The sequence below is a fragment of the Nerophis lumbriciformis genome, linkage group LG03 (assembly GCF_033978685.3).
Source record: "Nerophis lumbriciformis linkage group LG03, RoL_Nlum_v2.1, whole genome shotgun sequence".
Taxonomy (NCBI): Eukaryota; Metazoa; Chordata; class Actinopteri; order Syngnathiformes; family Syngnathidae; genus Nerophis; species Nerophis lumbriciformis.
This window is the reverse complement of record NC_084550.2, coordinates 70258253-70330341: the sequence shown is the minus strand read 5'-3', so window position 1 is coordinate 70330341 and position 72089 is coordinate 70258253. Positions and strand designations below refer to the sequence as shown.

The 72089-nt window shown below is 39.8% G+C and overlaps 2 protein-coding genes across 10 annotated transcripts; both read right to left on the bottom strand.

The window, feature by feature from the left end:
• Positions 1 to 5557: 5557 nt before the first annotated feature.
• Positions 5558 to 25289, bottom strand: LOC133589457 (uncharacterized). Of its 9 annotated transcripts, none has more exons than XM_061941931.2 (9): positions 25216 to 25289; positions 20217 to 20316; positions 11178 to 11550; positions 11052 to 11110; positions 10952 to 10976; positions 10807 to 10887; positions 10661 to 10741; positions 10507 to 10595; positions 10240 to 10424 (listed from the first exon to the last, which is right to left on the bottom strand). In XM_061941931.2, the coding sequence occupies exons 1-8, from the start codon at positions 25260 to 25262 to the stop codon at positions 10510 to 10512; spliced, it is 852 nt and encodes a 283-aa protein (XP_061797915.1). In that variant the 5' UTR covers positions 25263 to 25289; the 3' UTR covers positions 10240 to 10424; positions 10507 to 10509. The 9 variants fall into 9 exon arrangements, with proteins under 9 accessions (XP_061797969.1, XP_061797954.1, XP_061797961.1 ...); XM_061941945.1 differs by having other exon boundaries at positions 10241 to 10424; positions 10496 to 10559; positions 10706 to 10741; XM_061941924.2 differs by having other exon boundaries at positions 10246 to 10424; positions 10496 to 10595.
• A 9094-nt stretch (positions 25290 to 34383) lies between these two features.
• Positions 34384 to 65607, bottom strand: LOC133589430 (vimentin-like). Its single transcript, XM_061941907.2, has 9 exons — positions 65059 to 65607; positions 50010 to 50070; positions 45777 to 45872; positions 43317 to 43484; positions 39003 to 39128; positions 38716 to 38936; positions 35393 to 35436; positions 35226 to 35311; positions 34384 to 35154 (listed from the first exon to the last, which is right to left on the bottom strand). Exons 1-9 carry the CDS (start codon positions 65595 to 65597, stop codon positions 35113 to 35115), a joined length of 1383 nt encoding a protein of 460 aa, XP_061797891.1. The 5' UTR covers positions 65598 to 65607; the 3' UTR covers positions 34384 to 35112.
• Between the last annotated feature and the right edge of the window lie 6482 nt (positions 65608 to 72089).

The following is a 72089-nucleotide window of genomic DNA, read 5'->3' as shown; positions in this document are numbered from 1 at the left end:
GTTGGTGTCAGAGCTGCCAGTCAAGAGTCTAGGGCGATTGTACAACGCAAGTCTCAAAGACTCGGACCAGAGCAATCAGCTGAGGGAAGAAACCATCAAAGGCCTTGTCCGCATTGACAAGACCTTACTTCCTGGCAAGTTGAAACTGTGGTGCCTACAGTTTGGATTGCTCCCCCGTTTGATGTGGCCACTAACGGTCTATGAGATCCCCATGTCCAAAGTCGAGAAGCTGGAGAGAACAGTCAGTGCATACATCAAGAAGTGGCTTGGCCTTCCACGGTGCCTCAGTAACATCGGCCTATATGGTCATGTGGTCCTGGGTATGACGTTAAACTACATCCAGGCATGAGATGGGAGGTTGTGTGTGGGGTTAGTGAGTCCTAACTAACGTCTATAAAATGCACACAAAGAACCGTTTGCACCTTCTCTTGTGACTGGCGGGCGGTCAGCGCCATAAAGCTGAGCGGGTCCCTGGGTAATTGGGGCGCGGACAACCAACAGGACAGACTAAGTTCAACAGCCCAGTAAGGCAATTAGTCTAGGAGAAGGATCTCTGATATAAAATACCCCTTCCAACCCGCACCAAGCCAGCGTGGAAGGTGTAGGCTAATAACCAGCATGAAAAGTACGCCAAGAAGACGGCCCCCAGTCCCCAGCAGTTCCAGAGGGAACAGTGCAGTGGCAGGGAGCAGCTAGAGATCGTTCACTATGGCAGAAACATGCTGAGGCTTTCGTCCAGCAGTGGACTGAACGGCTGATGATGATGATATGGTCATGGTGCCCTGGAACTGCCCATCTCTAGCCTCACGGAGGAGTTTAAATGCACCAAAGTAAAGCTGAGCATGACACTGACTGAGTCTCAAAATGAAGTGATCCGAGCGGTTGCTCCCAGACTGACAACCGGGAGGAAATGGTTCCCATCTGAGGCCGTGCAACAAGCCAAATCTGCTCTCAGGCATGGAGACATAGTGGGACCAGTGCAGCACGGAAGAGGTGGGTTTGGACTTGGGGCTAGTCGACCCACATGGCACAAGACAACATCAGCTCAGAGGAGAAAGCTGGTGGTTGATCAGGTTCGACAACAAGAGGAGACAGACAGATGTGCAACAGTAGTGGCACAGTCCAAACAGGGACAGTGGACTGGCTGGGAAAACCTGGAGCATCGTAAGCTCACATGGGAGGATCTGTGGGAAATGGAAGGGAGCCAAATCAGCTTCATCATCAGAGCCACCTACGATGTTCTTCCCACACCCAAGAACTTAAACCAATGGTTTGGAGAAGATCCTTCTTGTGCACTCTGTCAAACCCCTGCAACACTCAGTCACATCCTCACCGGCTGCAAAATCAGTTTGTCTCAAGGCCGCTACACCTGGAGGCACAACCAGGTCTTGAGACAACTGGCGATCACCTTGGAGGAAAGGAGAAATAACAACAAGGCCCTCCCTCCCCCAATCCCTAGTCACTCAATCACCACTCAGTTTGTAAGAGCAGGACAACTCCCACCAAAACCATCTGCAAGAGTGGAGGCAACCCTTCTGGACTCTGCCCGGGACTGGAAAATGCAGGTTGACTTGGACCACAAACTCATCTTTCCGCCTGAAATCATTACAACCAGCTTCAGGCCGGACCTGGTCTTGTGGTCAACCTTCCAGAAGATTGTGTTCATTGTTGAACTAACTGTACCAATGGGAAGCAGCAGTTGGTGAAGCATATGAGCGCAAACAACTGAGGTATGCGGACATAGCAGCCGAGGCAGAGCAGCGCGGCTGGCGTGCCCAAGTGCTTCCAGTTGAAGTCGGGTGCAGAGGCTTCGTTGCTACGTCCACAACCAAGCTCCTCAAAGGAATGGGATTGAGAGGTCAGGCCTTCCGGCGGGCTGTCAAATCGCTGTCGGATGCAGCTGAACAAAGTAGCAGATAGATATGGTTCAAGAGAAAGGACCCAAACTGGGCTGCTAAATGACATCTAGGGGTAAAGGCAGAGGGGGGCACACCTGGGACGCCAGATGTCGCCGTTGAGCCCTCCGGAGGTGTCGTGGGCCTATCAACGAAACACCAATGAAGGAGGGTGCCCACCTGAAGACCCCAGTGAAGCTTTTGCCCCTAACCCCCCACTCAACACTAACTGCTGATTAATCTGAGGGATTGTACTATCTAGTCCTACGAGCTCAACTATAAGAAATACTTGACTTTCAGTGAATTCTAGCTATAAATATATATTTATTTTATTATATATATATATATATATATAAAATAAATACTTGAATTTCAGTGTTCATTTATTTATACATATACACACACATAACACTCATCTACTCATTGTTGAGTTAAGGGTTGAATTGTCCATCCTTGTTCTATTCTGTCACTATTTTTCGAACCATGCTGAACACCCTCTCTGATGATGCATTGCTGTGTGGCACGCACAAAAGTGCTTTCATCAAATGCACTAGATGGCAGTATTGTCCTGTTTCAGAGTGTCACAACATTGCTGTTTAGGCAGACGAACTGCTTTACGGTAGACAAAAACGTGACTGCTGTTGTTGTGTGTTGTTGCCGCGGAGGAGGTTAATGAAACTGCCTAACAATAAACCCACATAAGAAACCAAGAACTCGCCCTCCATCATTCTACAGTTATAACGTGATTGGGCAGGTACGCTGTTTATATTGTGGGTTAGCGGATTCAGGTCCGCATGGACCTGAGTCCACCTGAATTTCGGGTGATTTTCGGGAGAAAATTTGTCCCGGGAGGTTTTCGGGAGAGGCGCTGAATTTCGGGAGTCTCCCGGAAAATCCGGGAGGGTTGGCAAGTATGATTTTTATAAACCTTCATCTATAATATGCAACGTTTACACACAAACAACTAAATAATTATAATCAAAACAAGCACAGAAACAGTACAAACAACAGTACAAAACAGTGCCAGGGTGTTGTAAACTCAATAAAGCAACTAAAGTAGAATGCCAAAATACAAACCCTGTTTCCATATGAGTTGGGAAATTGTGTTAGATGTAAATATAAACGGAATACAATGATTTGCAAATCCTTTTCAACCCATATTCAGTTGAATATGCTACAAAGACAACATATTTGATGGTCAAACTGATAAACCTTTTTTTTGCAAATAATTAACTTGGAATTTCATGGCTGCAACACGTGCCAAAGTAGTTGGGACAGGGCATGTTCACCACTGTGTTACATGGCCTTTCCTTTTAACAACACTCAGTAAACGTTTGGGAACTGAGGAGACACATTTTTTAAGCTTCTCAAGTGGAATTCTTTCCCATTCTTGCTTGATGTACAGCTTAAGTTGTTCAACAGTCCGGGGGTCTCCGTTGTGCTATTTTAGGCTTCATAATGCGCCACACATTTTCAATGGGAGACAGGTCTGGACTACAGGCAGGCCAGTCTAGTACCCGCACTCTTTCACTATGAAGCCACGTTGATGTAAAGAATTCCACTTCAAAAACGTGTCTCTTCAGTTCCTGTTGTTAAAAGGAAAGGCCATGTAACACACTGGTAAAAATGCCCCCGTGACAACTTTTTTGCAATGTGTTGCTGCCATTAAATTCTAAGTTCATGATTATTTACAAAAGCAAATTTAGTTGCTCAGTTCGAAGATGAAATGTTTTGTCTTCGCAGTCTATTCAATTGAATATAAGTTGAAAAGGATTTGCAAATCATTGTATTCTCTTTTTATTTACCATTTACACAACGTGACAACTTCACTTGTTTTGCGTTTTGTATTATTGCATGAAGGTGTGCTGTTATTTGACACACTTTCACATTGCACAGCAGGGGAGAAGATAGGTGTTAATCATAAAAGAACTGACTGAGTCCATATTAAACATTAATGGCATTGCACATGTGGATCTTTTCTTATTAGTTTCACAGTGCGACACAAACTATCACACCTGCTTCACAATCTTATGAGTTTATTGCTGCTTACAGGGAATTGTGACATGATTTCTCATATTGGAGACTGCTGCTGCTCGTGTGTTCGCGCCCAAAATGGACTACAAATGAGTGTTAAGGCCACGTTGAAAAGATAAAAAAACAAGTTTAAGTACATGGTTCATTTCTTTTGAGAAAAAAAGTCATATTTTCCAGAAAACATTATGATCTTGAGAAAAAAAGTCCTTTTATAAGTTGTAATGAATTTTGTCCTGTGATGTATTGTCTTAAAGGCCTACTGAAAGCCACTACTAGCGACCACGCAGTCTGATAGTTTATATATCAATGATGAAATCTTAACATTGCAACACATGCCCATACGGCCGGGTTAACTTATAAAGGGCAATTTTAAATTTCCCGGGAAACGTCCGCTTGAAAACATCTAGGTATGATGACGTTTGCGCGTGACGTCGATGGTTGAAGCGGAAGTAATGGGACACATCGTATCACAATACAAACAATACAAGCGTCCCGGAAGAGTTAGTGCTGCAAGGGGTTCTGGGTATTTGTTCTGTTGTGTTTCGGTGCGGATGTTCTCCCGAAATGTGTTTGTCATTCTTGTTTGGTGTGGATTCACAGTGTGGCGTATATTTTTAACAGAAAGTTATTTATACTGGCACCCTCAGTGTAACCTGTATGGCTGTTGACCAAGTATGCATGGCATTCCCGTGTGTGTTCATACAGAAGCCGCACATATCTTGTGAGGGCCGGCACGTTGTTAGAATGGATGAAAAGCGGACGTGACGACAGCTCGTGGAGGACGTTAAAGGCAGTGCCTTTAAGGCACGCCCCCAAGACTGTGGTCCAGGTGGACTACGAGATATAATGACTGATGAACACCTTGGTTGGATAATGAAGGTTGCCTCAGCTCAAAGCCTGAGCCCCGACATGAATGAACTAGCATCCAAGAAAAGATGGCAGGTATCTGGCTTGGGCACATCAGATTAGATCAGTGTGTTGCAAACTGAGCCGTTTAAAGTCCTGAATGGTTGGTTTATTCATTATGTTATTTTCAAATGTATTAGCCTGTGGAAAAAGTTAATGTTGATATTTACCTCAGAAGGCTTCAAATAGAAAAGAGGCATTCAATTTTTATTTAAATTGTATTTGATATTTTTTATTATTATTATTTGAAACTGGGTTTTGCCTGTCACTATTAAGTTATATAAGCCTTGATTGTTCAATATTCAATGCAAAACTTGTTTGGGTCCCTATCAAAAGGTTAATTTGTTCAACCGTGGCCCGCGGCTTTGTTCAGTTTTACATTTTGGCCCACTCTGTATTTGAGTTTGAGACCCCTGTTCTAGGAGCTGGACTGCGTGTGCGCTGTAACAGTATGTATATGTGTATATTTGAAAATAGATCCTTGTGGCACACCCAAGTCACTAATTATTCAGTCTGATTTTACGCCATTCATTTGAACACATTGTTGTAGCATAGTCAATCATTTTTTTATTGAAAAAGTGGCCCCCAATGCAGCTGAGAGGCTCCAGCAACCCCCCGCCACCCCAAAAGGGACAAGCGGTAGAAAATGGGATGGATGGATGGAAAACTTGAACTTCTTAGCAGCACCTTTAATAAAAAAGACGACAATAACAATGAGTGATATTTACACAAATATGTACGTATGTATCAGTGATACCTTATTTTAACTTTTTATTTTCTTGGCCTTTTGGCCGCCGGCATCTCTGGGTCCTGACTGGTACCTTCAGCACTGTCTTCCCCCGCTCCAGGAGGTGGAGCTGTGGAGAAAAAGTTATCACACAATACTCCTCCGGTTTTGAAGTATATGAGCAGAAGTACTCACAGGGAGGCAGGCTTTGGAAGTCCACTTCAATGTCCTGACTGGTACCTTCATCATCTTCCCCCTCTCCAGGAGGTGGAGCTGTGGAGAAAAAGTTATCACACAATACTCCTCCGGTTTTGAAGTATATGAACAGAAGTAGTCACAGGGAGGCAGGCTTTGGTTGTCCACGTCCTGGCTGTTATCATTGGCAGAATCCCTGTCTTCACCATCTCCAGGAGGTTGAGCTGTGGAGAAAAAGTTATCAGTAATTCTTCCTCCAGTTGGAAGTATATGAACACAATTACTCACAAGCTGGCGGGCCACCTCTTCCCAACTGTGTTTTGAAGTAAGATACAGATACAAGTTACAAATGAAACAGTTCATTATCAGCCCACTTAAGTAGTCATACCTCTGCCTTGAGTTGTGCCAGCTCTATTTCATGCTCCCGTTTTGTCTGCAGCAACTTCACTGCAAGAGATGGTTTAAATTTAGCCACAATATTGTAATGTCAGGTTGTAGAATCTACGTTCCTTACAGTCACAATTGAGGTCGCTAAACTCAATGTCGAGAGCTCTCCTGGCTGTTTCGAAAGTTTTCCTGGCTGTTTCGAAAGTTTTCCTGGCTGTTTCGAAAGTTTTCCTGGCGGTTTTGAAAGTTTTCCCGGCTGTTTCGAAAGTTTTCCTGGCTGTTTCGTAACTGCTCTTGGCATTTTGGTGGATCTTCAAGGCAGATTGGTAGATCTTCAAGGTGGCATCCATCTCGGCTCGGTTGGTCTTCATGGCAGTTTTAAGAGAGGCCTGTTTGCTCCTGAATTCTATGCCCCTTATTTTGGCCTCAATTACTTCTCTGTGGTGTGGCGCCATTTGGGCCAACATGAGTGGAAATTCCTGTTCAACACAAGTAAATTCTGGCAATCAATATGGCGTGATGTCTGCAGTAACAGAGCGTAAAAGCTATACACACAATACAAACAGTCACAATACGACTGATAAAGTGATTTTTTTTTAAATGTATTTATTTTTTCATTTCAACAAAACAATACACAGCAATACCATAACAATGCAATTAAATTTCAAAAGCAAACCCGACCCAGCAACACTCAGAACTGCACTAAGCAGAGCAATTGAGAGGAGACACAAACACGACACAGAACCAAAAGTAGTGAAACAAAAATGAATATGATCAACAACAGTATCAATATTATACCAGTGTTGGGACTAATGCGTTACTTTGTAACGCGTAACGTTAGTTTCGGCGGTAACTAGTAATCTAACGTTATTTTATTTGGGTTTTGGGGAAAGTAGCAAGTCTTGTCAAGTCAAAAGGCTCAAGTCATTGATGTTAAAGGCCTACTGAAATGATTTTTTTTTATTCAAACGGGGATAGCAGATCCATTCCATGTGTCATACTTGATCATTTCGCGATATTGCCATATTTTTGCTGAAAGGATTTAGTAGAGAACATCGACGATAAAGTTCGCAACTTTTGGTCGCTGATAAAAAAAGCCTTGCCTGTACCGGAAGTAGCGTGACGACGAAGGACTACGAGATATAATGACTGATGAACACCTTCGTTGGATAATGAAGGTTGCCTCAGCTCAAAGCCTGAGCCCCGACATGAATGAACTAGCATCCAAGAAAAGATGGCAGGTATTAGATCAGTGTGTTGCAAACTGAGCTGTTTAAAGTCCTGAATGGTTGGTTTATTCATTATTTTGCATTCAATTTTTATTTAAATTGTATTTGATATGCCATTGATATTTTTTAACTATAATTATTATTTGAAACTGGATTTTGCATGTCATTATTAAGTTATATAAGCCTTGCTTTTTCAATATTCAATGCAAAACTTGTTTGGGTCCCTATCAAAAGGTTCATTTGTTCAACCGTGGCCCGCGGCTTTGTTCAGTTTCACATTTTGGCCCACTCTGTATTTGAGTTTGACACCCCTGCTCTAGGAGCTGGACTTCGTGTGCGCTGTAACAGTATGTATATGTGTATATTTGAAAATAGATCCTTGTGGCACACCCAAGTCACTAATTATTCAGTCTGATTTTACACCATTCATTTGAACACATTGTTGTAGCATAGTCATTTTTATTGAAAAAGTGGCCCCCAATGCAGCTGAGATAGGCTCCAGCGACCCCCCGCCACCCCAAAAGGGACAAGCGGTAGAAAATGGGATGGATGCATGGAAAACTTGAACTTCTCAGCAGCACCTTTAATAAAAAAGACGACAATAACAATGAGTGATATTTACACAAATATGTACGTATGTATCAGTGATACCTTATTTTAACTTTTTATTTTCTTGGCCTTTTGGCCGCCGGCATCTCTGGGTCCTGACTGGTACCTTCAGCACTGTCTTCCCCCGCTCCAGGAGGTGGAGCTGTGGAGAAAAAGTTATCACAAAATACTCCTCCGGTTTTGAAGTATATGAGCAGAAGTACTCACAGGGAGGCAGGCTTTGGAAGTCCACTTCAATGTCCTGACTGGTACCTTCAGCACTGTCTTCCCCCTCTCCAGGAGGTTGAGCTGTGGAGAAAAAGTTATCACAAAATACTCCTCCAGTTTTGAAATATATGAACAGAAGTAGTCACAGGGCGACAGGCTTTGGTTGTCCACGTCCTGGCTGTTATCATTGGCAGAATCCCTGTCTTCACCATCTCCAGGAGGTTGAGCTGTGGAGAAAAAGTTATCAGTAATTCTTCCTCCAGTTGGAAGTATATGAACACAATTACTCACAAGCTGGCGGGCCACCTCTTCCCAACTGTGTTTTGAAGTAAGATACAGATACAAGTTACAAATGAAACAGTTCATTATCAGCCCACTTAAGTAGTCATACCTCTGCCTTGAGTTGTGCCAGCTCTATTTCATGCTCCCGTTTTGTCTGCAGCAACTTCACTGCAAGAGATGGTTTAAATTTAGCCACAATATTGTAATGTCAGGTTGTAGAATCTACATTCCTTACAGTCACAATTGAGGTCGCTAAACTCAATGTCGAGAGCTCTCCTGTCTGTTTCGAAAGTTTTCCTGGCTGTTTCGAAAGTTTTCCTGGTTGTTTCGTAACTGCTCTTGGCATTTTGGTAGATCTTCAAGGTGGCATCCATCTTGATTCGGTTGGTCTTCATGGCAGTTTTAAGAGAGGCCTTTTTGCTCCTGAATTCTATGCCCCTTATTTTGGCCTCAATTACTTCTCTATGGTGTGGCGCCATTTGGGCCAACATGAGTGGAAATTCCTGTTCAACACAAGTAAATTCTGGCAATCAATATGGCGTGATGTCTGCAGTAACAGAGCGTAAAAGCTATACACACAATACAAACAGTCACAATACGACTGATAAAAAGTAAAAAAAAAAAAAAAAAAAAATCTTTTACAATCAAGCAAAACACAAAAATGGAACAAACAGCAAAATATGATTAGGGAAATCGATTCGAATTCTAATCACGTTGTGCGATTCAGAATCGATTCTCATTTTTAAAAAATCGATTTAAAAAAAAAAGTATTTATTTTTTCATTTCAACAAAACAATACACAGCAATACCATAACAATGCAATCCAATTTCAAAAGCAAACCCGACCCAGCAACACTCAGAACTGCAATAAGCAGAGCAATTGAGAGGAGACACAAACACGACACAGAACCAAAAGTAGTGAAACAAAAATGAATATTATCAACAACAGTATCAATATTATACCAGTGTTGGAACTAACACTGGTATAATTAGTTAGTTTCGGCGGTAACTAGTAATCTAACGTTATTTTATTTGGGTTTTGGGGAAAGTAGCAAGTCTTGTCAAGTCAAAAGGCTCAAGTCATTGATGTTAAAGGCCTACTGAAATGATTTTTTTTTATTCAAACGGGGATAGCAGATCCATTCTATGTGTCATACTTGATCATTTCGCGATATTGCCATATTTTTGCTGAAAGGATTTAGTAGAGAACATCGACGATAAAGTTCGCAACTTTTGGTCGCTGATAAAAAGCCTTGCCTGTACCGGAAGTAGCGTGACGACGAAGGACTACGAGATATAATGACTGATGAACACCTTCGTTGGATAATGAAGGTTGCCTCAGCTCAAAGCCTGAGCCCCGACATGAATGAACTAGCATCCAAGAAAAGATGGCAGGTATTAGATCAGTGTGTTGCAAACTGAGCTGTTTAAAGTCCTGAATGGTTGGTTTATTCATTATTTTGCATTCAATTTTTATTTAAATTGTATTTGATATGCCATTGATATTTTTTAACTATTATTATTATTTGAAACTGGATTTTGCATGTCATTATTAAGTTATATAAGCCTTGCTTTTTCAATATTCAATGCAAAACTTGTTTGGGTCCCTATCAAAAGGTTAACTTGTGCAACCGTGGCCCGCGGCTTTGTTCAGTTTTACATTTTGGCCCACTCTGTATTTGAGTTTGACACCCTTGCTCTAGGAGCTGCACTGTAACAGTATGTATATGTGTATATTTGAAAATAGATCCTTGTGGCACACCCAAGTCACTAATTATTCAGTCTGATTTTACACCATTCATTTGAACACATTGTTGTAGCATAGTCATTTTTATTGAAAAAGTGGCCCCCAATGCAGCTGAGATAGGCGCCAGCGACCCCCCGCCACCCCAAAAGGGACAAGCGGTAGAAAATGGGATGGATGCATGGAAAACTTGAACTTCTCAGCAGCACCTTTAATAAAAAAAGACGACAATAACAATGAGTGATATTTACACAAATATGTACGTATGTATCAGTGATACCTTATTTTAACTTTTTATTTTCTTGGCCTTTTGGCCGCCGGCATCTCTGGGTCCTGACTGGTACCTTCAGCACTGTCTTCCCCCGCTCCAGGAGGTGGAGCTGTGGAGAAAAAGTTATCACAAAATACTCCTCCGGTTTTGAAGTATATGAGCAGAAGTACTCACAGGGAGGCAGGCTTTGGAAGTCCACTTCAATGTCCTGACTGGTACCTTCAGCACTGTCTTCCCCCTCTCCAGGAGGTGGAGCTGTGGAGAAAAAGTTATCACACAATACTCCTCCAGTTTTGAAATATATGAACAGAAGTAGTCACAGGGCGACAGGCTTTGGTTGTCCACGTCCTGGCTGTTATCATTGGCAGAATCCCTGTCTTCACCATCTCCAGGAGGTTGAGCTGTGGAGAAAAAGTTATCAGTAATTCTTCCTCCAGTTGGAAGTATATGAACACAATTACTCACAAGCTGGCGGGCCACCTCTTCCCAACTGTGTTTTGAAGTAAGATACAGATACAAGTTACAAATGAAACAGTTCATTATCAGCCCACTTAAGTAGTCATACCTCTGCCTTGAGTTGTGCCCGCTCTATTTCATGCTCCCGTTTTGTCTGCAGCAACTTCACTGCAAGAGATGGTTTAAATTTAGCCACAATATTGTAATGTCAGATTGTAGAATCTACGTTCCTTACAGTCACAATTGAGGTCGCTAAACTCAATGTCGAGAGCTCTCCTGTCTGTTTCGAAAGTTTTCCTGGCTGTTTCGAAAGTTTTCCTGGCTGTTTCGAAAGTTTTCCTGGCCGTTTCGAAAGTTTTCCCGGCCGTTTCGAAAGTTTTCCCGGCTGTTTCGGAAGTTTTCCTGGCTGTTTCGTAACTGCTCTTGGCAATTTGGTGGATCTTCAAGGCAGATTGGTAGATCTTCAAGGTGGCATCCATCTCGACTCGGTTGGTCTTCATGTCAGTTTTAAGACAGGCCTGTTTGCCCCTGAATTCTATGCCCCTTATTTTGGCCTCTATTACTTCTCTATGGTGTGGCGCCATTTGGGCCAACATGAGTGGAAATTCCTGTTCAACACAAGTAAATTCTGGCAATCAATATGGCGTGATGTCTGCAGTAACAGAGCGTAAAAGCTATACACACAATACAAACAGTCACAATACGACTGATAAAGTGATTTTTTTTTTAAATGTATTTATTTTTTCATTTCAACAAAACAATACACAGCAATACCATAACAATGCAATTAAATTTCAAAAGCAAACCCGACCCAGCAACACTCAGAACTGCACTAAGCAGAGCAATTGAGAGGAGACACAAACACGACACAGAACCAAAAGTAGTGAAACAAAAATGAATATTATCAACAACAGTATCAATATTATACCAGTGTTGGAACTAACGCGTTACCTGGTAACGCGTGCCGTTAGTTTCGGCGGTAACTAGTAATCTAACGTTATTTTATTTGGGTTTTGGGGAAAGTAGCAAGTCAAAAGGCTCAAGTCATTGATGTTAAAGGCCTACTGAAATGATTTTTGTTTTATTCAAACGGGGATAGCAGATCCATTCTATGTGTCATACTTAATCATCATTTCGCGATATTGCCATATTTTTGCTGAAAGGATTTAGTAGAGAACATCGACGATAAAGTTCGCAACTTTTGGTCGCTGATAAAAAAAGCCTTGCCTGTACCGTAAGTAGCGTGACGTCGCAGGTTGAAGGGCTCCTCACAATTCCCCATTGTTTACACCAGCAGCGAGAGCGATTGGGACCAAGAAAGCGACGATTACCCCATTAATTTGAGCCAGGATGAAAGGTTCGTGGATGAGGAACGTGAGAGTGAAGGACTAGAGTGCAGTGCAGGACGCATCTTTTTTCGCTCTGACCGTAGCTTAGGTACAAGAGCTCATTGGATTCCACACTCTCTCCTTTTTCTATTGTGGATCACGGATTGTATTTTAAACCACCTCGGATACTATATCCTCTTGAAAATGAGAGTCGAGAACGCGAATATCTCCACGACAATACATCGGTGGAGCTAACGTGATAGCATCGGGCTAAAATGCAGATAGAAACAAAAGAAATAAGCCCCTTACTGGAAGGATAGACAGAAGATCAACAATACTACCAAACTCTGGACCTGTAACTACACGGTTAATGCTGTGCCGCCTGTCTAAGCCTAGCAATGCTGTTGCTAACGACGCCATTGAAGCTAACTTAGCTACGGGACCTCGACAGAGCTATGCTAAAAACATTAACTCTCCACCTACGCCAGCTCTCATCTGCTCATCAACACCGGAGCTCACCTGCGTTCCAGCGATCGACAGCGCGACGAAGGACTTCACCCGATCATCGATGCGGTCGGCGGCCCGTAGACGGAGGAAGTCAATCCAGACAGGTGAAGACAGCAGTGCGGCGGCCGGCGTTGTAGCTTTCGACGACACCCCGGCCGCCATCAGAGTCGGCAAGAAACATATTTCCCCAAAGTTACGTACGTGACATGTACATAGCGACACACACGTACGGGCAAGCGATCAATTGTTTGGAAGCCAAAGCTGTAGTCACGGTAGCGCGTCTGCTAGCCAACTCAAAGTCCTCCTGGTTGTGTTGCTGCAGCCGCCGCTAATACACGATCCCACCTACAGCTTTCTTCTTTGCAGTCTCCATTGTTCATTGAACAAATTGCAAAAGATTCACCAACACAGATGTCCAGAATACTGTGGAATTTTGCGATGAAAACAGAGCTGTTTGTATTGTGATACAATGGTGTCCCAATACTTCTGCTTCAACCCTTGACGTCACGCGCAAACGTCATCATACCTAGACGTTTTCAACCGGAGGTTTCCCGAGAAATTTAAAATTGCACTTAATAAGTTAACCCGGCCGTATGGGCATGTGTTGCAATGTTAAGATTTCATCATTGATATATAAACTATCAGACTGGGTTTCAGTAGGCCTTTAAAGTCTAAGTCGTAAGATTTCATCATTGATATATAAACTATCAGACTGGGTTTCAGTAGGCCTTTAAAGTCTAAGTCGAGTTGCAAGTCTCTTTACATTTTGTCAAGTCGAGTCTACAGTCATCAAATTCATGACTCGAGTCCAAGTCATGTGACTCGAATCCACACCTCTGCTAGTTTCCGCCGAAACTAACTGCTGACACATGCGTTTGTGACTGGCTGCTCCGAAAACAAACCCCGCCCACTCCTCTTTGTTCCTCGTTGGAGCTGCTGTGACGTAATTACCGTCTTACCTCCTATAACACTCAAAAGCGCAGATTTCAACCATTGAAATACTTTCTATAGTTCATGACTTATGGTCAAAAAAGAGCACTGCACATCATAATGGCAGCAACAGTTTTGATGTTAAAGGTCTAAAAAAATTATGTACAATGTCCGAATTTTTTTGTTTTTGTTCTGTCCAGCTTCTCAGGCAAATCATATAGTTGATGGTAGATGCACATATCGGCTGTTCACATTGACTTTACAAAAGAGAAGTGTGGTATACCGTATTTTCCGCACTATTAGCCGCACCTAAAAACCACAAATTTACTCAAAAGCTGACAGTGCGGCTTATAACCCGGTGCGCTTTATATATGGATTAATATTAAGATTCATTTTCATAAAGTTTAGGTCTCGCAACTACGGTAAACAGCCGCCATCTTTTTTCCCCGTAGAAGAGGAAGTGCTTCTTCTTCTACGCAAGCAACCGCCAAGGTAAGCACCCGCCCCCATAGAACAGGAAGCGCTTCTTCTTCTACTGTAAGCAACCACCCGCCCGCGTAGAAGAAGAAGAAGCACGCGGATATTACGTTTCATTTCCTTTGTGTGTTTACATCTGTAAAGACCACAAAATGGCTCCTACTAAGCGACAGGTTTCCGGTTCATGAAAAGACGCAATCTCTCCATCCGCACACGGACTACTATTTCACAGCAACTGCCTAAAGACTTTCAAGAAAAGCTGGCTACTTTCCGTGCATATTGTAAAAACAAGATAGCTGAAAAAAAGATCCGACCAGAGAACATTATCAACATGGACGAGGTTCCACTGACTTTTGATATTCCTGTGAACCGCACTGTGGATACAACGGGAGCACGTACGGTGAATATTCGCACCACAGGGAATGAGAAGTCATCCTTCACTGTGGTTCTAGCTTGCCATGCTAATGGCCAGAAACTTCCACCCACGGTGATATTCAAAAGGAAGACCTTGCCAAAAGAGACCTTTCCAGCCGGCGTCATCATAAAAGCTAACTCGAAGGGATGGATGGATGAAGAAAAGATGAGCGAGTGGTTAAGGGAAGTTTACGCGAAGAGGCCGGGTGGCTTTTTTCACGCAGCTCCGTCCATGTTGATATACGACTCCATGCGCGCCCACATCACGCTGGTTTTTAATATATTATTAAAGTTTGACTGACCTATCTGACTGTTTTTTTGACATTCCCTTTAGCGCAGTTAGATGCGGCTTACAACACGGGGCGGCTTATAGGTGGACAAAGTTTTGAAATATGCCGTTCATTGAAGGCGCGGCTTATAACCCAGCGCGGCTTATGGTGCGGAAAATACGGTACTTAAAAGACCGAATGAAAGTGACTCAAAAACGACATTACAACAGACGGTGTGACAAGAGCGCTCTCTGGCGACCATTTTCCTCTACGGAAGTGACGTCACGCGCAGGTCTGAAATGGCACGTATTTCGAACGTATTTTGAACTTTACCTGAGGGGAAAGTTAGCGCCAGGGTGTTGTAAACTCAACAAAGCAACTAAAGTAGTTATTTTCTTAAAAGACCGAATTAAAATGACTCAAAAACGCCAACATTACAACAGACGGTGTGACAAGGCCGCCCTCTGGCGACCATTTTCACAGCTCAAAAACGACATTACTGTTACGCTTCGTATTTGTTATCGCACCCTTACTAACTGTATAGTTTCCTTTTATTTGTGTAGTGTTAATGCAGAAGCGGATGTGACGTGATTAACCGGCATCTTTTGACTAACTACTTGGGTTATCAATTCAACATCAGACTAACCACACTTTTTACATCTCATTACACCACAGAACGTACAAACGGTCCTTTTCCGGGCACGATAAAGTCATATTTCATGTCAAAAATGGAACGATACAAAACCCACGAAGATAAAGTAAGATCTTCAGCTGTCTGTCATTGGTTTAAAAGTTGAACCAAGTTGTGAATAAAATAACACACTTACGATGTTAGATGGCTCCATGTTCTTTATCAGAGGAAAGACAAGTGAGAATGTTCCCCCACAGACCAGTCTGTATCTTGTGTGTGACAAACACTCTAAAGGATAAAAGAGCTAACGGAATATTCTTCTGAAGAGATTCAAATACAAACGACTTGTAGAGACGTGCGCGCGCACTCTTCTTTTTAGCGATAGACTTATTAAAAAAAAATGTTTTTTTATTATCTATAGCAGGGGTGTCAAAAGTGTGGCCCGGAGGCCATTTGCAGCCCACAGCTAATGTTTTAAAGTGAAGTGAAGTGAATTATATTTATATAGCGCTATATAGACCTGGGCTCTTTACCGCCGCCCTAGTGGATCTCTGGAGCTTTTTCAAAAATGTGAAAAATGGAAAAAGATGAGGGGGAAAAATATTTAGTATGGTTTCTGTAGGAAGACAAACATGACACTACACTGTTTTATATTAAACATGCTTCACTGATTCGAGTATTTGGCGAGCACCGTTTTGTCCTACTAATTTTGGTGGTCCTTGAACTCACCTTAGTTTGTTTACATCAGGGGTGCTCACACTTTTTCTGCAGGCGAGCTACTTTTCAATTGATCAAGTCGTGGGTATCTACCTCATTCATATATATAATATATATTTACTTATTTATGAAATACATGTTTTTGTTAACAAGGTAAAGGTGTTTAATGAAAATACAAGCATGTTTAACACATATAGTTAATATTGTTAACAAGTTAAAGGTGTTTCAAGATAATACAAGCATGTTTAACACATATAGTTAATATTGTTAACAAGTTAAAGGTGTTTAAAGATAATACAAGCATGTTTAACACATAGTTAATATTGTTAACAAGTTAAAGATGTTTAATGATAATGCAAGCATGTTTAACACATATAGTTAATATTGTTAATAAATTAAAGGTGTTTAATGATAATACAAGAATGTTTAACACATATAGTTAATATTGTTAACAAGTTAAAGGTGTTTAAAGATAATACAAGCATGTTTATCTTTAGTTAATATTGGTAATAAGTTAAATGTGTTTAAAGATAATACAAGCATGTTTAACACATATAGTTAATATTGTTAACAACTTAAAGGTGTTTAAAGATAATACAAGCATGTTTAACACATATAGTTAATATTAACAAGTTAAAGGTGTTTAATGATAATACAAGCATGTTTAACACATATAGTTAATATTGTTAATAAGTTAAAAGTGTTTAAAGATAATACAAGCATGTTTAACACATATAGTTAATATTGTTAATAAGTTAAAGGTGTTTAAAGATAATACAAGCATGTTTAACACATATAGTTAATATTGTTAATAAGTTAAAGGTGTTTAAAGATAATACAAGCATGTTTAACACTTATAGTTAATATTGGTAATAAGTTAAAGGTATTTAAAGATAATACAAGCATGTTTAACACATATAGTTAATATTGTTAATAAGTTAAAGGTGTTTAATGATAATACAAGCATGTTGAACACATATAGTTAATATTGTTACCATTTAGTGGTCAATTGTACGGAATATGTACTTCACTGTGCAACCTACTAATAAAAGTCTCAATCAATCAAAACACATATAATCATCATACTGCTGTGATTATATGCATCAAGTGTTCATTCAAGGCTAAGGCAAAATATGGAGATATATATCGTGTATCGCAATATGGCCTTAAAATATCGCAATATTAAAAAAAGGCCATATCGCCCAGCCCTAGTTCAATGATGCCATTTCTGTTTGTCATGTATAATTTTGTCTATTTTGTGTTTATCCTTGAATAAACAGGTCAGTTTCTTGTTACCAACCATTGTGTATTATTCAAACTCCCCTAATTCAGCTGGCTAGTTGTTATCAAGAGTACTAAAACCCTTTTCAACATGATTCTGACAACTAAGTAGGCTAAATAACTTTAAACTTTAATACATGCTCGGATAAGCCAGTATCGGTCAGTATCGGTATCGGTATCGTATCGGTCAGTATCGGTATTGGATCAGAAATGCAAAAACAATATCGGTATCGGATCGGAAGTGCAAAAACCTGGATCGGGACATCCCTAGTGCAGGTGAACAAAGGACTTCTTTCATTAAGGTTTGTGATAAACCATCAAACCCGTTCGTTAAAAGGACTCTACAGTAATATAAAGTGACTTTTTAATGAAAGAAATGCTTATTTTTGGGACCTCGATCACCGCGTGATAATTTTTACACAAACACAAACATTTGGTGACGGGCTTGCGCCAAAATGGATAAAGACTGTTTTTGGAACCTTTTATATTCGCTTGGAAGTGTAAACGTTTTTTGATGTACCAAGTGAAGGATTTCTGTTGATTAAAAGATGACAAATGTGTTAAGTCACAGGATTTTCCTGAGGGGAACGTTTTTTTTTAGCATTTTTGTATTTATTTTTTATAAACCTTCATCTCTAATAGGCAACGTTAACACACAAGCAAATAAATAATTATAATCAAAACAAGTACAGAAACAGTACAAACAACAGTACAAAACAGCGCCAGGGTGTTGTAAACTCAATAAAGCAACTAAAGTAGAATGCAAAATACAAACCCCGTTTCCATATGAGTTGGGAAATTGTGTTAGATGGAAATATAAACGGAATACAATGATTTGCAAATCAGTTTCAACCCATATTCAGTTGAATGCACTACAAAGACAACATATTTGATGTTCAAACTCAAACTTTATTTTTTTTCCGCAAATAATAATTAACTTAGAATTTCATGGCTGCAACACGTGCCAAAGTAGTTGAGAAAGGGCATGTTCACCACTGTGTTACATGGCCTTTCCTTTTAACAACACTCAGTAAACGTTTGGGAACTGAGGAGACACATTTTTGAAGCTTCTCAGGTGGAATTATTTCCCATTCTTGCTTGATGTACAGCTTAAGTTGTTCAACAGTCCGGGGGTCTCCGTTGTGCTATTTTAGGCTTCATAATGCGCCACACATTTTCAATGGGAGACAGGTCTGGACTACAGGCAGGCCAGTCTAGTACCCGCACTCTTTTACTATGAAGCCACGTTGATGTAACACGTGGCTTGGCATTGTCTTGCTGAAATAAGCAGGGGCGTCCATGGTAACGTTGCTTGGATGGCAACATATGTTGCTCCAAAACCGGTATGTACCTTTCAGCATTAATGGCGCCTTCACAGATGTGTAAGTTACCCATGTCTTGGGCACTAATACACCCCCATACCATCACACATGCTGCCTTTTACACTTTGCGCCTATAACAATCCGGATGGTTATTTTCTTCTTTGGTCCGGAGGACACGACGTCCACAGTTTCCAAAAACAATTTGAAATGTGGACTCGTCAGACCACAGAACACTTTTCCACTTTGTATCAGTCCATCTTAGATGAGCTCAGGCCCAGCAAAGCCGACAGCGTTTCTGGGTGTTGTTGATAAACGGTTTTCGCCTTGCATAGGAGAGTTTTAACTTGCACTTACAGATGTAGCGACCAACTGTAGTTACTGACAGTGGGTTTCTGAAGTGTTCCTGAGCCCATGTGGTGATATTCTTTACACACTGATGTCGCTTGTTGATGCAGTACAGCCTGAGGGATGGAAGGTCACGGGCTTAGCTGCTTACGTGCAGTGATTTCTCCAGATTCTCTGAACCCTTTGATGATATTACGTAGCGTAGATGGTGAAATCCCTAAATTCCTTGCAATAGCTGGTTGAGAAAGGTTTTTCTTAAACTGTTCAACAATTTGCTCACGCATTTGTTGACAAAGTGGTGACCTTCACCCCATCCTTGTTTATGAATGACTGAGCATTTCATGGAATCTACTTTTATACCCAATCATGGCACCCACCTGTTCCCAATTAGCCTGCACACCTGTGGGATGTTCCAAATAAGTCTTTGATGAGCATTCCTCAACTTTATCAGTATTTATTGCCACCTTTCCCAACTTCTTTGTCACGTGTTGCTGGCATCAAATTCTAAAGGTAATGATTATTTGCAAAAAAAAAAAGGTTTATCAGTTTGAACATCAAATATGTTGTCTTTGTAGCATATTCAACTGAAAAGGATTTGCAAATCATTGTATTCCGTTTATATTTACATCTAACCCAATTTCCCAACTCATATGGAAACGTGGTTTGTATTATTAGATACTCAAAGCGCTCACAGAGAAGTGGGAACCCATCATTCATTCACACCTGGTGGTGGTAAGCTGCATTTGTAGCCACAGCTGCCCTGAGGTAGACTGACGGAAGCGAGGCTGCCAGTTTGCGCCTACGACCCCTCCGACCACCACCTATCATTCATTCATTCACTAGTGTGAGCAATTCCTCTCAAATGTGTGTTCTTTGCCAAGATAATCCATCCCACCTCACAGGTGTGGCATATCAAGATGATGAGAGGATTATTGCACATTTCCTTCTTGTGGGATGAATCAAGTGGATGATGTTTGAGGCTAAGCCAATGAACATATTTTCACGTGCAATGCTGACCTGGCCGGCTGTTTCATGCATGCCTAGTTTCATTACCGCATTTGGAGGTGTCCAACTCCCTACCATGTTTTCCTGCAGCGTGGCGTGCACCTTCCACATCTCCACCTTCATCTTCCTCAGACGCTCAGCAAGATACCTGGAAAATGTCCGCTACAAGTTACTCTCCGTGCAGGGGAAGCTGTAGTGGCAATCATCAACATTACAGTTAATCAATACAGTACTCCAGTGCAGGCCTGGGCAATTATTTTGACTCGGGGGCCAAATTTAGATAAGAAAATGTGTCTGGGGGCCGTATATCTATTTTTAGGAACGCTAATACAAAACCTCACAATAATGTCTGATTGAATGCTAAAACGTTATGACAGACCGCCTGAAAAAACGGAATGGAATTGTAAATTTTTTGACAGAATGAGACACCCAGAATGTACATGAAAATAAAGAATGTGGTATTTACAATATTAACTATGAACAATAAAACACTGAATATTGATAACATATGAGCGTCACACCCCCTCTCCCCTTACAATCAAGCGAAACCAGGGCCGGCCCGTGGCATAGGCCGTATAGGCAAATGCTAAGGGCGCCGTCCATCAGGGGGCGCCACGCCAGTGCCACAAATGTTGGAGAAAAAAAAAAAGAAAAAAAAAGTTGGTATTATTATTTCTAAATACAAAAAATAATCCCACGTTAATTAAAATGCAAAGTAAAGCCTATTTAATAGAAATATTATTTGTTACAACATTACGCACCCCCTCCCCCTCTCCCCCGCACGGTGCGCCCCTCCCTTCCCGTATCATGACTCTTTTTGGACGTCACCACATCAAAAAATCAACACAAGATGTCAAAACGGCCAAAACTGTCAGGTGCCCAGGGAAGAAAAAAGAGAAAAGAAGAGGAGGAGAAACGAGAAAAGACAGAGTTAGCAGGTAGGTAACGTTAGCCTACATGAAATTATTTGTCTGTTACAGAATGTGATAGTAACCTGGCTTTTTAGCATTAAGCTAATGCTACATGATTCGGCAATTGCTAATCAATACATAGCTAGTTCTGTTTTAACGTCGGGTTAATATTGTGGAGGGGGCTAAATTGTTATGGAAAATAATAATGTAACGTTAGGTAATTACAGTACTCACCTTACATTCCTCAGGGACATTTGTATTAGATCTTTTAAGCAGGTGTTTTTGTTTACATTGTTATTGCCTTCTGGTTAGCTAATGTTTGCCCTGCAGGTAATAGTCACTTGTCCACCCCTTTATATATTAGGTATAGTTGTCCCTTTATATATTAGGTATAGTTGTAAGTAAAAAAAAAAGGTCAAAGACAAAGCTATTCGGTTTCTTGTGAGTATATACACTTCACTGCCGATGTGGGGGGACGCCACCTAAAATCTTGCGTAGGGCGCCAGATTGGTTAGGGCCGGGCCTGAGCGAAACGCAACAAAAATGCAGCAAACACAGCGAAATATGAACGCAAAAAGTAAAATAAAAACCCCACCTACAATCTGATATATGTGATATATCACTAAGCTTTAGAACTTTGTTGTAGAAATGTCTTACCGCGTCTGTCCCTGAAAGCCCTATTTCAGGCTCTGGAAACACTCTGTGGAAACGCTGTATTAGTATTCATTCTTTTCCTATCGTTTCAGTTTCACGTCACCGTGGAGTTATGGAGTCTGTCTAGCTGATCGGAGAGCTAGCTTGCGCCGTGACTTCTATTTTGTTTGATCAGCCGTTTTACTGCCGTGTTACAGACACCGTTTGGAAACACTTAAGGTATGTAAATAAACCTTTACTAGATATTTCTGAGTAAATACTGTAAGCCATTTCATAAGGTGGATATCTGCGGTGCGGCTAATGTACGGAAAATATGTCCATGTTTCCAAGTTACCATCTCCTGAAGTTGTTGGCTGTGTGGGCGGGAACTGTTACATGATGTACATTTCAGGACAACAAAGACTGGATTGCAACTACAAAGAAGGTATTTGCTTTGGAGACATTCAGGCAGGGCCTGGAAATAATGTGCACTTCCTTTTTCTTGCTAAACATATTCCTTCTGTCACTTTTGACTTACAGTCGCATGTCTTCTTCAACTTGACAACTGTCTGATTGTGCAAAAACATGAAATGCGTCCAAAGCTGCAGTTTTGTTTGTTGGACTACAACAATGTCAAAAAGAGCAAATGTTTGTGATGTAATGCTAAAACATGTCAGTGTTTCCCACACATTCATTTATTTGTGGCGGCCCGCCACAAAAGAATTACGTCCGCCACAAATGGATTTTTCGGCTTTTGACTCGCTCGACCGCTCATAAAAGCAATGGGACTCTGTCTGTGAATGTACCTTGTAGTTACAACTCCGGTGCAGGAGGTGGCGGTAGCCTACTATGCATTGTAACTCTGCCAATAGCATTTAATTCAAGAGGGACGGACGGACGGGATCAAAATACGAGGGTAATATAGGTTATAGGTAGATAAGTTATAGCTGCATCGCTCGCGGCTCGTCATATATTAAACGTTAATCCGCGATTTCACTGAGCGTTTCACTGACGGTGAGCAGCCTGACGCTGCTTCATTAACACCGCCGCTGTTTGATTTGAGGGCCGTTTAATGATAATGCAAGCATGTTTAACACATATAGTTAATATTGTTAATAAATTAAAGGTGTTTAATGATAATACAAGTATGTTTAATACATATAGTTAATATTGTTAACAAGTTAAAGGTGTTTAAAGATAATACAAGCATGTTTAATAAAAATAGTTAATATTGTTAACAAGTTAAAGGTGTTTAAAGATAATACAAGCATGTTTAACACATATAGTTAATATTGTTAACAAGTTAAAGGTGTTTAAAGATAATACAAGCATGTTTAACACATTGTTAATAAATTAAAGGTGTTTAGTGATAATACAAGTATGTTTAATACATATAGTTAATATTGTTAACAAGTTAAAGGTGTTTAATGACAATACAAGCATGTTTAACACATATAGTTAATATTGTTAACAAGTTAAAGGTGTTTAAAGATAATACAAGCATGTTTAACACATATAGTTAATATTGTTAACAAGTTAAAGGTGTTTAAAGATAATACAAGCATGTTTAACACATATAGTTAATATTGTTAACAAGTTAAAGGTGTTTAAAGATAATACAAGCATGTTTAACACATATAGATTCCTTTCTTTCATGAAGACAAGAATACAATATAAGTTGGTGTATTACCTGATTCTGATGACTTGCATTGATTGGAATCAGACAGTGGTGTGGATAACGTCCGCATTTTCGAATGGAGGAGAAAAAAAGTCCTCCTTTCTGTCCTTCACCACATGAAAGTGGTTGGTTTTTGGCATCTTATTTGTCCAGCTTCTGTACTCCTTTGTATACACTTTACAAGAAATACATTGTCGGCAAACTCCGTAGCTTGCTAGCTTGTGCACGCCAGCTTTTTGAGACTCTTATTTTGTTAGCGCAACTGTGCAGTCGGTCTTTGGAGTTTTGACGACAGGTACGGCGCCAGAGTCTGTTGAAATAAAGTGTTTCTCGCCTTCCTGTCGGTAATTTTAATGAGCTAAAATATGTACATAAAGTGTTGTACTTATATTCCAACTCCACGTTCTTCTTGGTCATCGCCGCTGCCGCCGTCACCCCCCGCCCCCCCGACCACACCACCACAAATAGATAGATGCCTGTCCTGTGGGAAACACTGCATGTCGCATAGTAAAAATGCGGGAGGTATTTTTTCGCTTCATGAAAAAAAACACATCATTTAGACAGTATCTAAAGACAACATAAGCTTTGTGTTATAAGTGACTGTGAGTGTATTATTATTAGGAGTTGTTGGAATCAAAAGGCAAGTTTATTTTGACTGTAGTTGTAAAGATCCAGCAGCTGAAAATCAAACATTTGCTTAGTAGGCAAATAGTGAGAGCATTCCTTGCTTGGTCTTTAGACTGCAAATGATGTGTTGTTGTTGAGTGTTGGTGCTGTCTAGAGCTCAGCAGAGTAACCGTGTAATACTCTTCCATATCAGTAGGTGGCAGCCGGTAGCTAATTGCTTTGTAGATGTCGGAAACAGCGGGAGGCAGCGTGCAGGTAAAAAGGTGTCTAATGCTTAAACCAAAAATAAACAAAAGGTGAGTATCCCTAAGAAAAGGCATTGAAGCTTAGGGAAGGCTATGCAGAACCAAACTAAAACTGAACTGGCTACAAAGTAAACAAAAACAGAATGCTGGACGACAGCAAAGACTTACTGTGGAGCAAAGACGGCGTCCACAAAGTACATCCGAACATGACATGACAATCAACAATGTCCCCACAAATAAGGATACAAACAACTGAAATATTCTTGATTGCTAAAACAAAGTAGATGCGGGAAATATCGCTCAAAGGAAGACATGAAACTGCTACAGGAAAATAACAAAAAAAGAGAAAAAGCCACCAAAATAGGAGCGCGAGATAAGAAGTAAAACACTACACACAGGAAAACAGCAAAAAAGTCCAAATAAGTCAGGGTGTGATGTGACAGGTGGTGACAGTACACCTACTTTGAGACAAGAGCTATAGTGATGCATGCTTGGTTATGCTTTAAAGTCATATCCAACAATTGCGACAACGACTTTTTACTGTCAATTGAGTTTCCTTTTTTAATGATTTCTGCTGGTGGTGTGCCTCCACATTTTGTCAACGCAAAAAATGTGCCTTGGCTCAAAAAAGGTTGAAAAACACTGCTGTACACCGCAGAATGCCTTGTCTTACAGTCCGCTTATTTGGGACTTTTGTTTTACTGTCAACTACTTTTAGGACTTTTGTGCGCCTGCACTTGAAATGTCTGAGAAGACGGTAGTTCAAATGAAGTCCAGTAGCTTGTCCTGGTGTTATTTCACAGCACATCTATTACAGGATCTTTGCAGGATAGCTTGCTAACATTGAACCAAAGAATGGCTTATTGTACTTGCACCAGACATTAATGCGTCGGTAACAACTAATATACTTATCATATTTACATTAAAGTATCTCAGATCTAGAAATGACATACCTGTGTCCTTCCCGCTTTACAATTTCATTCCTGTCGTTCTGTTCCATGGAGAGCAGGACAACTCCCTTCCTTATAGCTTATGCATGTCATGTGATGTCATATTAGCATGAAGGACATCAAACATGTCCTACTTGCATTAGGACGTAAAGTAAAGTAGATTGGTGAAAGATGTTCATGATTATACAATATTACATCATTGGTTACATATTGGTATCATAGTCTTAAAAGACTACTAAGCCAGAGATGTATCAAGCACAACCAGGACATATACAGTATGTGTGCTGTTGCGTTTGACCAGTTGTTCCCCCCAGGGAATTCAAGTTTCTGGTCGTCGCTCCCAAGCTCTTTACGACACTTAAAGCTGAGTAGAAGAACCACCAGAGACAGAATAGGTATTTTGTAATATATTTGCAAAGCTTTGTAAATATAAATGAGACCAGTCCAGCATAGAACACTCAATCGCGCAGCTAAGATCGTCTGATCTAAAAAATGGAAACCTTCTATTCTATAAAGTCTCTCTCCCTCCCACCCTCGCTGTCTTGTCTTTTCAGCCCAAACACATGCCCATTGTCCACCGCACCTGGACATAAGAATAGATAAGGAGTATCCTTCTTTCGTACATTCCACACTCAAGGTTAGCACACAGTATTTGCAGACAACCAAAAGACCACAATTGGAAGAAAAACACTAGCTGTTTTGTAATATGATTATGAAATTAAAGAAGTAACACTGAAATACGGATATATGTAAATATCTGCCTCCGACAGTGCTCTGTGGATTGGAAAAAAGCCTTTGACAGAGTAGATTGGTTACATTTCCTGGAGATCCTTCAGAGCGTTGGTGTGGATTGGCGTGATGGAAGGTTGATTGCAGCACTATAAAGAACAGACTGCGACAGTCAGGCTGAAGGATAGTATGACAGCCCTTACCTTTGGGCTGGTACCGAGGGCGACTGTGTTGACCAGTTTGACGCGTGTAAATGATAGAATGTCCAGTACTGTAGAACTGTGTTTGGATATGACAATCCGTTTATTACAAGCTATCTAAATTAAACCAAATGTAAGTTATATAACCAAGTATGCTAACCTTGAATGGCACATTATACCAGCATTGTCACCACATGACACGACACGACACGCCACGCCACCACACGGTCGAAAACTGTTTGTCCTCCAATCGCCCTGCCCATGCTCACACCTAGTGATGGGTCCGGCAACACCGATGCATCGGCGCATGCGTCGAGCTCATAGAGCGAAACCCTGTGTCGGTGCGCGTACCGCTTTTAGAAAGTCACGTGACCGATCATGAGCTGTTTTGGTCACGTGACCGATACGCGAACTGTGTCGCACTGACGCCTCCTCTGTGCCCTGTGAGCGGCTCTTTTCTACAGCCGGAGAAATAATAACTAAGAAGAGAAAGCGTCTAAAATGTAATACGTCGGGAAAAACTTTTTTTTTTTTTTTTTATAAAAATGTGTAAAAAAATAAAATAAAAAAAATTCCCAGTCCACAATCATCCACAACACGTTCTCTTAGATTTCCATGTTATGATACATGTTCACATTATTTATTGACTGTATCTAAAAAAGATACAAATATATTTTTATTTAAATGAAGATATGAAATAATCCTAAATGAAATACAATGACTTGGTTTATATTATTGTATATACTAGGGCAGGGGTCACCAACGCGGTGCCCGCGGTCACCAGGTAGCCCGTAAGGACCAGTTCACACCTGTTCTAAAAATAGCTCAAAAGAGCAGCACTTACCAGTGAGCAGTCTCTATTTTTTTTAAATTGTATTTATTTACTAGCAAGCTGGTCTCGCTTTGCTCGACATTTTTAATTCTAAAAGAGACAAAACTCAAATAGAATTTGAAAATCCAAGAAAATATTTTAAAGACTTGGTCTTCACTTGGAATAAGCGGTAGAAAATGGATGGATGGATGGGTCTTCACTTGTTTAAATAAATTCATTTATTTTTTACTTTGCTTCTTGTTACTTTTAGAAATACAATTTTAGAGAAAGAATACAACCTTAAATATGATTTTAGGATTTTTAAACAAATATACCTTTTTACCTTTTAAATTTCTTCCTCTTCTTTCCTGACAATTTAAATCAATGTTCAAGTAAAAACATTTTTTTATTATTGTAAAGAATAATAAATATTTTAGCTTCTGTTTTTTCGACGAAGAATATTTGTGAAATATTTCTTCAAACTTACTATGATTAAAATTCAAAAAAATTATTCTGGCAAATCTCGAAAATCTGTAGAATCAAATTTAAATGTTATTTCAAAGTATTTTGAATTTCTTTTAAAATTTTTGTTCTGGAAAATCTAGAAGAAATACTGATTTGTCTTTGTTAGAAATATAGCTTGGTCCAATTTGTTAAATATTCTAACAAAGTGCAGATTGGATTTTAACCAATTTAAAACATGTCATCAAAATTCTAAAATGTATCTTAATCAGGAAAAATTACTAATGATGTTCCATAAATTCTTTTTTTAATTTTTTCAAAAAGATTCAAATAAGCTAGTTTTTCTCTTCTTTTTGTCGGTTGAATTTTGAATTTTAAAGAGTCGAAATTGAAGATAAACTATGTTTCAAAATTTTATTTAAATTTTTTTCGTGTTTTCTCCTTTTTTAAACCGTTCAATTAAGTGTTTTTTTCATCATTTATTCTCTCCAAAAAACCTTCCGTAAAAGGAAAAAAAAATGTACGACGGAATGACAGACAGAAATACCCATTTTTTTATATATATAAATGTATTTATTTAGCTATTCTTGTTTAAATCACACTTACGTGTAACTTACAAATGACAATATATTTATTTATTTAAGTGTGTATCAAACTGGTAGCCCTTGGCATTAATCAGTACCCAAGAAGTAGTTTTTGGTTTCAAAAAGGTTGGTGACCCCTGTACTAGGGCATCAAATCAGTGTCAGTTGAGTCGGTCCATAGGTTGCCTGTAGGGATTTTTATGAAGCGTTTCGACACATTGCAAAACTGTATTGATACTGTGCCTCTATTTTTTAAATTTTATTTATTTTCTAGCAAGCTGGTCTCGCTTTGCTCGACATTTTTAATTCTAAAAGAGACAAAACTCAAATAGAATTTGAAAATCCAAGAAAATATTTTAAAGACTTGGTCTTCACTTGGAATAAGCGGTAGAAAATGGATGGATGGATGGGTCTTCAATTGTTTAAATAAATTCATTTATTTTTGACTTTGCTTCTTATTACTTTTAGAAATACAATTTTAGAGAAAAAATACAACCTTAAAAATGATTTTAGGATTTTTAAACAAATATACCTTTTTTATCTTTTAAATTTATTTCTCTTCTTTCCTGACAATTTAAATTAAGTAAATTTATTTATTTTTTATTGTAAAGAATAATAAATACTTTAGCTTCTGTTTTTTCGATGAAGAATATTTGTGAAATATTTCTTCAAACTTACTATGATTAAAATTCAAAAAAATTATTCTGGCAAATCTAGAAAATCTGTAGAATCAAATTTAAATCTTATTTCAAAGTATTTTGAATTTCTTTTCAAATTTTTGTTCTGGAAAATCTAGAAGAAATACTGATTTGTCTTTGTTAGAAATATAGCTTGGTCCAATTTGTTAAATATTCTAACAAAGTGCAGATTGGATTTTAACCAATTTAAAACATGTCATCAAAATTCTAAAATGTATCTTAATCAGGAAAAATTACTAATGATGTTCCATAAATTCTTTTTTTAAATTTTTTCCAAAAGATTCAAATAAGCTAGTTTTTCTCTTCTTTTTGTCGGTTGAATTTTGAATTTTAAAGAGTCGAAATTGAAGATAAACTATGCTTCAAATTTTTATTTTAAATGTTTTCGTGTTTTCTCCTCTTTTAAACCGTTCAATTAAGTGTTTTTTTTCATCATTTATTCTCTACAAAAAACCTTCCGTAAAAGGAAAAAAAAATGTACGACGGAATGACAGACAGAAATACCCATTTTTTATATATATATATAAAATGTATTTATTTAGCTATTCTTGTTTAAATCACACTTACGTGTAACTTACAAATGACAATATATTTATTTATTTAAGTGTGTATCAAACTGGTAGCCCTTGGCATTAATCAGTACCCAAGAAGTAGTTTTTGGTTTCAAAAAGGTTGGTGACCCCTGTACTAGGGCATCAAATCAGTGTCAGTTGAGTCGGTCCATAGGTTGCCTGTAGGGATTTTTAATGTCCAGCAGATGTCAGTATTTAGTGACACAGTATCGACACAGTATCAATACAGTTTTGCAATGTGTCGAAACGCTTCATGACGCCTCATCAACCCATCACTACTCACACCTGAACCCAATTTAAGGAGGCTGCCATGGTAACCCCTCCCTGTCGACACTTCCTGGCTCTTAACAGGAAGTGGGCGGAGCAATCTCAATCTGCCAAAAAAGAAATACAACATGCTGAACCCAACATTCAATTAAAGAAAATAAAAGCATGATGAACAAATAGGGAAATTTGGCTCCAACAGATAGTATGACAGATCCTGCTGTGATCGGACGTGGAAGCAGACAGGGGTGTTGTTTATCACCCTCGTTGTTTAATGTCTATGCTGAAGCTTTGCTGGGAGATGCTTTAGGTCGGGTGGATGAAGGCATTGGTGTGGGAGGACATCTCATCAAGCCCGTGAGATACACGGGTGACCAGGCCACAGTAGCTGGCTCTGTTAACGCTTTACAACTCCTGATGACCAGGATGCATGAAGCGGCAGAAGAGTACGGCACCAAGACACATGGTAAGAAAACAAAGCTGTTGAAGATCTCAAAGCAGCCGCTTGAAGACTTTGAGATCCGCCTTGGTGGTGTACAGCTGAACCAAGTGACAGTTGATCTACCTTGGCAGTATAATTGCACAAGATGGATACTGTGACAAAGACATCAAGTCATGGATCGCACGTGCGGAAGATGTGTTTTCTAAGAGGAAAAAACTGCTGACAAAGGCCTTTAGTTTGACCTTGAAAAAGAGAATAATCAAGACGGTGGTCTGGAGTACATGGCTGTACGCTGCAGAAACATGGACACTTGGCAAAGAAGAGACCAGGGTTAGATTCAATTATCACTCCAATGGGACAATTTGGCTTTCAAATCTATTTTATGAATGAAAAATTGAGCTTGCAACAGAATAAGAATAATAATCATTTCTACGTTGATATAGTCTATAAAAAAATCCAAAATGTAATCTCTTCTCCATTAAATTGGGACATCTCCATAAATGTCTCCCAACCAACCTCTTATCTCCTCCCAAAATAAATGTACAGTGTCCCATTCCAAAAATGAATGACTCCCACTTTCAATATTATTACAAATATAACAGTTGTCAACCATAATGTTATTATTAATATGAATAATGTGAAGTAGGTATGGCGGACATCACAGGTGTCAAACTCAAGGGCCGCCACAATAGTGTGCGTCACATTCTTTCCATTTGACAGGAAAACATGCAGTTGCATATCTTTTGAAGTTTTGGAGTATCTAATAATATACATGTAATATACAATGTACAAACCCCGTTTCCATATGAGTTGGGAAATTGTGTTAGATGTAAATATAAACTGAATACAATGATTTGCAAATCCTTTTCAACCCATATTCAGTTGAATATGCTACAAAGACAACATATTTGATGTTCAAACTGATAAACATTTTATTTTTTGCAAATAATCATTAACTTTAGAATTTGATGCCAGTAACACGTGACAAAGAAGTTGGGAAAGGTGGCAATAAATACTGATAAAGTTGAGGAATGCTCATCAAACACTTATTTGGAACATCCCACAGGTGTGCAGGCTAATTTGGAACAGGTGGGTGCCATGATTGGGTATAAAAGTAGATTCCATGAAATGCTCAGTCATTCACAAACAAGGATGGGGCGAGGGTCTTCACTTTGTCAACAAATGCATGAGCAAATTGTTGAACAGTTTAAGAAAAACCTTTCTCAACCAGCTACTGCAAGGAATTTAGGGATTTCACCATCTACAGTCCGTAATATCATCAAAGGGTTCAGACAATCTGAAGAAATCACTGCACGTAAGCAGCTAAACCCGTGACCTTCGATCCCTCAGGCTGTACTGCATCAACAAGTGACATCAGTGTGTAAAGGATATCACCACATGGGCTCAGGAACGCTTCAGAAACCCACTGTCAGTAACTACAGTTGGTCGCTACATCTGTAAGTGCAAGTTAAAACTCTCCTATGCAAGGCAAAAACCGTTTATCAACAACACCCAGAAACGCCATCGGCTTCGCTGGGCCTGAGCTCATCTAAGATGGATTCATGCAAAGTGGAAAAGTGTTCTGTGGTCTGACGAGTCCACATTTCAAATTGTTTTTGGAAACTGTAGACGTCGTGTCCTCCGGACCAAAGAGGAAAAGAACCATTCGGATTGTTCTAGGGGTAAAGTGTAAAAGGCAGCATGTGTGATGGTATGGGGGTGTATTAGTGCCCAAGACATGGGTAACTTACACATCTGTGAAGGCGCCATTAATGCTGAAAGGTACATACAGGTTTTGGAGCAACATATGTTGCCATCCAAGCAACGTTACCATGGACGCCCCTGCTTATTTCAGCAAGACAATGCCAAGCCACGTGCTACATCAACGTGGCTTCATAGTAAAAGAGTGCGGGTACTAGACTGGCCTGCCTGTAGTCCAGACCTGTCTCCCATTGAAAATGTGTGGCGCATTATGAAGCCTAAAATAGCACAACGGAGACCCCCGGACTGTTGAACAACTTAAGCTGTACATCAAGCAAGAATGGGAAAGAATTCCACTTCAAAAACGTGTTTCCTCAGTTCCCAAACCTTTACTGAGTGTTGTTAAAAGGAAAGGCAATGTAACACACTGGTAAAAATGCCCCCGTGACAACTTTTTTGCAATGTGTTGCTGCCATTAAATTCTAAGTTCATGATTATTTACAAAATCAAATTTAGTTGCTCAGTTCAAAGATGAAATGTTTTGTCTTTGCAGTCTATTCAATTGAATATAAGTTGAAAAGGATTTGCAAATCATTGTATTCTCTTTTTATTTACCATTTACACAACGTGACGACTTCACTTGTTTTGCGTTTTGTATTATTGCATGAAGGTGTGCTGTTATTTTACACACTTTCACATTGCACAGCAGGGGAGAAGATAGGTGTTAATCATAAAAGAACTGACTGAGTCCATATTAAACATTAATGGCATTGCACATGTGGATCTTTTCTTATTAGTTTCACAGTGCGACACAAACTATCACACCTGCTTCACAATCTTATGAGTTTATTGCTGCTTACAGGGAATTGTGACATGATTTCTCATATTGGGGACTGCTGCTGCTCGTGTGTTCGCGCCCAAAATGGACTACAAATGAAGATGTTTGTAGACGTCTACAAAGGAGTGTTAAGGCCACGTTGAAAAGATACAAAACAAGTTTAAGTACATGGTTCATTTCTTTTGAGAAAAAAAGTCATATTTTCCAGAAAACATTATAAAAGTCCTTTTGTAAGACACTGCAGTCAAATTGTAATGAATTTTGTCCTGTGATGTATTGTCTTAAAGGCCTACTGAAAGCCACTACTAGCGACCACGCAGTCTGATAGTTTATATATCAATGATGAAATATTAACATTGCAACACATGCCCATACGGCCGGGTTAACTTATTAAGTGCAATTTTAAATTTCCCGGGAAACTTCCGCTTGAAAACGTCTAGGTATGATGACGTCTAGGTATGATGACGTTTGCGCGTGACGTCGATGGTTGAAGCGGAAGTAATGGGACACATTGTATCACAATACAAACAGCTCTGTTTTCATCGCAAAATTTCACAGTATTCTGGACATCTGTGTTGGTGAATCTTTTGCCAATAGAGACTGCAAAGAAGAAAGCTGTAGGTGTGATCGTGTATTAGCGTCTGGCTACAGCAACACAACCAGGAGGACTTTGAGTTGGCTAGCAGACGCGCTATCCGACGCTAGCCGCCGACTGCATCGATGATCGGGTGAAGTCCTTCGTCGATCGCTGGAACGCAGGTGAGCTCCGGTGTTGATGAGCAGATGAGAGCTGGCGTAGGTGGAGAGTTAATGTTTTTAGCATAGCTCTGTCGAGGTCCCGTAGCTAAGTTAGCTTCAATGGCGTCGTTAGCAACAGCATTGCTAGGCTTAGACAGGCGGCACAGCATTAACCGTGTAGTTACAGGTCCAGAGTTTGGTAGTATTGTTGATCTTCTGTCTATCCTTCCAGTCAGGGGCTTATTTCTTTTGTTTCTATCTGCATTTAAGCACGATGCTATCACGTTAGCTCCTTAGCTAAAGTGCTTCACCGATGTATTGTCGTGGAGATAAAAGTCACTGTGAATGTCCATTTCGCGTTCTCGACTCCCATTTTCAAGAGGATATAGTATCCGAGGTGGTTTAAAATACAAATTCGTGGTCCACAATAGAAAAAGGAGAGAGTGTGGAATCCAATGAGCTCTTGTACCTAAGTTACGGTCAGAGCGAAAGAAGATACGTCCTGCACTGCACTCTAGTCCTTCACTCTCACGTTCCTCATCCACAAATCTTTCATCCTGGCTCAAATTAATGGGGTAATCGTCGCTTTCTCGGTCCCAATCGCTCTCGCTGCTGGTGTAAACAATGGGGAATTGTGAGGAGCCCTTCAACCTGCGACGTCACGCTACTTCCGGTACAGGCAAGGCTTTTTTTTATCAGCGGCCAAAAGTTGCGAACTTTATCGCTGATGTTCTCTACTAAATCACTTCAGCAAAAATATGGCAATATCGCGAAATGATCAAGTATGACACATAGAATGGATCTGCTATCCCCGTTTGAATAAAAACAATTCATTTCAGTAGGCCTTTAACTCCCATGAGTGACATTTGGAGCATTTATTCTTACATTCATACTGTTTTCTACAAAAACATCTTGAATCTCGTAAGACTACATTTCCAACTCTTTTTTTTCTTGAATATGCATCTTTTATTGTGGTAAGTTTAAAAGGTAATGTTGACAGTATAGCTGTGAATATTATCATTCATTAGGTTATTGTATTCTCAGGGCAGTGACTCCATCCCAACTGGACTGTTCAGTTTGTCTTAGAAGACGTTTAAAGGCCTCTCATTGGAGCAGCCTCATCAGTTCATGGTCATGGTCATAGACCAGCGATAGTTCAGTTCTAATGGAGCAGCCTCATCAGTTCATGGTCATAGACCAGCGATAGTTCAGTTCTATTGGAGCAGCCTCATCAGTTCATGGTCATAGACCAGCGATAGTTCAGTTCTATTGGAGCAGCCTCATCAGTTCATGGTCATAGACCAGCGATAGTTCAGTTCTATTGGCGCAGCCTCATCAGTTCATGGTCATAGACCAGCGATAGTTCAGTTCTATTGGAGCAGCCTCATCAGTTCATGGTCATAGACCAGCGATAGTTCAGTTCTATTGGCGCAGCCTCATCAGTTCATGGTCATAGACCAGCGATAGTTCAGTTCTATTGGCACAGCCTCATCAGTTCATGGTCATAGACCAGCGATAGTTCAGCTTTAAGTCTGACGGAGCTCGGAAGAAAAGTGAAATGTCTTCTCAGACAATCTCAACTGTCCAGCTGCGATGGGTTAAATGCCTTGAGAATCTTCATAGAATATTTAGTGGCTCTAATGGTCCTTTGTAAACCTTTGTGTGGTTGACTGTGTGTTGTTGTGTATCTTAACTGTGTCTAAACAAAATCAACATACTGTGGATAAGAGATGGAAACTTAACTACTACTTACACAATCATCACATATAAAAGGCACTTTGAGAAGCTATTTTTGTGTAACTGTGGGTGGAATATAAGTGAAAATATTGCTCTTCTGTTGGCCCAAGCCTCATTAGTAGTTTTACTCCATGTCATCCTGGTTCTGGGTCGACTCGTTGATCACCTTAACAAAAAAGGAAAACACATTTTAGTTGATTTGAGAGACTTTTTCCGATCACTTTATGTGCTTTTTACCTGACCGTCTCTGGTCTCGATGGTCTTGATGAGAACCTTCTTGGTTGTTGTGGTTTCAATGTGAGGTCTGGAATCAAGCATGGTTTCTACAACAGGCGAAAAACAACCAGCGTGTTACAACAAAATCCATTCATTGGTGGTACAAAATGTGTCCAAGTAAAACCTACCTCTCAGGTTCAGAGAGGAAAAGTTTGGCAGAGGGGTGTTGATTCTAGAAGAAAAAGAAAGCACCAATCAGTTTGAACGTCACTAATTCTCTCTCATGATGTTCTAAACCAAGCCTTGTTTCCTTTCCTTTTCTAGAATATATGCCACAGGAGACTTGCTGGGCTGCACAAAACCAATGGTTCACCAAACATAATACTCTTAGGCTTACAGGTCCAGTGCAACCTGTTTATGTCCACACCTGAGAGACTCACTGACTCAAGTTGACACAAGCAGTTGTCCACTTAACCAAAACCCGTATTAGCTTTTGCCAGCACATTTACTGTATTTTCCAGACCATAGGGCGCATATTATGACTATTTTTTTCTAAATGTAACAGACGTCCTTGTGGTCTACATAACATGTAATGGTGGTTCTTTGCTCAAAATGTTGCATAGATGATGTTTTACACATCATCTTCAAGTTGCTTGAGGATGCCGTTTTGTGGGTGGTCTTATCTATGTGGTTTACCTTCGACAGCGTCTTCTCCCCGTCATCTTTGTTGTAGCGGTGTAGCGTGCAAGGACGGGAGTGGAAGAAGTGTCAAATATGGCGCTAACTGTTTTAATGACATTCACACTTTATTTCAATCAATAACGGAGCAGCATCTCCTCATCCGGAAACAACAACAACGCCCGAAATGTGTCCCGTGAAAAAAACGTCCGACCGGAACTCTCTAATAACTAAAGTTCCTTGGGTGAATAATGTAAAGTCACTACACCGGTATGTTTTAGTGCTTTCATGGTGAGTTTACTGACAGATATAAGTAAGAACTTTACACTACTTTATATTAGAAATGGCAACAGTGGAGGATGAATGTCCCATAACAAGAAGATAGAGAAAAAGAAGAAGCTTATCGACTACGGTGTCAGCACGGACTACAAAGGACTTATGCAGATCCCAAATACAGATCAGCAGGTACCAGAAGGTAAGACAAGTTTTTTTTTGCATAATATTGTGAAACAAAAGGCCAGATAATGTCTTACCTTATACACACACCATAATAATACTCTTATATTGAAGCACAGTACAATCCATCAAGCGGTGTGGCTTCATAGCTTACCAAAGTTGTACTAAAACATTTTGATAGATTTTTGAGCGCCGTGTGTAATGTTTTATATTTTCAATGGAACATATAAAATGTTTGTGTTGTTTACTTGAGTTATATTGCAGTCTACATGTACAAACCCCGTTTCCATATGAGTTGGGAAATTGTGTTAGATGTAAATATAAACGGAATACAATGATTTGCAAATCCTTTTCAACCCATATTCAATTGAATGCACTACAAAGACAACATATTTGATGTTCAAACTCATAAACTTTATTTTTTTTTTTGCAAATAATAATTAACTTAGAATTTCATGGCTGCAACACGTGCCAAAGTAGTTGGGAAAGGGCATGTTCACCACTGTGTTACATGGCCTTCCCTTTTAACAACACTCAGTAAATGTTTGGGAACTGAGGAGACACATTTTTGAAGCTTCTCAGGTGGATTTCTTTCCCATTCTTGCTTGATGTACAGCTTAAGTTGTTCAACAGTCCGGGGGTCTCCGTTGTGCTATTTTAGGCTTCATAATGCGCCACACATTTTCAATGGGAGACAGGTCTGGACTACAGGCAGGCCAGTCTAGTACCCGCACTCTTTTACTATGAAGCCACGTTGATGTAACACGTGGCTTGGCATTGTCTTGCTGAAATAAGCAGGGGCGTCCATGGTAACGTTGCTTGGATGGCAACATATGTTGCTCCAAAACCTGTATGTACCTTTCAGCATTAATGGCGCCTTCACAGATGTGTAAGTTACCCATGTCTTGGGCACTAATACACCCCCATACCATCACACATGCTGCCTTTTACACTTTGCGCCTATAACAATCCGGATGGTTCTTTTCCTCTTTGGTCCGGAGGACACGACATCCACAGTTTCCAAAAACTATTTGAAATGTGGACTCGTCAGACCACAGAACACTTTTCCACTTTGTATCAGTCCATCTTGGATGAGCTCAGACCCAGCGAAGCCTACGGCGTTTCTGGGTGTTGTTGATAAACGGTTTTCGCCTTGCATAGGAGAGTTTTAACTTGCACTTACAGATGTAGCGACCAACTGTAGTTACTGACAGTGGGTTTCTGAAGTGTTCCTGAGCCCATGTGGTGATATCCTTTACACACTGATGTCGCTTATTGATGCAGTACAGCCTGAGGGATGGAAGGTCACGGGCTTAGCTGCTTACGTGCAGTGATTTCTCCAGATTCTCTGAACCCTTTGATGATATTACGGACCGTAGATGGTGTAATCCCTAAATTCCTTGCAATAGCTGGTTGAGAAAGGTTTTTCTTAAACTGTTCAACAATTTGCTCACGCATTTGTTGACAAAGTGGTGACCCTCGCCCCATCCTTGTTTGTGAATGACTGAGCATTTCTGGAATCTACTTTTATACCCAATCATGGCACCCACCTGTTCCCAATTAGCCTGCACACCTGTGGGATGTTCCAAATAAGTGTTTGATGAGCATTCCTCAACTTTATCAGTATTTATTGCCACCTTTCCCATCTTCTTTGTCACGTGTTGCTGGCATCAAATTCTAAAGTTAATGGTTATTTGCAAAAAAAAAAAATGTTTATGAGTTTGAACATCAAATATGTTGTCTTTGTAGCATATTCAACTGAATATGGGTTGAAAAGGATTTGCAAATCATTGTATAATTTCCCAACTCATATGGAAACGGGGTTGTATCTCTTATGTGTGACTGCCATCTACTGCTCACACTTATCATTACACCATGTACCAAATAAAATTGCTTCGAGGTCGGTAAGCACAACCAAAGTTTTTCCGTACATTAGGCGCACCGGGTTATAAGGCGCATGGTCAAGTTTTCAGAAAATGAAAGGTTTTTAAGTGCGCCTTATAGTCTGAAAAATACTTGTGACGTTCGCCAGAGACAAAAGTAGAATATTATTATATTTACTGAACAAAAATATAAACGCTACACTTTTGTTTTTGCTCCACTTTTTCATGAGTCGAACTCAAAGATCTGAAACTTTTACTATGTACGCAAAAGTCCTATTCCTCTCAAACATTGTTCACAAATCTGTCTAAATCTGTGTTAGTGAGCATTTCTTCTTTGCCAAGATAATCCATTCCACCTCACAAGTGTGGCACATCAAGATGCTGATTAAACAGCATGGCTATTGCACATCTGCCCACAATAAAAGGCCACACTTCCTTGAAATTTCCTGGAAGTTTGATGAAAATCCGGTCATAACTTTTTGAGTTGTGATTACCTGCTCTCCTCTCCTTCCAGCAGCTTCCTGTAGGTGGCGATCTCAATGTCCAGGGCCATCTTGACATTGAGGAGGTCCTGGTACTCCCGCAGGTGACGGGCCATCTCGTCCTTCATGTTGTGAATGTGGTCCTCCAGGCGGGCGATGGTGTCCTGGAAGCCTCCCGTCTCCATGGAGAAGTTCTCCTCCATTTCACTCATCTGGCGCTCCAGGGACTCATTCTGGGAGGGAAGAACACACCAGTGACGTGGAATCCCTCCTTTCCATGCGCAACATTGTATACTCACGCTTCCTTTGAGGGCATCCGCCTCGCAGGTGAGAGCCTGCACCTGACGTCTGTAGTCGTTAGCCTCCTGCTTAGCCATTCTTAAAGCCTCGTTATTGCGGGCCGCCGCTTCAGTGAGGTCGGCAAACTGCTCGTCACAATGCAAAGAGAGAAAGATGGAGGCTGCAGAAATGAGGCCTTGGATAAATGATGAGTTAGTTTGGGGGGAGTAAGAGTGGGACAAGGATGTAAATAATGAAAGATGTGATATTGGCTTGCTGTGGAAATGTACTTTGACTTGATGCATTTCAACCTGCCATAACACATAGTAACCACTGGGGGCAGTAGAAACAAGCTACTACAATCATGGCCCACTCCGTTTCAAACTTGGCCACAAGATGGCAGTCACGTGCCTCCACTTGGACAGCGTTTTACCCCGTCATCTTTTTTATAGCAGTGTAGCGTGCAAGGACGGGCGTGGAAGAAGTGTCAAAAGATGGCGCTAACTGTTTTAATGACATTCACACTTTACTTCAATCAACAACGGAGCAGCATCTCCTCATCCGTGGCTCACTAGTGCAACAACAACAACAACGCCCGAAATGTGTCCCGTGAAAAACCGGTCAACCGGAACTCTCTAATAACTAAAGTCTGCTCAAAAGACATAACCTTGATCCTGACCTCATGGTAAACTACCAACCGGTGTCCCACCTTCCCTTTATTTCGAAAATCCTCGAAAAAATTGTCGCACAGCAGCTAAATGAACACTTAGTGTCTAACAATCTCTGTGAACCTTTTCAATCCGGTTTCAGGGCAAATCACTCTACGGAGACAGCCCTCGCAAAAATGACTAATGATCTACTGCTAACGATGGATTCTGATGCGTCATCTATGTTGCTGCTTCTTGATCTTAGCGCTGCTTTCGATACCGTCGATCATAATATTTTATTAGAGCGTATCAAAACACGTATTGGTATGTCAGACTTAGCTTTGTCGTGGTTTAACTCTTATCTTACTGACAGGATGCAATGCGTCTCCCATAATAATGTGACCTCGGACTATGTTAAGGTAACGTGCGGAGTTCCTCAGGGTTCGGTTCTTGGCCCTGCACTCTTTAGTATTTACATGCTGCCGCTAGGCGACATCATACGCAAATACGGTGTTAGCTTTCATTGTTATGCTGATGACAGCCAACTCTACATGCCCCTAAAGCTGACCAACATGCCGGATTGTAGTCAGCTGGAGGCGTGTCTTAATGAAATTAAACAATGGATGTCCGCTAACTTCTTGCAACTCAACGCCAAGAAAACGGAAATGCTGATTATCGGTCCTGCTAAACACCGACATTTATTTAATAATACCACCTTAACATTTGACAACCAAACAATTACACAAGGCGAATCAGTAAAGAATCTGGGTATTATCTTCCACCCAACTCTCTCCTTTGAGTCACACATTAAGAGTGTTACTAAAACGGCCTTCTTTCATCTCCGTAATATCGCTAAAATTCGTTCTATTTTATCCACTAGCGACGCTGAGATCATTATTCATGCGTTCGTTACGTCTTGTCTCGACTACTGTAACCTATTATTTTCGGGTCTCCCTATGTTTAGCATTAAAAGATTACAGTTGGTACAAAATGCGGCTGCTAGACTTTTGACAAGAACAAGAAAGTTTGATCATATTACGCCTATACTGTATATACCTTTATATACATATATACATATATATATACCTATACTGGCTCACCTGCACTGGCTTCCTGTGCACTTAAGATGTGACTTTAAGGTTTTACTACTTACGTATAAAATACTACACGGTCTAACTCCATCCTATCTTGTCGATTGCATTGTACCATATGTCCCGGCAAGAAATCTGCGTTCAAAGAACTCCGGCTTATTAGTGATTCCCAGAGCCCAAAAAAAGTCTGCGGGCTATAGAGCGTTTTCTATTGGGGCTCCAGTACTATGGAATGCCCTCCCGGTAACAATTAGAGATGCTACCTCAGTAGAAGCATTTAAGTCCCATCTTAAAACTCATTTGTATAATCTAGCCTTTAAATAGCCCCCCTGTTAGACCAGTTGATCTGCCGTTTCTTTTCCTTTCTCCTCTGCTCCCCCTATCCCTTGTGGAGGGGGAGACACAGGTCCGGTGGCCATGGATGAAGTGCTGGCTGTCCAGAGTCGGGACCCGGTGTGGACCGCTCGCCTGTGCATCGGCTGGGAACATCTCTGCGCTACTGACCCGTCTCCGCTCGGGATGGTGTCCTGCTGGCCCCACTATGGACTGGACTCTTACTATTATGTTGGATCCACTATGGACTGGATTCTCACAATATTATGTCAGACCCACTCGACATCCATTGCTTTCGGTCTCCCCTAGAGGGGGGGGGGGTTACCCACATATGCGGTCCTCTCCAAGGTTTCTCATAGTCATTCACATCGACGTCCCACTGGGGTGAGTTTTTCCTTGCCCTTATGTGGGCTTTGTACCAAGGATGTCGTTGTGGCTTGTGCAGCCCTTTGAGACACTTGTGATTTAGGGCTATATAAATAAACATTGATTGATTGATTGATTGATAAAGTTCTATGGGTGAATAATGTAAACTCACTACACCGGTATGTTTTAGTGCTTTCATGGCAAGTTTACTGACAGATATAAGTTAGAACTTTACACTACTTTATATTAGAAATGGCAACAGTGAAGGATGAATGCCACATAACAAGAAGATAGAGAAAAAGAAGAACCTTAACTGCGGCACAGACTACAGTGGTGGACGTGCGCAAATTTTCAGGACTTATGCAGATCCCAAATATGTCTGCTAATGGGTGTAATTTTGCGGTCCTTATACACACAACATAGTAATACTTGTATCTCTGACTAGGGTAGTCGTAACGGGCCGACAATCCATCAAGCGGTGCGGCTTCAAAGTCATACTAAAACATTTTGACAGATTTTGCCGTATGCCGAGTGTAGTAATGTTCTATATTTTCAATGGAACATTTAAAGTTTTGGTGTTCTTTACTGGCGTCATATTGCAGTCCACACGTATCTCTTATATGTGACTGCCATCTACTGGTCACACTTATCATTACACCATGTACCAAATAAAATTGCTTCGAGGTCGGTAAGCACAACCAGAATTATTCCGTACATTAGGCCAGTGTTTTTCAACCTCTAGTGTGCCGTGAGATACAGTCTGGTGTGCCGTGGGAGATAATCTAATTTCACTTATTTGGGTTAAAAATATTTTTTGCAAACCAGTAATTATAATCCGCAAATAATGTGTTGTTGTTGAGTTTGTGTACTGTCTGGAGATCGGCAGACTTCCCACGTTATACTCTTCCATATCAGTAGGTGGCAGCAGGTAGCTAATTGCTTTGTAGATGTCGGAAACAGTGGGAGGCAGCGTGCAGCTTAGAGAAGGCTATGCAGAGCAAAACTAAAAATGAACTGGCTACAAAGTAAACAAAAACAGAATGCTGGACAACAGCAAAGACTAACTGTGGAGCAAAGATGGCGTCCACAAAGTACATCCGAACATGACATGACAATCAACAATGTCCCCACAAATAAGGATAAAAACAACTGAAATATTCTTGATTGCTAAAACAAAGCAGGTGTGGGGAATAGCGGTCAAGGAAGACATGAAACTGCTACAGGAAAATACCAAAAAAAGAGAAAAAGCCACCAAAATAGGAGTGCAAGACACTACACACAGGAAAACGGCAAAAAAGTCCAAATAAGTCAGGGTGTGATGTGACAGGTGGTGACAGTACACCTACTTTGAGACAAGAGCTATAGTGGCATGCTTTAAAATCATATCCAATAATTGCAACAACGACTTTTTACTGTCAATATCGGCTGCTGAGTTTCATTTTTTAATGTCTGCCTCCGCATTTTTTCAATGAAAAAAATGTGCCTTGGCTCAAAAAAGGTTGAAAAACACTGCATTAGGCGCATCGTGTTATAAGGAGCACTGTCGATTTTTGAGAAAATAAAAGGATTTTAAGTGCGCCTCACAGTCTGAAAAATACGGTAACCGACTAATGCCTACATTCTCCTAAAATTACAACACAATTCGAGTAAAATTTGTATTTTTGTGTAATATTTGGGTAATTTTTACAATTAAAATTGATCAACTAATCTATACTTTGCTGCCCTAAAGTCTAATGTTTTGTTTTTTTAAATTGTATGTTTGAAAAATAAAATGAACAGAAATGCGGGTGTAGAATTTTGTTGTTGCTTTTTAAATTGCAGGCTGTGTAATATATGATAGAATAGAATAGAAAGTACTTTATTGATCCCTGGGGGAAATTCAGCTGATGATCCTAACCTTGGATTTGTAGCATTCCTCAGACTCCTGGATGTTTTTGGAGGCCAGGTTCTCGTACTGCAGGCGGACGTCCCTCAGAGCGGCAGTCAGGTCAGGCTTGGCCACTTCAGCCATGTCCACTTGTGCGTGCTGCTGCATTTGGATCTGGTTCTGCAGTTCCAGCATCTCCTACAACAGCAGCCACAAGAAAGGCTATGTTGCTGTAACACAGCGTTTCTCAAAGTGTGGGGCGCGCCCCACTGGTGGGGAATAGAGACATGACAGGTGGGGCGCGAGGAACGGGAGGAAATTTCACTTAAAATTTTTTTTTTAAATTATTATATTCTTAGATTATTTTTTTTACTATGCTTTCATTTTCTATACACACTGTAAATCACTTTGTGATTCTGTCTGTGAAATCCGTTATATAAATAAATGGAAATTACCGGTACTTATTTTTACTGTAGGCTTTATATTTCTCGGTACGAGCGAAAGTTTGACAGACATAGCAACAGTAACTAATGGGGGCGGGGCTAAGCGGAACAAACTTTCGCGCCGATGGGTAGCAGGCTAATGTGTGAACCACAATTACACAAATATATACATTTGTGACTCGCACCTCAAAGGTCGTCGAGCCAGAGCCAGCGCCTGCAGAGAAACAAAAATGTGACGGGCACACACTGTGTCATTCACCGGGAAGCACTCGCGTCAAGGCAGCTCAGCCCCGAACTCAATGAGGTTTTAACAGATGTTGTGAGCGCGGTAAATTTGATCAAAACACGACCACTGAAAGTGCGACTGTTCTCTGCACTGTGTGAGGAAATGGGAGCTGATCATACAGCCGTGCTGTTTCACAGTGAAGCAAGGTGGCTCTCCTGGGGGAAAGTGCTGTCACTTGCCCTGTCTTGCCAAATGCATAGCTCCTCTTTTTTTTTTGCAAAGATTACAAAGTGGCACTTTTATTGTATTTATTATTGAACTTGATGCAAGTTATTTGATTTATTATTGAACTTGATGCAAGTTATAACACTTTTTTTGATTTATTATTGAACTTGATGCAAGTTGTAACACTTTTGTTTTATTTATTATTGAACTTGATGCAAGTTATAACACTTTTTTTGATTTATTATTGAACTTGATGCAAGTTATAACACTTTTGCTTTATTATTGAACTTGATGCAAGTTATAACACTTTTTTTTTATTTATTATTGAACTTGATGCAAGTTATAACACTTTTGTTTTATTTATTATTGAACTTGATGCAAGTTATAACACTTTTTTTGATTTATTATTGAACTTGATGCAAGTTATTTGATTTATTATTGAACTTGATGCAAGTTATAACACTTATTTGATTTATTATTGAACTTGATGCAAGTTATAACACTTTTGTTTTATTTATTATTGAACTTGATGCAAGTTATTTGATTTATTATTGAACTTGATGCAAGTTATAACACTTTTATTTGATTTATTATTGAACTTGATGCAAGTTATAACACTTGTTTTATTTATTATTGAACTTGATGCAAGTCATAACACTTTTTTGATTTATTATTGAACGTCATGCAAGTTATAACACTTTTGATTTATTATTGAACTTGATGCAAGTTATAACACTTTTTTTGATTTATTATTGAACTTGATGCAAGTTATAACACTTTTTTTGATTTATTATTGAACTTGATGCAAGTTATAACACTTTTTGATTTATTATTGAACTTGATGCAAGTTATAACACTTTTTTTGATTTATTATTGAACTTGATGCAAGTTATAACACTTTTATTTGATTTATTATTGAACTTGATGCAAGTTATTTGATTTATTATTGAACTTGATGCAAGTTATAACACTTTTTTTGATTTATTATTGAACGTCATGCAAGTTATAACACTTTTTGATTTATTATTGAACTTGATGCAAGTTATAACACTTTTTTTGATTTATTATTGAACTTGATGCAAGTTATAACACTTTTATTTGATTTATTATTGAACTTGATGCAAGTTATAACACTTTTTTTGATTTATCATTGAACGTGATGCAAGTTATAACACTTTTTTTGATTTGTTATTGAACTTGATGCAAGTTATAACAGTTTTTTTGATTTATTATTGAACGTGATGCAAGTTATACCACAGCTGCACAGTTATTTTATTTATTATTGAACTTAATGTTATTTTATGTTATTGAGTTCAAATGTATACAACTTGATGTTCAATAAATTTGAAAATGTTAAAGCTTGGCATTAGCACTCTGTTGGGGCGATGTGGGCAGGTGGGGCTTGAAAACTCCCCCTTGTCCAAAGTGGGGGATGACAAAAAAAGTTTGAGAACCACTGCTGTAAGAGGAGTCATGAAGGATGTATTCCCATCGCCTTCATTGCTGCATCCATTTTGCCAAAGGCATTGTCGCCAGAAACAAAGATTTGTCCGCTGATTCCCGCAGTAGCTCCAAGCACAAAAAGAAGAAGCTTACCTCATCGTGTAGCTTCTTGAGGAAGTTAATTTCCTCTTGGAGGGACTCTACCTTCCTCTCCAGGTCCAGTCTGACCAGGGCAGCATTGTCCACATCCTGTAATGTGACACACACTCCTTTAAGTTGTAAACCTTATGCTAACACTTTACTATCACACGTGACATTGCAGGCTGACGCTAGAAGACTTTTTCTAAGGGTGTAACGGTACACAAAAATTTCGGTTTGGTACGTACCTCGATTTAGAGGTCACGGTTCGGTTCATTTTCGGTACAGTAAGAAAACAACAAAATGTACATTTTGTGGTTATTTACCAGATTTGTAAACAATGGCATTGCTTACTTGTTTGCTTATGGTTATACATACCTGCCAACTACTCCGGTTTTCCCGTAATTAGTACGGTTTTCATCAACCTATTCCGGGTTACGGTTGCAGTGATAAAAAATACGGTTTTTCATTAATTAAAAAAAAAATTTTTTTTAAAGTTTTATTCACGAAATCGCGTAACAACAATGACAATCGACACTGCTTCCCGTAACTTCCTATCGAGCCATTCCGAATGCCATGTGTAACACGGGTGGGAAATAAGCCATATTTCCTCTCATGACATCTCATATTACCTGCGCCGTTTCCACGTTTAATCTCGCGAGTTTAACACACGCGCTCACGTGACCCGCTGCAGCCAATCACGCTCTATAAAATCCAGCATTCCGAGATGGCTGTCAGGTGCGGTGGCTAAGCCTGGGGACATATGAAGCCGGTATGTTTTAAAGTTGTCGTTTGCTTGCATATTGTAAAAACAACCGTCCAACATTTTACAACTAATTGTAAACTTGTAGGTGCCGAACATCAGAGACGTGTTGCGACGAGAGAGTGTGTCGATGATAAGATATTAAGCCGAGTTGGTAAGTGAATCTGTTTGCTAATAGTAGCGACTAGCCGTACCCATGTATTTCCTATGGGCGGTTAGCATCGGGTTTTAATCCCGTTTCCTCCAATGTTTCTGATCCGATTGAATTTATATTTATGTCGAGTCTTTATTTTGAGTATTTACATATGGTAACTGAGTGTTGTGGCGTTTTAAGGCCATTTGCACTTGTTATGCTATGGTAAAGACAATGAATGAATACTGCCGCTGGTGTGCGGTTACACCCGTCATAGTGACGTCACTGTTATTGTTAATGTTACTCCCGTCATAGTGACAACACTGTGTACTGTCGTGTTTATTTTGTGCATGCATGTGATTGTTTAAATATTGTTAATGTTAGCAGTATTATAGCTAGTAATGATAATAATAAGTGTAACTTATTTATTGAAGGTCGAACGATAGATGACTTAATGTTGATGTTATGTGTGTACATTGATTGAACTTCGGGTCCTGTGCTTACGCAGGCCAGGTCCCTAAGTCTTGGATGGCGAGCTGTAGATAGGCCTCGAGCCTGAGCCCAAGGATCTCCACCTGCTCTGGTCGGGCCAGTAGGCGGCTTATAGCCGAACCCCTTGCCTCGCACCTCATTGCTCTGCGGCCCTTTGCACTACCTCATACACACCCTGCCCATAAACTGAACTCTCACTACAAACTGCCATACCCACAACCCCAAACCGTGTGGCTGTATGAACTCTGAATGCGCATATGGACTGCGATCAGTCTCATATGACCTTTTAAGAACTTTTGATACTACATGTTATGAATTACCTGAACCCTTGCTGTTTTTTTCTTTTGTTTTGAATGGCCATTCCTATCAATGTATGTCCACTATTTGTTGCACTGTACATATTTAAATAACACCAGTATAATTTAAAGCATTTAATTGTGTCTGTCCTACTCTCTCCGAGTCGTAATCTAGACTTCTGATTAGCCCAAATATTGAGAACGTCTACTATAATAGCTAACGTACCTGTTACACATGCGCGAGGCTATTTATAGCACCGCTGCCAAGCACGAGGCACCAGTTGCCATTGTTTCCAAACGAGCGAACGATCATGGAATCAGCCGGAGAAAAATCGCAAACGAGTCTTAAACCGAAAAAAATTATTCAAAAGCCTATCCGGGAATAATTATCCGTTCCAAAAAGGGTGAAAACTACGCGAATTGCACCTTGTGCAGACAAGATTTTTCGATCGGACACGGAGGAATTAGCGATGTAAAAGACCACGTTGGGACAAAAAAACACAAGTCTAATGCCGTTGCTAGCGATACAAGTGGAAAACTTTCAATGTTTTTCGTCGCCCAAACAGATTCTTTGGATGTGATAAATGCCGAAGTTTTATTTACGGAGGCAATAATTGAGCAAACAAAAAGGTAATGACACCAATGTTATCTATTGGAATTGTTTAGTACTGTTATACTGTTAAAAGTGTTTATACTATTTATGCTTTCAAGTCCAAGTTGAAGAAATCTTGTTAAATGTTGACAGCATAACTACCAAAATACAGAAGTATGTCCTTAATATTTTTGCAGTGCTATTTCTGTTGAAAAGTTCAAATGATTACATTAGAGATGTGATGTGCCACTTTTCAAGTGTCTGATGGCTTCAATTAATTTTCATTAATTTTTCATATTTTGAATTCTTTTGAAAGGCTTACAAAAAAACTACATTTGAATTGTAATTCCATGCTATTGACAGGACTATTAATTTTAATGAAGTTAGCTTACCATATTTACAGTATGATAATTGTGATAGAAATGTGAATTTTAGGCACAGAATATTTTTTACAATTGAACAAGGCAGTAGATTATACAAGCTTGGACAGAAAGTTAATAATGACACCAATTTTTTTTTTAATGGAATTGTTTAGTACTGTTTTACCATTTGTTTACTGTAAAGTGTTTATACTTTCAATTAACAAATTGAAGTCTTGTGAAAGGTTGACAGGATAACTGGCATTAACTGTCAAAATAATTTCAAACTATTGAAGTTAGCTTACAGAATAAACATGTCAATCAACCCATATGATTTTTGCTGTAATATTTTTGTTTTGAAAAGTCACTGTGACTGATAGAAAAGTGATGGTTTTAGCAACATTTTAACCTGTCTGAATGCTAATAATCATTTTGCGTCGGGGGGCGAAGGAACCCCCCACCAGGACTTTGTCCTGGACCTACCGGGGCCTGCGGCCCTTGGACCCTGGCTACTAGGTTTTTCTGATTTCAAAAGTTGGCAGGTATGTATATATATGATATGAGTATGTATGTTACTCATCAGTTACTCAGTACTTGAGTAGTTTTTTCACAACATACTTTTTACTTTTACTCAAGTAAATATTTGGGTGACTACTCCTTACTTTTACCTGAGTAATAAATCTCTAAAGTAACAGTACTCTTACTTGAGTACAATTTCTGGCTACTCTACCCACCTCTGGCAAATTGCAATAAAGTGTCAAATGGCACTTTTTAATATAATAATGTAACCTCGCTACTGATGAATTCACGAGTGTTGCCATCACCCGGCCGAATTTAGCAGCGTTAAATGGCTCACCTGAGCATAAAAACACTGCATTGTCCTTCCTCAATTACTGTTTGTTCCTTTCTGCGTTTTTTTGCGATGACGCCACACTGCCGTGCTTTGTCCACGTGTTGGCAGGCCGGTCAGTGAGGTATCAGCAAATGAAGCAGCTTAGCATGGGCTGTTATGCTGCAAACAAAGCCTGCTATTCAACGGGCTCTCCCAAACCGGTGACCGTCTGCCTGACTGAGCGACAACTGAGCGTGCGGGCAGGGAACGCCTCATTGTTGCCCCGCTGTCGCGGTGGCACGACACGTCGACCTTCTTCCTGCCATTCATGTACAAAACAGTCCTTCCGACCGCTACAGAACATGTGCATCCATACGTAAACATGCAAGGATCCTGGATTATATCTTTTTCGGTGTACCTAATGTTATGGTATGAGGCATGAGATGAATTCCTGACAAGTACTGAATAACCCTGGGAGAACCAAGTCCTCACGCTCTGATAAGCCCATTGGACCCACACTGTGGATGCCAGGGTGCAGCTCATTCAGTGTGACCAGTCAGACTTTGCAGGCCTGATCAAACTTCTTACTCTCGCTACGTTGGATCATGGCTACAATCTGCTGTCGTGTCACCACAGGGTGCATTCCCGGGCAGCCATGGAGGAAGGGACACAGTCACGCAGATGAACAAGGAGACACGGGTGATCATTTAGGTCCGACTCCCAATGGTCGGAGACCTCAAGTTTCCTCGTGTTGTTGCGTGAGGCGTGTCGCAGTGTGTACCTGTCGGAAGGATTGCATGTTTGCCTCGGCCTCCTCCCGCAGGGATATCTCGTCCTGCAACCTGCCATGACAGGAAGTACATATTCAGTATTAGGGCATCTCTAATACACTTCATTAGGTACACCTGGAAACTAGGGGTGTAACGGTACACAAAAATTTGGGTTCGGTACGTACTTCGGTTTAGAGGTCATGGTTCGGTTCATTTTCGGTACAGTAAGAAAACAAAGTATCCATTTTTTGGTTATTTATTTACCAGATTTATAAACAATGGCATAACATACATATACACTAGAGATGCGCGGATAGGCAATTATTTCATCCGCAACCGCATCACAAAAGTCGTCAACCATCCGCATCCACCCGAACTAACATTTTAATCAAAACTGCACCCGCCCGTTGTTATATATCTAATATAGACGATGCAAGGTATTAGTGAGGTTATAAAGCTTTTGCCTGTTAAAGAAAGGAGACTGATCCAATCCAGCAGAGGCATTCAATGTGTGCCACGCTGTCACGGCCCAGACGCACACCAGTGCGCAATCATCTGGGAGCAAGCAGCATTGGTCGGGCCCGCATATTTGGCAGGTGCTAGTCCTAAGTGTCCCAATACTTTGGTCAAGTTGTAGTCCCAAGTGTCCCAAAACTTGTGTCCAGTGTAAGTGTCCCAATACTTTTGTCCAGTGGTAGGCCTAAGTGTCCCAATACTTTTGTCCAGTTTTCGTCTTAAGTGTCCCAATACTTTTGTCCAGTGTAAGTGTCCCAATACTTTTGGCCAGTGTAAGTGTCCCAATACTTTTGGCCAGTTTTCGTCATAAGTGTCCCAATACTTTTGGCCAGTGGTTGTCATAAGTGTCCCAATACTTTTGTCAAAATGTAGTCCCAAGTGTCCCAATACTTTTGTCCAGTTTTCGTCCTAAGTGTCCCAATACTTTTGGCCAGTTTGCAGTTTGCTTGGAGGTGCGATGTACTGACATCTGCTGGACATTAAAAATCCCTACAGGCAACCTATGGACCGACTCAACTGACACTGATTTGATGCCCTAGTACAGGGGTCACCAACCTTTTTGAAACCAAAAACTACTTCTTGGGTACTGATTAATGCGAAGGGCTACCAGTTTGATACACACTTAAATAAATAAATATATTGTCATTTGTAAGTTACACGTAAGTGTGATTTAAACAAAAATAGCTAAATAAATAAATGTATATATATATAAAAAAATGGGTATTTCTGTCTGTCATTCCGTCGTACATTTTTTTTTCCTTTTACGGAAGGTTTTTTGTAGAGAATAAATGATGGAAAAAAACACTTAATTGAACGGTTTAAAAGAGGAGAAAACAAGAAAAAATTTAAAATAAAATTTTGAAACATAGTTTATCTTCAATTTCGACTCTTTATAATTCAAAATTCGACCGACAAAAAGAAGAGAAAAACTAGCTTATTTGAATCTTTTTGAAAAAATTTAAAAAAGAATTTATGGAACATCATTAGTAATTTTTCCTGATTAAGATACATTTTAGAATTTTGATGACATGTTTTAAATTGGTTAAAATCCAATCTGCACTTTGTTAGAGTATTTAACAAATTGGACCAAGCTATATTTCTAACAAAGACAAATCAGTATTTCTTCTAGATTTTCCAGAACAAAAATTTTAAAAGAAATTCAAAATACTTTGAAATAAGATTTAAATTTGATTCTACAGATTTGCCAGAATATTTTTTTTGAATTTTAATCATAGCAAGTTTGAAGAAATATTTCACAAATATTCTTCGTCGAAAAAACAGAAGCTAAAATATTTATTATTCTTTACAATAAAAAATAAATACATTTACCTGAACATTGATTTAAATTGTCAGGAAAGAAGAGGAAGAAATTTAAAAGGTATATTTGTTTAAAAATCCTAAAATCATTTTTAAGGTTGTATTTTTTCTCTAAAATTGTGTTTCTAAAAGTAATAAGAAGCAAAGTAAAAAATAAATGAATTTATTTAAACAAGTGAAGACCCATCCATCCATCCATTTTCTACCGCTTATTCCAAGTGAAGACCAAGTCTTTAAAATATTTTCTTGGATTTTCAAATTCTTTTTGAGTTTTGTCTCTTTTAGAATTAAAAATGTCGAGCAAAGCGAGACCAGCTTGCTAGTAAATAAATACAATTTAAAAAATAGAGGCAGCTCACTGGTAAGTGCTGCTCTTTGAGCTATTTTTAGAACAGGCCAGCGGGCGACTGATCTGGTCCTTACGGGCTACCTGGTGACCGCGGGCACCGCGTTGGTGACCCCTGCCCTAGTATATACAATAATATAAACCAAGTCATTGTATTTCATTTAGGATTATTTCATATCTTCATTTAAATAAAAATATATTTTTATCTTTTTTAGATACAGTCAATAAATAATGTGAACATGTATCATAACATGGAAATCTAAGAGAACGTGTTGTGGATGATTGTGGACTGGGAATTGTTTTAATTTTATTTTTTACACATTTAAAAAAAAAAAAAAAAAGTTTTTCCGACGTATTACATTTTAGACGATTTCTCTTAGTTGTTATTTCACCGGCTGTAGAAAAGAGCCGCTCACAGGGCACAGAGGAGGCGTCAGTGCGACACAGTTGGCGTATCGGTCACGTGACCAAAACAGCTCATGATCGGTCACGTGACTTTCTAAAAGCGGTACGCGCACCGACACAGGGTTTTGCTCTATGAGCTCGACGCATGCGCCGATGCATCGGTGTTGCCGGACCCATCACTAATGTATATATATTTCCGAATTGGTTTAACTGCCACCCGCCTGAATCTATTTAAAGTCTAATTTTTTTTTATTTCAACCGCCCGACCCGACCCGCGGATAAAATCTAATTTTTTTTTATTTCAACCGCCCGACCCGCGGATAATCCGCGGACTCCGCGGTTGTGTCCGCAAACCGCGCATCTCTAATATACACACAGGGTCCATTGCCAGGGTTCATGTGGTCAACATATATCAAATAAAAACTAAATAAGATAAGGCTCAGAATGGTTTCTTAACAAAACCTTTCTACATATAAAGTGCTTTTTTTGATTGACTGATTGAGACTTTTATTAGTAGGTTGCACAGTACAGTACATATTCCGTACAATTGACCACTAAATGGTAACACCCCGATAAGTTTTTACACTTGTTTAAGTCGGGGTCCACGTTAATCAACATTAAACTGCCTCAAGTTGTTGCTCAGATTAAATAAAATGACAAAACTTTTCTTCTACATATAAAAAGTGCAACATTAAACAGTTTCAAGTCACTAACTTTTCTTCCCCCCAGCCTGGCTAACTTGGCAGTAAGAGGATATATGGGCTCATTGTTCTTGAATGGGTTAAATGGGTTGTACTTGTATAGCGCTTTTCTACCTTCAAGGTACTCAAAGCGCTTCCACCATAGAAGTGGCTCAAAATATAGTTTTAAATGCAATATGGTCTTAAATCTGCTGCTATAAAAACATTTGTTATTGCTTTAGCCCTGCCTGACTCGCCGAGGAGAGGCTGCTTGAATGCGGTGTTTGCACGACGCTCGTCTTTATCTAAGTTGAAGCGATGTTCACTTGGGGGTGGTGACGCTTCAAATGGGTTAGCATGTTTGACGTGTTGTCAGAAGCAGCTGCTGAACAATGTCGGAAAACCTCCGTCCTCCATTGTTGTTTCACACCGCGAGCCGAAGTGTTCCCAAACGAGAGATCTTAACGAGGCAAAAGGGTCTTCCAGCTCTGGCTTTTACATGTTGTCCTAGCCTGGTTGCTGCTAGCATGGCGTGTGTTGTGCCTCGGTGTGCATTGTTTACACAACGTGCAGTACGCTACTTAATATGTCCGTGTGGAAACTTGTTCGGTACACCTCCGAACCGAAACGGTTCAATACAAATACACATACCGTTACACCCCTACTGGAAACTCATCTGCATACTTGCCCTCCCCATTTTCCCGGGAGACTCCCGAATTTCAGTGCCCCTCCCGAAAATCTCCCGATTTCCACCCGGACAACAGTATTGGGGCCGTGCCTTAAAGGCACTGCCTTTAGCGTCCTCTACAACCTGAAACCTTCACCCCTTAACAGCCGCATGCTGTCCAGGCGTCCGCTTTTCCTCCATTTAACAGCGTACCGGCCCCGCCACATAATAATGCAGCGTTGGAAGGGTTTAACAATGGTCTTTAATCGAAGATGTCAAGAAATGCTGACACGTGGTATGATCTTTTAACTGGTACAATGAAAACGCAAGGCATACTTGGTCAACAGCCATACAGGACACACTGAGGGTGGCCGTATAACATACTTGCCAACCTTGAGACCTCCGATTTCGGGAGGTGGGGGGAGGGGGTGGGCGTGGTCGGGGTATACGGGGGCGTGGTCGGGGGCGTTGCTAAAAGGGGAGTATATTTACAGCTAGAATTCACCAAGTCAAGTATTTCATATATATATATATATATATATATATATATATATATATATATATTTATTTATTTTATTATATATATATATATATATATATATATATAAATAAATACTTGAATTTCAGTGTTCATTTATTTACACATATACACACACATAACACTAGATGGCAGTATTGTCCTGTTTAAGAGTGTCACAACATTGCTGTTTACGGCAGACGAACTGCTTTACGGTATACAAAAACGTGACTGCTGTTGTTGTGTGTTGTTACCGCGGTGGGAGGACGTTAATGAAACTGCCTAACAATAAACCCACATAAGAAACCAAGAACTCGCCCTCCATCATTCTACAGTTATAACGTGATTGGGCAGGTATGCTGGTTATATTGTGGGTTAGCGGACTCAGGTCCGCCTGAATTTCGGGAGATTTTCGGGAGAAAATTTGTTCCGGGAGGTTTTCGGGAGAGGCGCTGAATTTCGGGAGTCTCCCGGAAAATCCGGGAGGGTTGGCAAGTATGCCGTATAAACAACTTTAACACTGTTACAAATATGCGCCACACTGTGAACCCACACCAGACAAGAATGACAAACAAATTTCGGGAGAACATCCGCACCGTAACACAACATAAACACAACAGAACAAATACCCAGAAACCCTTGCAGCACTAACTCTTCCGGCACGCTACAATAACATTTAGGGCTTTTGGAGCTGAGTGCACAACTGCACACACAACAAGAAGGAGACAAAGCCGAAGAATGAAGAAGAGTAAGAAGAAGAAATACGCTTGCAAGTTCCAAAATGATTGGAAAAAACGATTTCATTTCATCCAGAAAAGTTCGAAGGGGAAGGGGTATGCTGCCTGCACCACAACCCCACCGCCCCCATCTCCCGAATTCGGAGGTCTCAAGGTTGGCAAGTATGCTCATCTGTCATTTGGTCATGGAGTATTAATTGAAAATGTCCCCAAAAAATGCCATATCTGCATAATGGGTCAAATAACGCATCAAAATGTCCACATATTCCCAACCAATTGATTAGAAATGTTAAAAATGTCTCATTCAATCACTGTGAAGTTTATTTGATCCTACCTTATTATTAGAGATGTCTGATAATGGCTTTTTTGCTGATATCCGATATCTGAGGGCCACTTTTAACAATATATGAATATACATGTATATACGTATATATTTTTTACAAAAAAATATTTACATTTTACTTTAAAAACTGGCAGCTCAGTCACCAGAATTTTACAGTAAGAGCAGTGGTTTTTTTACAGCATATAAAAAGATGGAATAAATGGAAAAACAATATCACTGTTTTTAACGGTAAAATTCAAGCAACAGAGCTGCCAGTTTGTTTGTTTTTTTACTGTAAAATCTTGTTTTAATTTTTTTAATGTTTTACTTTCTTACTGTATATGGAAAAAAATAGTACCAAAGTTGATTTTATGGTAAAAAAAAAACCTCAAGTCAGCGGAATTCAACCGTAAAATCTATTGTCAAATGTACAATTAGATTGATGATTTGTTTTGAAATGATTAGTCAAGCAGATATTTAAGTACAGTATTTCTTTATTTTAACAACAAATATTTTTGGAATACATGATAATATAATAATTTGATTTTGATAATATTGAATTTTAAAAGATATGCAATTGCATGCAGTACATGATTTTAATGTCAAAAGGGAAATAACAAATATATTTAGGAAGAAAGGATTTAGCATTTTATTAACGCATATTATTTCCAGGCTTTAGTGGGCCACATAAAATAGTGTCGGCCCAGATTTGGCCCCCGGGCCTCGAGTTTGACACCTGTGCTCTAGCATGTATGGAGATATCGGCTCATGTCACACTTGGGAGAAAACATCAAAAATTGGGCAAATTCCAAACGGCTCGTTTGGAGGAAGTCAGGAAGGAAAGATTGTTTTATAAATATCTCCGCCATGCCTCCACGGCGTGATTGCAAGTGTTCAGGATTTATTTAAATCCCAAACACACAAAAACTTGTATTTATAGGTTAAGAAAATGTGTTTTTACATATAGTAATTTTAGCTCAGGGGCCACATGGAGGAAAATCTGTGCAGATGCGGGCCAGACTATTAGAATCATGACATTAAAACTAAAAAATAAAGACAACTTCAGATTGTTTTCTTTGTCTTACTTTGGCCAAAAATAGAACAAACATACAGAAAATAATACAATTAAAATATAGAAAAAGATACCGGCAGCGGTAAAATTTAGATCCATGAAGGAAAGAAGAAAGTGAATGAATGTTTATAACTGAATACATTTACATATGCATAAAAATGTGTTTTATTTTGTATTATTTTTAATTTGATGAATTAAGTAATGTTTATGACAATTGTTTCCAAAACACAATATAGAATGTGAGATATAACAGGATAATGCATACATTTATCATTTGTTTTCAAAACACTTCCAAAAATGTGGGACCCCAAAAATGTTCTGTGGGACCCCATTTTTATGACTTGATGGGGTCCCTGGGACCCCATTTTTTAAAGTTCCTAGCGCCATCAAGTGCGCACTCTTTCAGTCAATTATTGTGCGAGGAATATATACCGTATTTTTCGGACTATAAGTCGCAGTTTTTTTCATAGTTTGGCCGGGGGTGCGACTTATACCGTATTTTCCGCACTATTAGCCGCACCTAAAAACCACAAATTTACTCAAAAGCTGACAGTGCGGCTTATAACCCGGTGCGCTTTATATATGGATTAATATTAAGATTCATTTTCATAAAGTTTCGGTCTCGCAACTACGGTAAACAGCCGCCATCTTTTTTCCCCGTAGAAGAGGAAGTGCTTCTTCTTCTAGGCAAGCAACCGCCAAGGTAAGCACCCGCCCCCATAGAACAGGAAGCGCTTCTTCTTCTACTGTAAGCTACCACCCGCCCGCGTAGAAGAAGAAGGAGCGCGCGGATATTACGTTTCATTTCCTTTGTGTGTTTACATCTGTAAAGACCACAAAATGGCTCCTACTAAGCGACAGGTTTCCGGTTCATGAAAAGACGCAATCTCTCCATCCGCACACGGACTACTATTTCACAGCAACTGCCTAAAGACTTTCAAGAAAAGCTGGCTACTTTCCGTGCATATTGTAAAAACAAGATAGCTGAAAAAAAGATCCGGCCAGAGAACATTATCAACATGGACGAGGTTCCACTGACTTTTGATATTCCTGTGAACCGCACTGTGGATACAACGGGAGCACGTACGGTGAATATTCGCACCACAGGGAATGAGAAGTCATCCTTCACTGTGGTTCTAGCTTGCCATGCTAATGGCCAGAAACTTCCACCCATGGTGATATTCAAAAGGAAGACCTTGCCAAAAGAGACCTTTCCAGCCGGCGTCATCATAAAAGCTAACTCGAAGGGATGGATGGATGAAGAAAAGATGAGCGAGTGGTTAAGGGAAGTTTACGCGAAGAGGCCGGGTGGCTTTTTTCACGCAGCTCCGTCCATGTTGATATACGACTCCATGCGCGCCCACATCACGCTGGTTTTTAATATATTATTAAAGTTTGACTGACCTATCTGACTGTTTTTTTGACATTCCTTTAGCGCAGTTAGATGCGGCTTACAACACGGGGCGGCTTATAGGTGGACAAAGTTTTGAAATATGCCGTTCATTGAAGGCGCGGCTTATAACCCAGGGCGCCTTATGGTGCGGAAAATACGGTACTCAGGAGTGACTTATGTGTGAAATGATTAACACATTATAATATTATTGATCTCATTCACGTAAGAGACTAGACGTATAAGATTTCATGGGATTTAGCGATTAGGAGTGACAGATTGTTTGGTAAACGTATAGCATGTTCTATATGTTATAGTTATTTGAATGACTCTTACCATAATATGTTACGTTAACATACCAGCTGCTTATTTATGCCTCATATAACGTACACTTATTCAGCCTGTTGTTCACTATTCTTCATTTATTTTAAATTGCCTTTCTAATGTCTATTCTTGCTGTTGGCTTTTATCAAATACGTTTCCCCAAAAAATGCGACTTATACTCCAGTGCGACTTATATATGTTTTTTTCCTTCTTTATTATGCATTTTCGGCCGGTGCGACTTATACTCCGAAAAATACAGTCTCATATATATATATATATATATATATATATATATATATATATATATATATATATATATATATATAGATATATATATATCTATATATATATATATATATATATATATATATATATATATATATATATATATATATATATATATATATATCTCTATATATATATATAGATATATATATATATAGATATAGATATATATATATATAGATATATATATATATATATATATATATATATATATACATACAGGTAAAAGCCAGTAAATTAGAATATTTTGAAAAACTTGATTTATTTCAGTAATTGCATTCAAAAGGTGTAACTTGTACATTATATTTATTCATTGCACACAGACTGATGCATTCAAATGTTTATTTCATTTAATTTTGATGATTTGAAGTGGCAACAAATGAAAATCCAAAATTCCGTGTGTCACAAAATTAGAATATTACTTAAGGCTAATACAAAAAAGGGATTTTTAGAAATGTTGGCCAACTGAAAAGTATGAAAATGAAAAATATGAGCATGTACAATACTCAATACTTGGTTGGAGCTCCTTTTGCCTCAATTACTGCGTTAATGCGGCGTGGCATGGAGTCGATGAGTTTCTGGCACTGCTCAGGTGTTATGAGAGCCCAGGTTGCTCTGATAGTGGCCTTCAACTCTTCTGCGTTTTTGGGTCTGGCATTCTGCATCTTCCTTTTCACAATACCCCACAGATTTTCTATGGGGCTAAGGTCAGGGGAGTTGGCGGGCCAATTTAGAACAGAAATACCATGGTCCGTAAACCAGGCACGGGTAGATTTTGCGCTGTGTGCAGGCGCCAAGTCCTGTTGGAACTTGAAATCTCCATCTCCATAGAGCAGGTCAGCAGCAGGAAGCATGAAGTGCCAAACCATCACCCAACCATGCAAATTTTGCATTTCCTTTGGAAATCGAGGTCCCAGAATCTGGAGGAAGACAGGAGAGGCACAGGATCCACGTTGCCTGAAGTCTAGTGTAAAGTTTCCACCATCAGTGATGGTTTGGGGTGCCATGTCATCTGCTGGTGTCGGTCCACTCTGTTTCCTGAGATCCAGGGTCAACGCAGCCGTCTACCAGCAAGTTTTAGAGCACTTCATGCTTCCTGCTGCTGACCTGCTCTATGGAGATGGAGATTTCAAGTTCCAACAGGACTTGGCGCCTGCACACAGCGCAAAATCTACCCGTGCCTGGTTTAAGGACCATGGTACTTCTGTTCTAAATTGGCCCGCCAACTCCCCTGACCTTAGCCCCATAGAAAATCTGTGGGGTATTGTGAAAAGGAAGATGCAGAATGCCAGACCCAAAAACGCAGAAGAGTTGAAGGCCACTATCAGAGCAACCTGGGCTCTCATAACACCTGAGCAGTGCCAGAAACTCATCGACTCCATGCCACGCCGCATTAACGCAGTAATTGAGGCAAAAGGAGCTCCAACCAAGTATTGAGTATTGTACATGCTCATATTTTTCATTTTCATACTTTTCAGTTGGCCAACATTTCTAAAAATCCCTTTTTTGTATTAGCCTTAAGTAATATTCTAATTTTGTGACACACGGAATTTTGGATTTTCATTTGTTGCCACTTCAAATCATCAAAATTAAATGAAATAAACATTTGAATGCATCAGTCTGTGTGCAATGAATAAATATAATGTACAAGTTACACCTTTTGAATGCAATTACTGAAATAAATCAAGTTTTTCCAAAATATTCTAATTTACTGGCTTTTACCTGTATGTATGTATGTATGTATGTATGTATGTATGTATGTATGTATGTATATATATATATATATATATATATATATATACATATATGTATATATGTATATATGTATGAAATACTTGACTTGGTGACTTCTAGCTGTCAGTATACTCCTCCCCTCTTAACCACGCCCCCAACCACGCTCCGCCCCACCCCCGACCACGCCCCCACCCCCCACCTCCCGAAATCGGAGGTCTCAAGGTTGGCAAGTATGCCGTAAGTCTTCAACTATACTAAGTCTTTCCATGCTTGGAATCTGTGCTTTTGCATGATATACTAGTTACTATGCTAATCTAGTTACTATGGTAATCCAAGTCACAACAGCTCAGACGAGGCACCAAGCAGTGTGGGCGGGGAGCGTTTCCACAGAGTGTTTCCAGAGCCTGAAATGTGGGTGTCAGGGACAGACGCAGAGGGAGATTTTTACAACAAAGTTCTAAATCTTAGTGATACACTGTAAAAAGAAATCCTATTTTTATGGTTAATTTACTCTAAATTTGTACTGTAATTTTTCTAATTTTTTTTAAATAGTTTATAAAACTGTAGAATTGAAGACATTATCTGTAAATAAACAATCCGCCTGTTATTTTGAGTAATATGCCAGTAATGACAAACTATGTATATTTCTATTTTTTTTACAGAAAAATACCAAATTAATTATACATAACACTTTCTGTTTTCTTAAATGACAGTAATTTACTCTAAATTTGTACTGTAATTTTTCTTTATTTTTTTTAAATAGTTTATAAAACTGTAGAATTGAAGACATTATCTGTAAATAAACAATCCGCCTGTTATTTTGAGTAATATGCCAGTAATGACAAACCATGTATATTTCTTTTTTTTTTTTTTTACAGAAAAATACCAAATTAATTATACATAACACTTTCTGTTTTCTTAAATGACAGTAATTATTTTTCATTAAATATGTAGCTTGTTATATAAAAGTCTATGTCCATACTAACAATCTAAGTGGTATTTTTCTGCAGAACTGTTTGCATCGTCACTTTATTAAAGGTAGTTGATCTTAATAATTTAGTAAAAATCTAAAATTATGATATTTTTCTGCAAAATGTTTCATGAAAATTTCTGTAAATATGTTTTTGATCATTATTTGGTTTACAATGTTCTACTATAATTTTATGGTTTTCGTTTGGCAGCCATAGCTGCCAGTAGATAAAAATGTACAGAATTTTTTTTTTTACAGTGTATATCACAAATCAGATTGTAGATGTTTTTTTTACCCTTCATGTTCATATTTCGCTGTGTTTGTTGCATTTGGCTTGATTGTAAAATATGTGGATGGAGAGGGGGTGTGATGTTCATATGTTGTCAATATTCAGTGTTTTATCCATCATACTTGCCAACCTTGAGACCTCCGATTTCGGGAGGTGGGGGCGTGGTCGGGGGGTGGGGCGTGGCTAAGAGGGGAGGAGTACATAGACAGCTAGAATTCACCAAGTCAAGTATTTCATACATATATATTTTTTATATATAGATATCTACATCCTGAAAATATGCAAACAAACTGTGTTTAGATAATTAGGGCCCGCATGGCCCATTGAATAAGGACTCCCTTTGGGAGTCCTTATACAATGGGACATAAGGACCTATTGAATTTCTAAGGTTTTATTCTTTCTTTATTATTATTATTCTTCCGCCGCCTCTTTGAGCACTCATTTGACCCACTTAACATGCTTCAAAACTCACCATATTTTACCCACCCATCAGGACCTGCGAAAATTGTCTTTTAATAAAAATAAAAAAAAAACCAAAACTCAAAATTGCGCTCTAGCGCCCCCTAGGAAAAAAAAAAAACTAGACTGCCTGTAACTCCCACTAGGAATATCGGAGAAACATGAAACAAAAACCTCTATGTAGGTCTGACTTAGACCTAGTTTTCATAATTGTATATCATTGGGCAGAAATCAACAGGAAGTTGGCAATTCCCCCTTCAAGACAAAAAAGTACTAAAAACAGTCACTTTTGCCTCTTTGAGCTGTAATTTGACCCCTTTAACACGCTTCAAAACTCACCAAACTGAACACACACATCAGGACTGGCAAAAATTGTGATCTAATAAAAAAACCTAACCCCAAATTTAAAAATTGCGCTCTAGAGCAATTTTTGAATAAAACGGAGAAAAAACTGCTCCTCGGGAGAAATAAATGACAACTGCCTGTAACTCCCACTGGGAAGGTCGGAGAGACATGAAACAAAATCCTCTCCGTAGGTCTCACTTAGACCTACATTTCATAAATTGACAACCCCCAGCAAAAATCTACAAGAAGCTTGCTATTCCCCCTTCAACACAACATCTTTGTAAAAACCGGTCACCTTTCTTCAAACATTATCTCCTCTGAGCGTGTTTGTTGTTTCGGCTTCAAACTAACACAGGAGAGAGATTGAACCCTTTTGATTAAAAGTTATCGAAAGAGTTTTAATACCAGCTCCGGTTTTGATTTTATGACCCTTCAAAGAGCCGCTGCGCTGATGCTGCTGTTTTTTCAAGAAGGCTGCTTAAAAGCAGGAAGCACCAGCGTGCCCACACAATGCAGACAAGGTAGGTACACTAGACAAAAGTCTTGGGACAATTCGGACTAAAAGTAGACAAAAGTATTGGGACACTTATGACGAAAACTGAACAAAAGTATTGGGACACTTAGGACTAGCACCTGCCAAATATGCGGACCCGACCAATGCTGCGTGCAGCTTTAATTGATACTTCAAACTTGCATAAATAAATATTAAGGAATGTAACATAACTTGGCTTCTGAGAGTTTCAAAATGTAATGAATAAAATGCTAAAGTTGTTGATAAACAAGCAATTATTTTAATAATTAAATATGGTCATTTTAAATGAATTATTATGATAATTTAAAATCGATTATTTCAAATATGTTTATTTTAATGTATAATTCTATGGCTGGATGTAATAAGGAGTCAGAAAAAATACAATTAATTTTGATGTTTTTTGCAAAATATAGTAAAAATGTATTCAGTTTTTTTTTTTTTATTAATATATTTATTTTTAGGTAAAATAAACATAATAATACAATTTATCTCTAGTCTGGATGATTTAGTTCTTGTCACCCTGTTGTCCTCCCGTCATGAAAAAAGGCTGTCCTCACTCAGGTTCGCATGGAGCTGGAGGGGGCGTGGCTTCCAGCTCCGGCTGAAAATCGGGAGATTTTCGGGAGAATACTTGGTTTGCGGGAGAGGCGCTGAATTTCGGGAGTCTCCCGGAAAATTCGGGAGGGTTGGCAAGTATGCCTTCATAGTTAATATTGTAAATCCTATCCATCCATCCATTTTTTTCCGCTTATTCCCTTTGGGGTCTCGGGGGGCGCTGGAGCCTATCTCAGCTACAATCGGGCGGAAGGCGGGGTACACCCTGGACAAGTCGCCACCTCATCACAGGGCCAACACAGATAGACAGACAACATTCACACACTAGGGCCAATTTAGTGTTGCCAATCAACTTATCCCCAGGTGCATGTCTTTGGAGGTGGGAGGAAGCCGGAGTACCCGGAGGGAACCCACGCAGTCACGGGGAGGACATGCAAACTCCACACAGAAAGATCCCGAGCCCGGGATTGAACCCAAGACTACTCAGGACCAGGCCCAGCCATAACCAATCTGGCGCCCTAGGCAAGATTTTAGGTGGCGCCCCCCCACATCGGCAGTGAAGTGTATATACTCACAAGAAACCGAATAGCTTTGTCTTTGACCTTTTTTTTTTTACTTACAACTATACCTAATATATAAAGGGGTGGAAACGTGACTATTACCTGCAGGGCAAACATTAGCTAACCAGAAGGCAATAACAATGTAAACAAAAAACACCTGCTTAAAAGATCTAATACAAATGTCCCTGAGGAATGTAAGGTGGGAGTACTGTAATTACCTAACGTTACATTATTATTTTCCATACCAATTTAGCCCCCTCCACAATATTAACCCGACGTTAAAACAGAACTAGCTATTTATTGATTAGCAATTGCCGAATCATGTAACATTAGCTTAATGCTAAAAAGCCAGGTTACTATCACATTCTGTAACAGACAAATAATTTCATGTAGGCTAACGTTACCTACCTGCTAACTCTGTCTTTTCTCGTTTCTACTCCTCTTCTTTTCTCTTTTTTCTTCCCTGGGCACCTGACAGTTTTGGCCGTTTTGACATCTTGTGTTGATTTTTTGATGTGGTGACGTCCAAAAAGAGTTATGATACGGGAAGGGAGGGGGCGCACCGTGCGGGGGGCGTAATGTTGTAACAAATAATTTTTCTATTAAATAGGCTTTATTTTGCATTTTAATTAACGTGGGATTATTTTTTTGTATTTAGAAATAATAATACCAACTTTTTTTTTTTTTCTCCAACATTTGTGGCACTGGTGTGGCGCCCCCTGATGGACGGCGCCCTTAGCATTTGCCTATACGGCCTATGCCACGGGCCGGCCCTGCTCAGGACCTTCTTACATTTTATATTCATGTACATTCTGGGTGTCTCATTCAGTAAAAAAATTCAAATTCCATTCCGTTTAAGGCGATCTGTCATTAAGTTTTTAAGCATTCAATCAGACATTATTGTGAGGTTTTGTATTAGTGTTCCTAAAAATAGATATACTGGCCCCCGGACACACTTTCTTATCTAAATTTGTCCCCCGAGTGAAAAGAATTGCCCAGGCCTGATTAAACGAAGTAACGGGCGGTGTCCACGCCTACTTGTCCCGGTGTCGGTCGATGTCGTCGGCCAGGTTGTCGCGGTGCACCTCCACCCGGGCCTTGTCGTTGGTCAGCAGGTCCACTTGGCGGCGCAGCTCCCGCAGCTCGTCCTCGTACAAGTCGCCCACTCGGGACGTGCCTTTGCCGCGGAGCTGCTCCAGCTCGGCCAGCAGGATCTTGTTCTGCTGCTCCAGGAAGCGAACCTTCTCGATGTAGCTGGCGAAGCGGTCGTTGAGCGACTGCATCTGCGCCTTCTCGCTGGTGCGGTTGGCCATGAACTCGCTGTTGATGGCGTCGGACAGCGTGAAGTCCAAGTGGTCCGAGGCCAGCCGGGGCATGGCCGCGCTGCTCCGGAGCCGCTGCGTCTTGGCCGCGTAGATGGTGCTGGCGGGCGCCGACGACAGCCCGTAGGACACCCGGGTGGTGCGCACGGGACTGGAGTACTGGCGGCCGGAGGAGCTGCTCCTGAGCGCGGCTCGCTCCCCGCCAAACATCTTCCTGTAGGAGGAATGAGGCGCTGCTGCTCTGAATGACGACATGACCAAGAGCTCTGTGGCTCTGCTGGCCTCCTCACTGCTATTTTATAGTCTCCATCCTATGCAAATTAGCCACCAAAAGAGGCCAATCAGCATGCTTGGGCCACGCCCTCAGTTACGTCATCATGTGGACCTCACTGCTGGCCTTCCACTGCGATTTTATAGTCTCCTTCGTATGCAAATTGGGCACCAAGAGGGGCCAATCAGCATGCTTGGGCCGCGCCCACATTTACGTCATCATGTGGTCCTCAGTGCAGAGGTGGGTAGTAACGCGCTACATTTACTTGAGTAACCTTTGGGATAAGTTGTACTTCTAAGAGTAGTTTTAATGCAACATACTTTTACTTTTACTTGAGTATATTTATAGAGAAGAAACGCTACTTTTACTCCGCTACTTTTATCTACATTCAGCTCGCTACTCGCTACTAATTTTGATCTGTTAATGCACGCTTTGTTTGTTTTGGTCTGTCAGACAGACCTTCATAGTGCCTGCGTTTCAACAAATACAGTCACTGGTGACGTTCACTCCGTTCCACCAATCAGATGCAGTCACTGGTGACGTTGGACCAATCAAACAGAGTCAGGCGGTCACATGACCTGACTTAAACAAGTGTAAAAACTTATTGGGGTGTTACCATTTAGTGGTCAATTGTACGGAATATGTACTGTACTGTGCAATCTACTAATAACAGTTCCAATCAATCAATCAAAAATGTGAAGGAAAAAAGACCCTTTTTTTATTTCAACCGTACTTCCCATCAAAAGCCTAAAGACTGACTGCACAGTTCCTGTCTTCACAATAAAAGTGCCGCTCCATCGCGCCTGCGCTTTCAAAATAAGAGTCTCCGAAAGCCAGCGCAAACAAGCTAGCAAGCTACGGAGTTTGTCGCCAATGTATTTCTTGTAAAGTGTATAAAAACGAATATGGAAGCTGGACAAATAAGAAGCCAAAAACCCACCACTTTCATGTGGTATTGGACAGAAAGGAAGACTTTTTTTCTCTTCCATTCAAAAATGTGGACGTTATCATCACTACTGTCTGATTCCAATCAATGCAAGTCATCAGAATCAGGTAATACACCAACTTATATTCTTGTCTTCATGAAAGAAAGGAATCTATATGTGTTAAACATGCATGTATATTCATTAAAACACCTTTAACATGTAAACAAAAACGGCAAAATAAATAAATATAAATGATATACTGTATATATCAATGTATGTATATATATATATATATATGATATGTGTGTGTATGTTACTCATTAGTTACTCAGTACTTGAGTAGTTTTTTCACAACATACTTTTTACTTTTACTCAAGTAAATATTTGGGTGACTACTCCTTACTTTTACTTGAGTAATAAATCTCTAAAGTAACAGTACTCTTACTTGAGTACAAATTCTGGCTACTCTACCCACCTCTGGTTATGTTTTGTTGTAGTGTCCAACTCAAGACCCGCGGGCCAAATCTGACCCTCCACGTCATAATATGTGTCAATAAAATACATTATATTTTTTTTCTCTACTTTCTTATTTTCTTACTACGGAGCCCCTAAAGCAGGGGTGCCCAAACCTTTTGACTCAGGGGCCGCATTGGGTTAAAAAAAATTTGGCCGGGGGCCAGGCTGTATATATCCATCCATCCATCCATTTTCTACCGCTTATTCCCTTTGGGGTCGCGGGGGGCGCTGGAGCCTATCTCAGCTACAATCGGGCGGAAGGCGGGGTACACCCTGGACAAGTCGCCACCTCATCGCAGGGCCAACACAGATAGACAGACAACATTCACACACTAGGGCCAATTTAGTGTTGCCAATCAACTTATCCTCAGGTGCATGTCTTTGGAGGTGGGAGGAAGCCGGAGTACCCGGAGGGAACCCACGCAGTCACGGGGAGAACATGCAAACTCCACACAGAAAGATCCCGAGCCCGGGATTGAATATATATATATCTATATATATATACAGCCTGACATTGACATAGATTCCATCCGTTTATCTCCCATGTAACTATGCTTTTAATTTTGTACTAGCTTGCTCAAAGAGGGGCATATTTTAGAAGTGTTGTACTAGTGATAAAGATCTTTTTAGAAGATCTGAAGGGGGAATTGTCGGAGGAAGATATTTACATATATCCGAATTTAAGTTGTACTTCTTTTATTTCATAGTCATATTTGAAAACAGCTCGTGTTTTCCATTTCTTCTCTTGCTGCTTTGTCTGCAAGCAAACTGTGTGTGTTAACCTTGAATTCTTTGGAATGTAAGAAGAAGCGATAATAAGCATTTGTTTTGGCTAGAGACAGAGGACTGCCAGGGACTTAAGGCGGGAGAGGGTGTTTTGGGGGAGAGACCATTTTTGGCGGCGCGATAGAATGTTCTATGCTGGACTGGTCTAAAAAAGTATATTTGCAAAGCTTTGAAAATATACAACAAAATACCTATTCTGTCTCTGGTGGTTTTTTCAACTCAGCTTTAAGTGTCGTAAAGAGCTTGGGAGCGACTTGTGACTTGAATTCCCTGGGAGGAACAACTGGTCCAAAACGCAACAATATATATATATATATATATATATATATATATTTATATATATATATATTTATATATATATATGTATATATATATATATATATATATATATATATCAGTGACGTGCAGTCAGGGGAGGCAGGTGAGGCGTGGCCTCATGTGCCAAAATGGAAAGAAAAAAATTGTAAAAAGAAAAAAAAAAAATTAAATTGTTATATGTATCCGGTGATTATACTATAACGTTATTTTCTATTTAACTTCACCAGTTTTAGATTATTTTTATTCAAAATCGCTGAATTTTCACATTTGCCGTTCAAATACTGAGAAGAGACTTGCGGTGAGGCAGCAGCCAGTTGTGCCTCACCATGGATTGCGCAATGACTCGGCTAACTGCTGGCCTGTTGTGCAGTGAGACCGTATTGCTATATGAATTATATTATACATTTCCATAGTTTAGTTAGCTGAGGTATATAATGTACAGTGTATATTGTCATCAACTGTATGTGTGTAAAGTATTTCTTGTGCTGAGCGATCATAAAACGGCTGCGAAGACGCACTGGCTGAGGCTCGCAGGAATCCCGCCTCATGGTGGTAGAGGGCGCTAGTGATCCCAGAGATCATTCTTGTGACTACTCGGCTGCAGAATAAGTGACAACAAGCTACAGTTAGCAGCAATCGTTTATTTTTTCCTCTTGCCTGGACGTTTAACATGGAGGATTACATATCTAAAATAAAACAGTTTTCTAAAGTGGACTTTCAATCGAAGCAGGAGGTAATAATTAAAGGAAGATCTCCATCGAGACTTTTAAAACTGAAGAAAGATAAGGAAGACTTCTATAAACAAGTTATCGATGCTTTTGTTCAGAAGGAGTGGCGCATGGACTTCATTTATAAGTAAAGGTAAGACCATAATTTTTTGGTGATGGCGTCGCGACTAGTCGCAGAGGCTCAACGCTCTCCCGCTCAGTGCTTTATGTTATTTATGTGCGTCTTTGTTATTTTACTTTTTACATCCTGTTGGGCAAACAACGTCTACACTAGGCAGGATCTCATAGAAGTCGGATCTCCCGGAGAAAGCGCCGTCACGGCCGAGTTTATCCGTGTAAACAACATCCCGGAAGAAATTGCGAGACAACCCGGATCTCCATGGTACATCATTTATTCAGGAAGTATAAATAAGGACAAATAAAGATAGAATACTATTAACCGCAACATGTAAGTGTAGAAAAAACCCAACAACATTATGATTTGTACATTTTCAGAATGTGCTTGTTCTATTTTTAAACAAAGAAAACAATCTGAAGTTGTCTTTTGTCAGAGTTTGTTGGTGACGAACCCCAAGATGCAGAGATGGCGGCAGGCATTGAGCGAGAAAACATGATTTAATTCAACACTATGGCAAAAAAACAAACAAAAGGGTACAAACAAAAGGCGCGCGCAAGGCGGAGAACAAACTTGGCTATGAACTAAAATAGCACAAAAGCTAACTGTTGACAAGAAACAAAAAAAAAAACACTTACTGTGACACGAAGGAACTATGACAAGAGCAGAGTGAACAAAAGTAGACAGAGCTACAACAACAATTATTATGACAGATAGTAGTGACAACAAGTATTAGCGACAATGACAATAATCCAGCACTGACTGGAGAGGAAGGCAGGTTTAAATAGCAGCTGGCTGATTGACACCAGGTGTGGCCAGGTGCCAATCAGCCACAGCCCTCAGGGAGACAAACAGGAAACAGAACCAAAACAAGAGCGCTGACAGGAAATACTACACACACAGAGGAAAAACTAAAACACAACCAAACTGTCAGGGGTAAGCCTGACATCTTTATTTTTAAGTTATTGTGCCGTGATTTTACCAGCCCTGCCCACAGGAAAATCACAGCTCCCCTGTCACCGTAGTGCAAAATTACTATTTTTGCAGCCAAGCGGTACGAAATATGCCACACAAGGGAGTGTGTACTATGCTGTCGCACACTTTACACAAAACACAAAGAGATAGGAAGATAAAAACTCAAAAGATTGAGTGAATTATCATATTTATTCTGTACATTATTTTGAGTAATTCATGTAAAATACATATTGTAACAGAAGGATCTTGTTAAGACACAGTCCTGTCTCGTGGATCAGGTGGGTCTATGCTCCCCTCTGGCCGCAGCAGTAACATCTCATTTGACAAATTGCATTGGTGTGCTGCGAGCGTAGCAACACATGTGAGTGTCAGGAGTTGCAAAATGACTTGTGACTAAAAATAACTCTCTCCAGTTGACTTGTTTTTAACGTTTGTGTTACCTTATCGAGCTTGGGGGGGGGGGGGGTCACCCAGCGCTGGACTGCAGGAGTGCAAACATCACTGACTACGTTTCCATGAACTAAATTACAAACCCCAAAAGCAGTGAAGTTGTCACGTTGTGTAAATGGTAAATAAAAAGAGAATACAACAAATCCTTTTCAACTTATGTTCGATTGAATAGACTGCAAAGACAAGATATGTCATGTCTGTGTAATCATGTTTTGTTTTAAGTCATGTTTTGTTTAGTTATAGGACTCTTAAGTTTCTGTCTTTTCACTCCCTTGTCTTGTTTCCATGATTACCCCATTAGTTTCACCTGTTCCACGTTTGGACTCATTGTGCACTCTTGATTGTCACCATAGCAACCATTAGTTTTCACCTGTCACGTCACGCACCTGCTTTCACTAATCATGTCCATAGTATTTAAGTTCATTCTTTTCAGTTTGTCGTTCTGACGACCTCCACATTTATGCTCTGTCCATTCTTTCCATGTCCATTCTTCATGCAACTATTTTTGTCCAAGCCAAGTAAGTTTTTGTTCCATGTTTATAGTCTTTTTGGTTTCATAGTTTGTTCTCCGCCATTGTGCGCGCTTTTCGTTTGCACTTTTTTTGGATATATTAAATAAATCATGTACCTTCATTCCCGTCTCGCCCGTGCCAACTTTCCGTTGCATCCCGGAAAAGCAAACACCCCGGACCAAGTCATGACAAGATGTTTCATGTTCACACTGAGAAACTCCTTTTTTTTTTGCAAATAATCATGAACTTAGAATTTAACGGCAGCAACACATTGCAAAAAAGGCATTTTTACCAGTGTGTTACATGGCCTTTCCTTTTAACAACACTCAGTAAAGGTTTGGGAACTGAGGAGGAAGGCCAGTCTAGTATCCGCACTCTTTTACTACGAAGCCACGCTGTTGTAACGCGTGCAGAATGTGGCTTGGCATTGTCTTGCTGAAATAAGCAGGGGCGTCCATGAAAAAGACATATGTTGTTTTTCAGCATTAATGGTGCCTTCACAGATGTGTAAGTTACCCATGCCTTGGGCACTAATTAAAGTTAAATTACCAATGACTGTCACACACACACTATGTGTGGTGAAATTCTCCTCTGCATTTGACCCATCACCCTTGATCACCCCCTGGGAGGTGAGGGGAGCAGTGAGCAGCAGCGGTGGCCGTGCCCGGGAAAGTAATACACCCCCATACCATCACAGATGCTGGCTTTTGAAAAAAAAATTACGTTTCTCAGTGTGAACATTAAAAATCTTGTCTTTGCAGTCTATTCAATTGAATATAAGTTGAAAAGGATTTGCAAATTATTGTATTCTTGTCATGTCTGTGTAATCATGTTTTGTTTTAAGTCATGTTTTGTTTAGTTATAGGACTCTTTAGTTTCTGTCTTTTCACTCCCTTGTCTTGTTTCCATGATTACCCCTTTAGTTTCACCTGTTCCACGTTTGGACTCATTGTGCACTCTTGATTGTCACCATAGCAACCCATTAGTTTTCACCTCTCACGTCACGCACCTGTTTCACGTCTTGAGTCACGCACCTGTTTTCGTTAATCATGTCTGTAGTATTTAAGTTCAGTGTTTTTCAGTTTGTCTTTCTGACGACCTCACCACATTTATGCTCTGTCCATTCTTTCCATGTCCATTCCTCAAGCAA

Bases quoted from the DNA above. Each gene is read 5' to 3' on its own strand.
- LOC133589430 (XM_061941907.2), bottom strand. From the start codon at position 65,597: ATGTCGTCATTCAGAGCAGCAGCGCCTCATTCCTCCTACAGGAAGATG. The intron at 38,937-39,002 runs GTGAGTATACAA...CTTCCCTCCCAG, and splicing joins CGGATGCCCTCAAAGGAAGC to AATGAGTCCCTGGAGCGCCA. The intron at 35,155-35,225 runs GTAAAAAGCACA...TTTTTTGTTAAG, and splicing joins TCGAGACCAGAGACGGTCAG to GTGATCAACGAGTCGACCCA.
- LOC133589457 (XM_061941931.2), bottom strand. From the start codon at position 25,262: ATGGAACAGAACGACAGGAATGAAATTGTAAAGCGGGAAGGACACAG. The intron at 20,317-25,215 runs GTATGTCATTTC...GACATTTTCCAG, and splicing joins GTAAAGCGGGAAGGACACAG to GTATCTTGCTGAGCGTCTGA. The intron at 11,111-11,177 runs GTAAGGAACGTA...CATCTCTTGCAG, and splicing joins TAGCGACCTCAATTGTGACT to TGAAGTTGCTGCAGACAAAA.